The sequence below is a fragment of the Eucalyptus grandis genome, chromosome 3, assembly GCF_016545825.1.
Source record: "Eucalyptus grandis isolate ANBG69807.140 chromosome 3, ASM1654582v1, whole genome shotgun sequence".
Classification (NCBI taxonomy): domain Eukaryota; kingdom Viridiplantae; phylum Streptophyta; class Magnoliopsida; order Myrtales; family Myrtaceae; genus Eucalyptus; species Eucalyptus grandis.
The window spans coordinates 23406774-23478862 of record NC_052614.1 but is presented as its reverse complement, the minus strand read 5'-3'; the positions used below and the strand labels follow the sequence as shown (position 1 = coordinate 23478862).

At 38.5% G+C, this 72089-nt stretch overlaps 2 protein-coding genes and 2 long non-coding RNA genes across 6 annotated transcripts; all 4 read right to left on the bottom strand.

Annotated features, from left to right (window-relative positions):
- Positions 1–21251: 21251 nt before the first annotated feature.
- LOC104439392 (putative receptor-like protein kinase At3g47110) lies at positions 21252–25707 on the bottom strand. Its single transcript, XM_010052466.2, has 3 exons — positions 23097–25707; positions 22666–22996; positions 21252–21375 (listed from the first exon to the last, which is right to left on the bottom strand). Exons 1-3 carry the CDS (start codon positions 25705–25707, stop codon positions 21252–21254), a joined length of 3066 nt encoding a protein of 1021 aa, XP_010050768.2.
- A 2890-nt stretch (positions 25708–28597) lies between these two features.
- LOC108958510 lies at positions 28598–29975 on the bottom strand. Its single transcript, XR_005548938.1, has 3 exons — positions 29882–29975; positions 29531–29566; positions 28598–29190 (listed from the first exon to the last, which is right to left on the bottom strand). It is a non-coding gene; the product is annotated as an uncharacterized LOC108958510 (long non-coding RNA).
- A 4490-nt stretch (positions 29976–34465) lies between these two features.
- LOC104436931 lies at positions 34466–38630 on the bottom strand. 3 transcript variants are annotated; one of them, XR_005549365.1, is made up of 7 exons: positions 38421–38630; positions 38241–38351; positions 38061–38142; positions 37502–37626; positions 35863–36113; positions 35687–35774; positions 34466–35018 (listed from the first exon to the last, which is right to left on the bottom strand). It is a non-coding gene; the product is annotated as an uncharacterized LOC104436931 (long non-coding RNA). The 3 variants fall into 3 exon arrangements; XR_005549363.1 differs by lacking the exon at positions 37502–37626; XR_005549364.1 differs by lacking the exon at positions 37502–37626 and having other exon boundaries at positions 38241–38301.
- Positions 38631–43622: 4992 nt separating this feature from the next.
- Positions 43623–51157, bottom strand: LOC104429061 (disease resistance protein RUN1-like). Its single transcript, XM_039309470.1, has 4 exons — positions 50851–51157; positions 50579–50723; positions 48403–49498; positions 43623–43823 (listed from the first exon to the last, which is right to left on the bottom strand). The coding sequence occupies exons 1-4, from the start codon at positions 51155–51157 to the stop codon at positions 43731–43733; spliced, it is 1641 nt and encodes a 546-aa protein (XP_039165404.1). The 3' UTR covers positions 43623–43730.
- Between the last annotated feature and the right edge of the window lie 20932 nt (positions 51158–72089).

Here is a 72089-nt window from a genome sequence, read left to right as displayed (position 1 = left end):
ACGTGCATGGTACATGATTTGGTGAGCTTAATCTCAAATAAATATGTAATTAGGAAAATTTGTGGTGAAGATTAATCTTGCTTATACTAAAAACATGAAAAAGAGGCACGATGCTACAAAAACTTTGGACATCATAATAATAACTTAATTAAAAAATTCTTATATTTTTCAAGCGAAAGGGATTATAACAAAAAAAATCTCCAATTAGATTGGTCAATATCACTAAAGTAATTATTAAAAAAGAATAACTTATGGAACTCACGCCTAGTAGAATCTTACTGCCAGCAAGATTTTATTGCTTTTTTAATATTAAGAAAAACCTGAAAGAAAGAAAATGGAGCATGTAGGAATCAGAACAACTAGTGAAAATCCACACAAACTAAAAGGAAGTAGAGAATGTTTTAGTGAAAATTACCCATCAGTGTTCATTCTTTCAAGGAACTGACTTCAATAAGTGCTTGCTTCCATTTCTCCAAAATTGTTAGGTCGAAAACCCACTCACGCAAACGGCTCTCACACTCATGAAATGCCTTTCCAAAACTCCCGATTTGATGTCGCATGTGAGTTGGTTCCACTTTGTAGAATATGGGCAACAACATATGCCCCATGTTATTATTCTTGCATTCCATTATTTGAACCAATTCATCCAGGCACCAATTGCTCTCACCATAATTCATGGAGAGAATGGGGATCAGGATCTTACTGTTCTTGATGACTGTCAAAAGATCCGGTCTGATCTTCTCGCCTTGGTGGAGTGCCTTATCATCTTTGAAAGCACAAATTCCGGCATTGATATGTAAAGATGATCAATGAAGCCTTTTCAAGTATCTATACCTCTAAAACTTAAAAACTCCTCATATTGATTTCTGATAGGCACGGTTGATTAATTAGATCTACCTTTATTAGTTTCTGACGGAGATGAACTAGATTCATAGGAATTAGGCAATCAACGAACCAGAACCAACAGTATCAGTATCTTCAGCATTTTTACGCACAGTGCGTCTGCGTTTCTTAATGGGCAGATGCATTTCGCCTTTGCGCTGACTCTGCCCTTGATTTTTGCTTTCAAGTCTACCGGAGAAGAAAACCAGAATGGCTCTCAGAATGCCTTGTCGTTGCCCATTGTCTCTTTAACGGTTTGATATATATTGACGAACCAGCTGGCTTAGAGTCGTCGCCTTCACGTGGCGGAAATCCCAAGGCACAAGAGAGACCAACGCGACACCTGTCCAGGAAGAAGACGATACGCGTGGAAATTCCGATGCAGAAGCAACGAAATGAAATAAAACCAAAGATAAATAGACAAGTGTTGTTAAAAAATCAATGCACTTTTCTCCTAACCGAAAAAATTTCAATACACTTGAAATGGTGGGTTTGTTGGGAAGATGAAGAGTGGAGAGAGAAACTTGGGATGAGATGGATTTGCCGGAGAATATATAAATATATTTGTTTTTTGGGAGGAAAAAAGGAGGGGAGGGTGCGGTGGTAGGGAGATGGAGCTTTGTCTGGTCTTAAAAGTCCAAATTAAAATAGGAAATGATTCAGCCTAATCTGCATTAGGAGTGAGCACTAAAATCGGACTGAGCTGCGAATCAATCTTGTTCTTGGCTCTTAAAATTTGGAATATGTGATAATCAATCCGATTTCCGACCCCAAAAGTGGACCGAATCACCGCACTGACCCGATAATTTTTTTTATATTTATAATTCTTATTATTAGAAAACATTTCTTAAAAGATGATCGGGGAGTTGTACGTGTAATTTCGCATTCGCTTTGAATCAAAATACTAATTGCCCATTCTAGCCACTCATCCCTACCGCGCAGTCTCACGAATCACGCCTCTTGCTGCTCAGTCTCAAGCCTCCCTCCTCAGTCGCTCTCGCTCGACACTCGCCTCCCTCTCTCGGTCTTGTCTTTTAGTCCGCCGCTTCTAGCCCGCAGACTCTCTCGCTAGACGCCTCGCTCCGTCATTCTCGCCGCTTAGTTCGAGAAGAATCAAGGTTGGAACCAAAGGCTGATGGCGCAATGCAGAGAGCTTCAAGATAGAGGGAACAACGAACTGTCGTCGGACTGCCAGGGAAGCCAGTGCGAGGCGGCAGAGATGATTGAATACACGAATTGGTGGTGGATCACTCCACTGAACTTCGAATCGATGGGAATGGAGCTTCCGGTGAGAAGGGAATCCTCAAGATTCGAAGTCTGAGATATTCACGCTCTCTTGAACGGCAAACAGAGCATGATAGAGCTCTTCCTGCGCGGCTGTGGGGATGGCTCGCAGCGACGATCAACGGCGGTGGGTGATGTCTGGAGAAGGAGAATCAACTACAAACTCTCTAGAATTCGACAGAGAGAAGGAACTTCTTGTGAGGTCCATCCGTGAGGCTCCGTCTGTTCTGTTGTTTCTGTTCTCTCTTAATCGTCCTCCCTGGTAGCCGGCTATCGACAACGAGCGATGAAAGGATGGACTTTCACTTTGGCGTGGATCAGTGAAAGGTAAGCCTCTGGAAATCGTGGATTCAAAGTCGAATTTTTCTCTCTTCTCCACCTCTTCCTAGTCCCACCTACTAGCTGGACATGATGACCAGTCGGGTCCAGTCCAATTCCTAGTTCTACAAATTGGCAATCGACCCTAATGATTCGGTTCTCGATTCCAAGGTGGTACCCGACCCATCCTGAAACCAATTGCTGCTAATTTGCATACCTGACAAGCAATGAGTAGAGTCGTGTATTTTTTCCAAACAAGTGGACAAATAAGATATATGCAGACAAAGCCCTAGGACAATGATGAGGGCACGCTTAGTCTTATGGATGCACCGGTGAACTTTGCTTTTTCTTTGGTTAATTTATTTTTCCCAGAAAAGTTATTTTGTTGAATATATTTAAGCTCTCGATCTCACTTAGAAATTTTGCGCTCTCACTTTAAGCTTGTCACATATTGTAATATCAAATGAGAAACTCTAAATTGATATATTGAACTTACTCTTTTAGTCTACAATATGGGCATGCACCTGCAAAATTGTAATTAACTTGATAAAGTCGAAAGGTCAGCACATTTTCCAAAAAGATTGAAATTCCATTACATTTAAATATGAGACTAAACGTTTATATTTCCAGGGTTAAGTTGAAAGTTTAGGACATTTTTTATAGCAAGTGGAAAGTTCAAGATTCTCCTGAATATCAGGCTAAAGAGATTTAGAAGAGTTCACTTTTCAAAAAATGATTTTTAAAAGAAAATGAAACTGTCTAGATTTCTACGCTTCTTTAACATCTATTCTTATAAAAGCTATTTATTCACTCGTTGAATCTTAAATTATGATTTCATCATATCTCTTAATATATCAATTTTAGTATACTTATTATCATTACTCACAAATAACCTGGATGTCAAACTTCAAATGATCAGAACGATTGCTTAATGAGTAAAAGTGCACATCATCAAGTAAAATTTGTTACATGAAACAAAGAGAGCATGTCATTTTACAGATTCTCACTGAAAATCTCCGGAAAATATTTAAATTGTGGTCTCGCTAGCCCAAAAAAAAGAGATCATTTACCAAATCGTGGCTAGAAGAATCATCTATCAAGCAACTATCAAAACATTTCCTCACCGGTGTGATGACTAGTAGGACCAAACCATTTCTTTGGGACCTCGACATCATTCACGGCGAAACTGGCCCGAGAGAATCCGAGGAAAATATTGTGAAAAAGGCAAAGTGATAACGAAAATAAATAAAAGAAAAAAAAAAGAAGAGGAAAGGAAGACGGGTCATCCTAATGCGAAGAAATTATTTATCATTCCTATTTTGCCCCTTCCAAACAGCAAATCGGACCGGTAATCAAACGCTATAACGAACGCAAGAACTCTGTTAAAATGAAATCATCACCTAGCCAGCATATCAATTCCAATCATTCAACTGCATCAGAAGAAAATAAAATAAAATAAAAGACGAAAAATGCCTCAATGCATCCGAATTATCCTCGTTCCCTTCCTCAACACGATACAGATAGCCACAAATCGAATTCCGATTCACACAAAGATCTTTCCTCTTTCAGAGACACTAGAATTCAAAGCATCCACCACAAAGCAGTAGAGAACTCAAACGAGGCTGGTTCAATTAACGACGAACTTTCAATCCGAACTGGTGATCCTCAACCAAGTTAAGATGGAGCAGTTTGCTGCAGGTCGACTTTAAAGGGTTTTTAGCTTTTATGTAACCTAGGATTGCTCATTATAGAATCATTCCATTATTCTTTTTAATTTGAAGCATGCATTAAATTTGACCAGAATTGGTATAAATTTGACCCCAAAGAATGTTTCTCTGAGTCGGGGGCTGGTCCTTGATTCGTCGATGCTGGTGCACCTTTCACCAAGCATAGTTTTTGAAGGAAAATTTTATGGAGAGGCCATGAAATAGAGAAATATTTGGTTCTTTCACATTCAATTGTCGATATTTTGGCAATTCTCTGGTTAATCCTTGCAATACCTTAGTGATTCCACTAGTCTTTTACACCGGCAGCAAGTGTATCCCTCATTAGTGCTGCTTGTCATGTTTATTTTGCAAGAGCATTTTGTAGAATCTTTTGCTAACATTCTCTGTACAGTCAGCCCAGCCCCTCTTATCAAATAAGGAAAAAAAAAAAAAAGAGAAATGAAGAGAGATTGACCATGCTTAATTGGTTTTGGGAAGAATTTGCTTGTAGCTTTAAGAGTCTGTTCTCCTCAGATATCCTTGTCATCATCTGCAGACTGCAACTTTGAACAGCAGAATGACTAATCATCATGTGACATGCCTTTTATCTTCTTACTTGTACATATGGCGATGCGTCTCTGAAACTTATGCCCTCTTTTAACTTCTTGAGCATTCTCTGTATTTGACCTGTAGCTTTTAGATTATGTATTAAGCTTATACTGTTCATCATTTTCTAGCACAAGTAGAGAACTGAGTTCCCTTTTGGATTGCTTATAACTTATGTGAAGGGATGAAACGTGGAACTTGACGAAGCACTGGTATCAGCGTCAGGCCAGTTCAGACTGTAAGATGATGGTCCTCAACTCGATACATGGCAACACACTCGATTGCAATTTCAAGTTCTTTTTCACAAAACAGACTCGTCTTACAAGCATAGCATAGTGGAATGGAAGTCCTACCCATCTAACTATAATGAAGAGCCAGACAAGAAAGTGAGTTAGGTTGGCCTCCCAGTGTCACGACGTTTACTACGGTCTGGTGCTTCAGGGATAGCCTATCTCCGTGTTTTTATTTTATTTTTTTTCCCTTTTTTGTGTATAAGATGATAACTTGGCTTTCATCGATGTATTTGTGGACAATTTTAGACTGAAATCGAATCCAATGTGCGATTTTTTCCGGTATTTGATAGCAAAACAAATAGAAACTTAGCAAGCAGACCATTTTTGAAATTTGGAGCACACTTTTAGTCAGTGATCCAAACTACTTGCCTTAATACATGGCCCCTCTATTTCGAAGGTTTTAGTTTTTGACATGTACTTGTGTTTATATTCCCAGTGATCCAAGGCGCATGAATCTTATATATATTAAGATGGAAGGGGCGTGGCTAGTAAATCGGTGAAGTGGCTTCTCGATGAACTTGCAATGATTTTTATGTTTTATTTCTTAACTTAGCATTCTATTGCTTTTTACCTAACCCAAAATAACTATTACTATGTGGAAAAAATTATTTTAAAATATATTAAATAGTCGTTCAATATATATATATATATATATATATATATATATATATATTAAATAGAGTCGCGCTTTTTCCACTCACCCAGTGTTCTGACAATATTGGGTCCTACCTTTTTAAGCATCCTTTGATTGCTATTCCACAAAAAGTATTTCCTCTTTTTATTTGTTTCCCATTTGTTTTCTACTCTCTTTTTGTGGATCCCACTTCCTCCTCCTCCTCCTCCTCTTCTGTAACTCTCTTTTCGTTGTCTCTTAATTTCGGTCATGGTTTTAGCCATGGTGGTATCTGACTGATATGAGACCTCTTTCTCAACAATCAAAGTGGCGACAGTGTCACACCCCGATTCACAAGAAAAAGGGGCATGACACGGCCGTCCTTTTACCAAAGGACGCAGCCTCAACGTAACCAAAATTCAACCCGATATATATATATATATATTTGACAAAAATGGCATTTGATTACAATATCAGAATATATCTATAATCCACAAAAATCAAAACATAAACCTTATACAAATACTAACTTATAAACCTATTAACTATGCACAAGTCATACCAAAAAGTTTCCACCACAAAAGTCCTCCTCAAGCGAACGCTTACGCCTACTCGCAACTCATTGAAGAACCTGAAAAAACAAGTATAAGAAATGAGTGAGCTACCATGGCTCAGTGAGTAACACATTTTTTCTAAGCGAATCGAGAAATCACTATGCACATTTAAAACATAACTCAAATACATAATCATAACTTAAATACCGAAGATACCAATGGTCCAGTCCATTAGTCAATCTCATAAAACATGCATCAATGGCCCATTCCATTGATTAATCTCATCAAATCACATCGATGGTCCATTCCATCGACCAAACTCAAATCACACGTCAATGGTCCACTCTATTGACCAATTCATACTCAAATGTCTAACCATGGTCACATGTAACGCTCATGACAGACGACCAAGATTCCCCCCTTGGCAAGGTTTCTACCTATTATTAGCTGGTGGCTTGGTCTACAAGGATATCATAGATTAGTATGCGCATACCCACACACCTCTCAGGGTCCACAGAGACATTGAGCACCAACCATCAATCACAATATCCAGTAATTCAACATCAGAAAGAGAATCATACCACAACTCAAAATTTGATATATAAATATCAAAGCATTCTCCAAAACATTTCAAGATTCTTTCACAAAGATTTTCACAAATCCTTTTTCAAACAACCATTCAAATCAACGTCAAAATACAACTCCCTTCGAACAACAAAAATGTCAATAATAGCTCGATCCTATTTTATGCAACAAAATATGCTTTTTATTAACTCATAGAGTATTTAATCCACCATGTTTCTCAAAACATGAGTTTAAAATACAAAGAAGAAATAGTGTCATTCACATGGAAAAAGCCAAAAATCAACTACGATGTCACTCGAACCAACTTATTTGGATTCCTAACAATTAATGGAAAAACAATAACAAAAGGCCAAGTAAAAAGAATATTCGCATAACGACTCGTCTATACTAGGCATATTTATCGATAAAACGACATCTATGCGCCACAAAAGCTCTCATTTAACGGAAACCCATCATTTTCCACTAGGCACGGCCCATGCGCCAACTTCGTCACGCCATAACTTCCTCCACAAAAATCCGTTTCAAGCTGTCTTACAATCTTTAGAAAGCTCTCTTAACGTACAACAACAACCTCAACTCAGCCGCCCCAAAATAGTACCGAAAACAACAAAAAATTAGGCTCGAAGCTACTGTTTGCTACAATACCAGAATGTGCCCCCAACTTCAAAATTCCATTCCGGATAAATCGCAAGCTCAAATCACGATCTGTAAGATGCTATAGCTTCACAACATCCCAAAGTACCATTTCTAATAAAATATATGGCTCAACGACTCAAAAATCGGGTTTCGTCACACAAATATCCAAGAAATCCGAATTCTGAGCCCTAATTGCGGCGATTGCTTCAAGTAAGTGATTAAAGGCTTCGATTTCTTACTGGCGTTGCAAAACACACTTGAGTCGGCTTGATGAGGTGTCCGGATCACGAGCGCGCCAATTTTTTTTCCCCTTTTTCCTTTCTCTTCTTTCTCTCTTCTCCCTGTTTCTTTCGTTCCCTGCTTTTGCCCGTGCTATTCTCTCTCTCCCTCTCTCTCTCTCTTTTTAAAACCTAGCCGAAGGTTCCACAGTTCTCTTCAGCTTCCCTTTTTGACTTTTCAAACTCTTTCTTTTCCTTTTATTTTATTTTCTTTTAAAGCCCATATATTACAGACAGTCTCTCATTCAACATAAAAAAAAAAAAAAAAAAAACACAAAAACTTCTCGATCGAAAATTCTCGTCAGAATCGAGTTCAAAAATCAATGTCCACATCATCGATTCCAAGTGCATTTACCGCGAGCGCAAGCTTCAGTGCTTCAACCGATCTACCGATCGACCTCCCAATCTCGCCTCTCTCCTCAAGCTCCCTCATCTTCGTTGCCAAGAACGCCTCCCTCTCCAGCTTCTTCCTCGTTGGTTGTTACGGAGAGTTCCTCGGCTGGAGAGGCTTTCGGCCAGAATTCATCTTCCCGGCCCGAAAAGTTGCAACGCTTTACATCTTCACCTCTTAACTATGGCCATGAGCAACATGTCTGCCAACATCAGTCATAGCCATCATCGTTGTTAACGTTCATTAACCTCCCTGGTCTTGTCGAAACTCTCTTCCTTCTTAGCCTTTTCTTCGAAGCTCTGACCATCGCCAAAGGAAGGGCCTCTGCTACACAGGCACGGCGACGGCGAGGGCTTCGCATTCGTTCTCTTCATTTCTTGGGGGTGTTGCTCCAGTTGCCACGGGGCCTTTAACAAGTACGGCATAAGAGAGTGCGAAAGGCGTGCAAAGGACCTTTTTTTTTTTTTTTTTTTTTTTTTTTTTTTTTTTTTATCTTCTACAACCTTTTCGGGCTTTAAATTGGTGCAAAAATCATTTTCCGTACAACCTAGTGTATTTATTAATAGCTCAATTCAAAGTTCTTATACATCGCTATTTTTGTCCTACATTACATAGAACACGTATATATTAATTATTAATCTTTTTTTTACTCTAAATTCCATGAACAGGTATTGGTCATTTCATTACTAAGGATGTTGATGCGATGAATGGAAAGGAGCAGAAGGACATACCTAAAGAAAAATAGGACTCACGAGAAAAGAGAGAAGAAAACAAACGGAACACCACATAATGAAATGCTTTAAAGGTGGGATACACAAATCTTAGTATTGTCAAAATATTGTGATAGGTAGTGTTTTAGCCACAGTGAGAGTGGAAAAAATGCAATCCTAAAATTTTTCTTTTTGCTTTTCTCTTCAAATTAGAAAGTATGTAATCAGTGATATTCTTCTTACTTACCCTGATTTTCTAGCTAAATAATAAAGCCTGACTAATTAACAAGGTAAAAAATAATTGATGTAATAGGAAGCCAGCCACATAAGAACATTAGCTTTAATTATAACTACATCTTTCTCCTTTTTAAACGTGCGTAACTCTTTTTGCTTTCCGCATAATAACAAAGTTATCTTGTGCATATCTTATGTTATTTTGATACATTGCCTTTACCCAAGTTCAACAAGTTACGATGCTTCATCATGAACTTTACAATAGATACACGAGGATTTTGGTGAGCGATAATTTTAATACAGCTTAAACAATGAAAGCTTGCTGTTATACACACACACATATCTTGAATTAAAAAGCACCTTTTGCATCTATAGTTATTCTACTGACCAAAAGAAAAAAAATAGTTATTTGAATTTTGTAAATCATTTTGGTTTTTATATAAGTTATTAAATTGGAACCTACCCGGATGCAACTGCATGCTCCAATTTGGCTCATATACGTTACTTTTGTTTATCCCTTCTAACACGAATGATCCATGGAAGAATTAATACACATTACACAGCTAACCACTGGAGGTGAGAATATGGATGATAAATACATTCTGTAATTCAGATTCCATGACCTGGTAATTAAGACTATGGTTTACCTAACTTTGGTTTAATAGATTTAAATTGGTCTAAAACAATTAAAGCCCAGTAAAACAGTACCATTCTTCGTGTTCTATTGAAATTGATAAAGTCGAGGACGTTGGTAGAAGATGTAATATGTATCTCATTCAATCTATTATATAACATAATATTTTATTATTACACCTAATGCACTTGGCTTTGTAACATGAGTATTGGGCGTCTTTCTCTCTCTTTTTGGTGTGTGTGTGTGTGTCTTTTTTTATAACGTCATTCCGTTTGATAAAAAGACAAATAAGAGATTATTTAATGACATGAAATCTCGTGTGCTCAGTTGGATATATAAAGTGCTGAGTCTGCACGTCCATTATTTTATCCATCTACGTTTATTCTCATACTTGGAAAAGAGGAATAACAAAACATTTGGGCTTCAAATAAACCCCTTCCTCGACATCAACATTTCATCTTCTTCATCAACTCACACTTCGAACTTCTCACACGAACTGCTTTGAGCCTCAGGGACGAAGATGGTATGATGGGTTGAGGTCTAGCCGGCGACGATGCAAATCTTGAGGTCGTGGACGGTGCGCCACCTATATACGCCCGTGTAGGTGAAGACGTTAAATTCAACCAAATTGAAGGCGAGATTGCTCAAGTCGGAGAATTCTGCATCGCTTAGGCATTTTGAATTTGAGGAATATGGAAGGGAGAAATGGATCGATGGTGACAAGCTCGCTTGTGCCACGGAGCTAATCTTTGTTGTAAAGGAGCTGGTGTCGTTGGCGTGGAGATCACATTGAGGTTGTTGGAGAAATCTTTCCAGAATATTTTGAAGCTGACAAAACGTTTCTATCAGTCTAGTCTTGATAAGTACAGACCTTCTGTTTAGAGTCTGAAGACTTTCAGATCACCAGACTCAAGACTCAAGACTCAAAACTCAAGACTATTCTCATTGACAGTTTTTCTAATCCAGTGACGAAGGCAATATAGAGCCAAAGTATTTGGTTGAGGATTTGGTCTTATCCTCTGGAGAAGATCTCTTGGCTGGATAAATATAATGGATTCTTTTATTCGTAATCAAGATCGTTTGAAAATCCAATGGTCGACGAAATATTCTTGGAAGGTTCTATTCTTGGAAACTAAGATCCTGATTATATGGGCGAACAGGATTGATGGGCTATCGTCAGGTTCCTTTAATAGCTCGAATAATCTTCTTGATTGATTCCGTCCAACGGGGTAGATTGGAGGAATTCTTTTGGTAAGTGCCAACGGATATGATGGCATAAAGGAGTATAAAAGGAAGACATTCTAGTTGCTTTAGTGCATGATCGATAGAGAAATTCAGTACGATGTACCTTGATTATCGGTCGATACATTTTGAGCAAAATTGTACACACAAAGAGTGTCTATACTTAGTGATACCTTGAGCGAGTGTGGTAGATCATCTACACCGAGAAAGCAAGGAAGAACAACAACGTAACATCTCTTTGTTCATAGTGGAATCCAGCCAATAGGCTGTCGGTGAGAAAAAGAGTGGACGTAGGCTTGACATAAGTCGAACCACTATAAACCGCGTGTTCAATTTTCTCTTCTCTCAGTCTTATTTTGATTATTGTTTGTCTCAAATCTATCAACTGTCTAGTATTGTGCAATTATCGAGAAAAATCCTTTATATACCTATTCACCCCCTCTAGGTACTTATACTAGCTATATCGAGAGGTCTTAGAAAGCAAATACGATTGGGAAAGATACTGAAAAAAATGGGTGGATTTTCATTTTGGTTTTTACTTGGATGATATCAATGTTCCACGGCTGGAACTGCTGAATAATTGGAAGATTAGGATCTCCAGTTTTACCAGTGATGATGTCTATAAAGTTGCTGGTGTTTTGCAATAAAAAAATCGAATTGTTAGAAGGAAATTGTTACATTCTTTCACTTGGCGAAGAAACTTGATATTTTTGGAATGAAAATCTGTCGAAATTGCTAGGAAAGAAAATTCATGTCCCACCTCAAAACAAGCTTGGCTTGTTATTGGGGACAGTGCCTTGTCTGTAACGCCAACATATTAGGCGAAGATGAGGCTAATTGCTTTTCTTTCCAAATATCGAACATACTCCCAAGCACAGATAGCCTTTGCCTAGAATGCTTGTGGTCTTAAACAGTATCATTCCCACACTAGCAGAAAATTTGAAAAACAGACTCCATCCCTTGATCTTAAACTGAAGAGTATCATAACAACAAGAGGTGCTAAAACATTATTAGACTACCAACTCTTTAAACAGCCACTTACGGTCAATTTCTCTTTTTCTCAGAGATCTTGTTGATCCAACACTTCCAATGTCCTTCGAATGCTTTGCCCCTCGTTTCCATTTCTTTTGTTTCTTTTTCATACTGTCCTCTTGCTGCTGGATGAAATAAATGCACACTATCAAATCAAATTTCAAATCTGTACGCAATGACTTGTAGACTAGCATAAAGCTGTACCTCTAATCCCACTGTCGTGATCAATATGCGAGATGCACTCTCTACCTTATCAGCATTGACCACGACATTGTTGGTATCTCTTAACAGAGAAATGACTCGACTGCCTCCCCCATGTCATGCTATTAAGAGCCAAACAATACTCAAGTTAAAATGGCACTTATAATCATTCGAGTACAGAGTCGCTTAGTTAAAGTAAGTCTAAAAGTACCTTTTAAGTGGTGGCATCGTAATGATGCATCTCTATGACAAATTGATTACCTTCTCTCTGTATGACTATCGCTTCATCCTATTAATTTGAGGAAATAAAGTAAAACAACACTGACACAAACAGTAGACACTATAAGATATACATCGATGGACATGTGCTTACTAACCTTTGCTTGATTCGTCAATCTTTATGTTTCAAAGAAGTCAATATGATATTCTCCCATGCTCGTATGTACCAAGGGTCTTCCTTTGATTTTATTGCAAGGTTCAACTACATTGCTAAAGATTTCAATAGAAGTCAATAGAATTCCTTGGTATGCACCTTAATAAATGAATAGACTATCCATGGACCTTACAAAAAAAAAAAAAATGAACAGACTATCCATGGCCACATGTTGCCTAGGAATTGCTAAAGTTTCCAAAAGAGAATCTTACAACAAAGCAAGTTCAGCAATTTTTTGGAATAATTAATGGGATAAGTATTCCAGAAGTCCTACAACTTGTCACGAAAGTGCATTTCAGTCCTAAAACTTGCAAAAAGTGCATTTAAGTCCTAAAACTTGTCAAATTGTTTCAAACAAGTCCTAAAATCGACGCCGTTAGCCTTTTCCGTTAAATATGCTGATGTGGCATTTTAAATAATTATTTTTATTTTCCACGTGTATTTTTAAATATTTTTATCCATTTTCAAAAATATATAGATTTAAAAACTAACAAAATTAAATATATTCATTTTATCTTATTTTTACCAAAATTTTTTAAAAAAATTAAAATATTTATTAAAAAAAAAAAAAAACAGGGCTCCTCCCGCCACCGCCGCCGCCGCCGCCCATCGCCGGAGGGGCCGGGCGACGGTCGCCGGCTCTAAGCGGGGGTGGCCGGGCCTCGCCAACCCCAGGCTAGGGCCGGCGCTGCCGCCCGCCCAGGCGAGGCCTCGTCGGCCCTCGCCCGGGCGGGCAACGGTCGCCGGCCCCCCATGCGGGTGCCCAGATTTGGGCCCGCCGGCCTCGCGGGGCCGGCGGCCGTCGCCCCCAGGTGAGTCGTCGCCGGCCCTCGCCCGGGGCCGACGAGCCCGGCCACCCCCGCCCGGGGTCGGCGACCGTTGCCCGACTCCGGCGACGGGCGACGGCGGCCGCGGTGGCGGGGAGAAGAGCTAGTAATTTATTTTTAATAATTTTAAAAATAAATTTTTTAACTTTCTTTTTAGTTTTTGTTGAAAATAGGATAAGAATAAATTTAATTTTTTTAGTTTTTAAATCTATATATTTTTAAAATGGATAAAAAATAATTAAAAATACACGTGGAAAATAAAAAAATTATTTAAAATGCCACGTCGGCATATTTAACGGAAAAGGCTAACGGCGTCGATTTTAGGACTCGTTTGAAACAATTTGACAAGTTTTAGGACTTAAATGCACTTTTGCAAGTTTTAGGACTGAAATGCACATTTGTGACAAGTTGTAGGACTTCTAGAACACTTATCCCATAATTAATTATCTCAAAGATTTTGTTCCAAACATTGCAAGACTGTTGATTCCCTTTGTAATCAATGTTGAAGAAGAATCCCCCACCTTGGGGAAAATTTCAAACTAAAGCAGCTGTTGAATTTAAGGAAATCATGTAGACTCTTCCCCCATTACAAATCCCATTAACAGAAAAAAAAAATCTTTAGACTGATGTTAGTTATGAATACTAGGCATCCATTCTATTCGAAGAAATTAATGGTAAAAGACATCTGTGTGCCTATAAATGTGGAAAATTTTCTCAAGCTGAAATGCATTATCATTCAACTTTCATAAAAATCTTGGTAGTGTAAAATGGAATAAAAGAATTTGAATTCTATCTCATCGGCTATCATTTCCTAGTAGAATTGGACATGGCATCTTTTCCTCAGATGACTAAGTTCAAACAGAAGCAGATTCCGCATTCTCAATTGCTTCGATGGGCTGAATGGTTTTCAAAATACTCTTTTGAAACCAAATACATTGTTGGGAAAAGGAACGTACTTGCTGACTTCTTGTTAAGACCAAAGGCACTAGTAGAAATCAACATGTACATCATGTGGCATGGTTTCCATACTTTTTACCATAATGAAAAGTATAAGATCGAAATAATATAAGATCGGCCAAGCTGGCAATACCCCGGGGAGATTGTTTAACAAATCCAAAATAATAGCCTCACTGAAAATCTAGAAAACCTTATGTGGCAATGCCACATAGATCTATTTAGACTCCATGGAGGTTCAATCCTTTATCCTTTTGGATTAAATTCCAATTATCTGTTTATACACTCTTTAATCTGAAATGAAGATGACTTCCTTGATTAACTCTGATGGTTATTGTGGTACTTAACCAATAAGTATTTAATAGCTATCGAAATTCCAACCAGAATGTTCATTGTCAACCTAATCAGGATATTCGGGCTCGAACGAAATATTGAAAAGGAAAGTGATAGAAACCTTTTGGCTTTCCTCAATTGGTTTTATCCTCCTACTCACCGGAAGCACATTCTATAGCAAAAATTGAGAACTGTCCGACTAGACCTAGAATCCACACCGTTCTATTCTTTCGACGACCATGGGCTTTTGTAAAAAACAATGGCATAATTACCAATGCTCCACAAAGTATAAGAACTACATAAACCTCAGCCGCACCTTAAGGAAGCTCAAATTTACAAATCTTTTCTAGACCTTGTTGGTTGGTGTGAACATTAGTACCGAGAACTTCAAAGAGTTTTGTGCCAAGAGAACAAGACTATCCCCGAAGATGTATGGAATTACAATATATCCATTGTATGGGATCATTATAGCCTTGCACCAAAAGCCAAATACGCACTCGAAGAATTCAGACATGTTACGACAAACCCATCACATGAGTAAGAAATGACAGATACGAATGACCCTGCACAATCATTGTAAGACCTCTATGCATAATGGGGGGCCCTCTTTCTCAAGACTCCTATGACCAATGTCACGCCTCGATCCTCGAGCGCGTGCCCATCCCTCGGTGGTTGATAAATTTGCGACATTGCAAGACGCGTCACTGATCCATTCATTTTAATACGCATGCAGAAGCGAACAAATACCCCCAACAACAATAGTTTGGGATAGAAAAGCAAGCAACAATTCACAACCAAAACAAGCTTTTTATAAACACTCCAGGTTTATGCATAATACAAGGTTGTTTACGAAAGATCGGCTCAACAAAAAGGGAACTGTCCTATGACTAGTTAGTCAGACACATTCGCCAATTCTTCGGTCTCCTCCTCCACAGACTCCGGAGCTTTGGGTCCTCCTCAACTACCATATAAGGACCTGAAAATGTTGAGCCCACGACGGGGTGAGACATTGTCTCAGCAAGTTCACCCCTTAAACTTCGACTAAGAAGGAAATATGCTAGAGGCAATCTATGCACACAAGGTAGAGGACTTACCTTGCCTCAGTTCTTCCTGCACGTGAGTACTATTCATATTCAACCACTGCTCGCACAAGCATGCACTACTGACACACATCGATCTATCAATTCAATCAATCACTGCTCACACAAGTTGAGATTACTAATGCTTACACAAGCTAACTTCTAACAATGCTCACACAAGTTGACTTCTATCTAAGCTCACACAAGTTGACATAGATCGTTGAGATCATTGCTCACACAAGCTAGCTTTTATCGATGCTTACACAAGCTGACTTATTCATTTGCTCATACAAGCTAACTGATCAAGGCTCTCACAAGCTGTCTTATGCCTTTGCTCACACAAGCTTACCTATCCTCACTCACACAAGCTAGCATACAATAGGGCTCACACGAGCTGTCATAAGCTAGCATACAATAGGGCTCACACGAGCTGTCATATAATAGGGCTTACACAAGCATGCAAATTCAATATCGCTCACACAAGCTACTAATGTACTTAAAATCACAAACAATGTCACAACCCGACACCTAGTATTTTCGAGTTAAATACCAAAATTTCACCAACATCACTCAATTTCACAATATAGCATTCAATTTGCACAAGCTTATCACACCACTGAGATCGGTATGAAATTCTATCGAGTGGCTCTCCGTATAATTCTCGGAAAATATTAATTAATTAATAATTAAATAAATTCCAAAATTTAATTTAATTTAGATAAAAAATAATATAATTAAATAATATTTAATTTAAATAATTAATTAATTAAATTAAATAATTAATTAAAAATATAATCATGCTTACATAAATCTAATTGCATAATTAGACTAATTAATCCATCCACTAAACTAATAATTCATTTAATCTAATTAACAATTAATTAAGCTAATCTAACCACCTAAACCATCATTAGGCTAATCTAATCACCCTTAAGCATAATTAACTCCCTAAACATAGTTTAGTGAGTAAACTCACCGGATTAACATTTTGATGAGTCCACGGTGACGGCAACGCCAAGGTGGGCGATAAACCTCCTAGTGGCGACACCAACGGAGGTCGGGAAGGCTCGAAAACGGGCCACAAAGTCCCAAAGCCTTGCTGGTTTCTCGGCTTCTGTTGGCTAGATCAAGAAAGAGAACCAACGGCTGAATGGTGAGGAGGCGGGCTGATCGGAGTTCCGGTGAGCGGGTGGCCGGCAACCGGTGGCACCTGGGGGGTCAAGGGGAACTTGCCGGTGGTTGGAATGGGCGGAGGAAGGGTCGGAATGGGAGGAAAAACGCAAAAAATGTGAAACAGTGCACTCAGGCAAGCGAACCAATGGACCGGCGAGCGGCGGTTTCATTCAGTGAACGGTGGCCACCGTTCATATGGACTTGGTCTCCTGGTCACCGTGGTGGGTGGCATGGGGGTTGATTCGCACGGGAAGACAACTTTTAACTCAGGTTTTTTGAGAAAGGTCAGCTGGAGCAGAAGTAGGAAGAAGGAGAAAACAAGGGGGAAAAAGAGGTCAACGACAAAGGGGAAGGGGCTAGTTCTATTTCCCAGTTCTCTTGAGCTCACCAAGTGACCTCAACAATGGAGAAAGGAGGGGGATAGAGGAAGAAGATGGCTAATGAGGAGGGGGGGACCCCGATTGGCCTTCCAAGCCTTTAACACTTGGCTTTTCCACTCAAGTGGCTGCCCCACCACTTGCTTAGCCATCCACAGCCCATTCTCTCTCCTCAAGCTTCCTCTAGAAGCCTCCCAAGTGGTCCAATTGTTCTCTCTCCATGGCGTACGAATTTTGTACACTTTCCCCTCCAATTCCATCAATTCCCCTTCAATCCTCTCTCAATTGGCTCAAATTCAGCTCAATTTGATTTCCATAAATCCAACCAAGGTGCCATCATCCCAATCAACATTTTTCCTCACCATATAGTCCAACTTGACTCCTAAAAACATGATACAAAATGGGCCTACGAACTTTCCGATCCAAAATACCCTTACTTTGGATTTTTCGCTGCAAATCTCGATTTGCAAAAAAATCTTCGGAAGATGAGTTGATGGTCCTAAAATGATTTGTGACATGATAGAACTTTCAATTTCTGAAATGAGGTTCAATTTCTCGATTAATTTCAATCTGGCATGAGTTTAGCGCGTCCTAATCTATCAGTAACTTTTAGGAACTTTTAACTCTTTTGACTCGTGGTCGATCATTTTCGAGCCACAAAGTGCATCTTTGACACATTAACGACTCTCGGTTGTTGTTGAAATCTCGAGGTTTCAAATACGAATACAGGGTACCAAAACGATAGAGAAATTGGTCTAGTGCCGATCGATAAGAATTGTGCAATTAGATGGAATCACTCACATTGAATCACATACCTTTGTCGAGTTGACTTATCTCCGGTCTCTAATCGATCTATGCTGTAATGACCTTTACATATTAACACGGTCAAGCAGTCAATTCTTAGTCGAATTCTCAAGTCTATTACACCTAGATTCCTTAACAGCTTCACCTGATAGACTAGTTATCCTGTGAGTGATCAGCTTAGGGAAAAAAACTATAGGCGCGTCGATGAAAAGCTCGACTCATTCAATTGAAAGTAGAAGTGGAAAATTAGGATGTCAAAACCAAGGACCTTTGTCCTTATTCCTAGGGATGGACACATACTATCATGCTAAACCATCAAATTAGCCTCAGCCAAACTTGCCTGCCAACACTCCATGATCCATCAGGACTCATGAAGAAACATCTTCATCAAATGATGCAAACATGTGGAATACTCGAAGCCCCTCTGATATCCGACTTGCAGAACTTGAACAAAAATACAAAGAATATCTTCTGGAAAAAAAATGCATAGTTCTGATGACTTAAACTCTGACTACAATGCCTGTGACGGAAGAGATCACTGACTGTAACAAGTTATTATAGCAATAGGCTAGGGAAATCATTGCTTATTGTCACTGTTCATATCGCCTAAAATAATTCCCGATTAGATTTTTCGGAGCCCCTGTCTATTTAGGACCCATGAGCTTGGTCCTTGTTTGCTTGTGACCTCTTAATGCCTATAAAAGGTAAGGAGGATGTAGGTCCCGTTTAGTTCGACTTTCCCAAGGGGCCCCAAAGCCCCTTGGGGAATTTTTTTTGCGTTTGGCAAATGTTTTTGAAAGCACATTTGCCAAATGTGAGCATTCAAATCTTTGAAAGCGAGAATGTTGGAGAGGAGGTGCTTTGGGCATTGGCATTTTGGAAATGCAAGCTGCGTCACTATTCATCTTCTCTTCCCCCCCCCAATCTTCTTCCCTATTCATCTTTTTCTTCCTCGCCCATCAGGCTTCTCCAGCAACTGCCACCGCCGCCTGAGGGTCGCACGTCCCCGGTGAGCACAGCCTAGGGGTGGCATGACCCGCGACCCAGGTGGCGTTGCCTGGGTTGCATGGACCTCAGGTAATGTGAACCTCGGGCGACGTCACTGGCTGCGCGGATGCTAGGCAATGCTGCTTGAGGTTGCGCCTCAGCGGCTAGATTTGGCCACCAAACAGCCAAATCTAGTGGTCAGAAGGTTGATTGGTGGTGGTTAGCCGGCTGCCAAATTTGATTTTCAGATTTAAAAAAAATAAATAAATAAAAGCAAAAGCCCATCACAAATGTTAGTTTTGACAAACGGTATTTATGCTAAAGTTACCTTTCAATGCTATTTGAGACTACAATTTATCAAACAGTGTAATATTTCGAAAACTCATTTATCTCAAAGGTATTTGCATTTTCCCATGGGCATTTCCTCAAATCCAAACCAAACAGGCCCAATGTGTTGGGCAGGGTCCCTTAAAATAAAGTAATTGTTTTGTGAAAACTTTCAATGTCTTTCTAAACACTTCTTCTTGAGCTTGGTAGGATTATTTGAGAAATGCAGCTCGCATAGTTAGAAATGTTACCATCTTGGTATCTCTGAGTGTCTCTAGGCTATGAACTAAAAGTCTGAGTAGTTTTCTGTTAAAAGGCTGTCTCTGAAGGGCTTGAACAAGAGGTTTGCCTATCGTGGGTAGGCATACTTGCAAGAAACTGACTCATTCTTCTCTGGTTCTAAGCCTAGGTCCATTCATGAATAATCCTCCCGTTATTTTAGTTAGGTGTCTAGTCAACCTACCGTTAATTGATTAGTAGTGACTCCTAATTGAAAAATCGTTTGCATGTTAACAACTTGAACTTAAGTCGTGAATTGATATGGGCTTGAGAGAGCCTGAGCTAAGTTTAGACTTAGTAATCCATTAACCAAACCTTAGGTAGTTCACCCGAGATTAGGTCACAATAACCTTAAACTATATATTCCCACTCTCAACTCCCAAGAAAATGGAAAATTGAACTTCTCACCTTCTATTTTTTATGTGAGAATGGTATGCCAATAATTGACTAGCTTGTTGACTAGTAGCATAATAAAAACTTATCTTGTGGATATCGACCTTTGTTCACGGTGAATGTGACCCGAGGGAATCTAGGGAAAACTTTGTGAAGAAACAAAGTGATAATGAAAAGGAAATAAAGCAAAAAAAGAAAGAAAAAGAAGGTGGGTCATCCTAACGTGGAAAAGTAGACCTGCCAATGCCTTTTAGCGTGTACCTTTATGTTGTCGGCAGGATTTTAGTCAAAAGATCCCCCAAGGAAAAAATCACGACAATGCCTCACGGTTGCAATAAATTATTCATTATTGCTCCTTTGCCCCTTCTTTTCCCATGCTACAAGGATTTTCTTTTCATAGTTAAATCTATGGACATTCGTCACGTTAATCCTATTGCTCTTGTTCTGATTACATTTCAATTGCTCCTTAAAAATAAAAGTGAAACTAAAAAATGAACCTAGGCTAGAGCTTTAACATTGACACGGCCCATTATTGCTAACGGGTGGCACAATCCCCAGGGGTTGTACCTAACTGGAGCCCAAAAAGATATTTGTGTCACAACAAATATACTTTAGGATTTTTAGTAACGCGGTGTGACATCCCCAGGCCGCACGGTCTTCGATCCTTAAGGTCCGCCACGCCTAATATCCTGGTCCCTACGCTAAACTATTGTGGAAGTGAACACATACTCCAATCAAACTAAGAATGATGAACACTATATACCAACCAAGCACTTTATTTACATATATTTTTGTTTAGACGATGTTCGTCAGTGCACATAAGCCAAAATTTCCTATATTTGGCTATACCAAAATTGGACTGACTCTTCTGCTATCTATTCAAAACGTCATCAGTCTTCATGCGCTGGTATCCAAAAATTCTACCGTCCTCCCATGTCCTCCCCTACTCCACCCCGCTTGAGCCACCATTGTCATCCTCCGGCAGTGGCAATGGCCCCACGGTGTGCCTATTCACTCGAGTGTACAGGACCACGAACTCCATGTGCATTGACTCGAGGTGAGTCTGGTGTCTATAGTAAGAATCACCTAAATCCGGATGAAGGTGATCCCCATGTCGGGGTCAGGGTGCTCCACCTGCTCCCATCGCAGGTCGATGGGGATGCCATAAAAAGTACCAGAGGATGCAGGCTGCAACATCATCTCTATAACTCTGTAATATGTTAGCCCCACGAGAGGTGAGTACAACTACTCAGCAGTCAAAGTTCTACTAAACTATATTACATACGTCTATTGCTACCCAATTCCATGCAATCCAAAATATAACACACAACTGGAGCAAGGGATATGCATCAAATTAGGAGAATATCATAACAAAACGACATATCCAAAACCAATGAGAATTTAGAAACTCACTTTATATTTCAATTCACTACCACCATCTTCCGGAAGGACCAGTGTTTGCATCCCTCCAAGCTCTTGCACTCTACCTGGCATCACGAGGACCTCCGGTTCCATATTTCAGTCACTGGGGGTATGAAGCGTGTTACGTTACACCTCCAGGCATCTCGCACCCCACCTGGCATCACGAGGAACCTCCAGGGCTCACCACGTATGATGTCCCTAGGCATTCGGTACATGTTACGTCACACTCCCGAGCATCCCGCCTTTCGGGGAACCTCTGGGGCTCACCATGTCAATGATGTCCCACAAGCATCCAAAGGCATCGCCATCACAATCCTCTAGACAACCCAACACCCGGGGCATCGTCGTCCCAGGGGTCCGACGGCATCAATAACGTTTCAACCATGGTGCAGTAGTCTAATTTAATGCCCAAACATTTTCATATCCACAATATGTGAAATTGCCTTAGCTTTCGAAATCCCAATACCTGGTATAAATTGATGTGCAATGAAATCTTTAGAGATATACCAAAATCAGTGGCAACAAACCTCACATAAAGTCCCAAGTTCAAATACTAGAATAAATCGAAGTAAATCTCTATCGTTCCACCCCTATCATAGTTCGAAATACAGGGTGTGGACTTAAAATATTTTCACGTTTCAAAACTTGAGATGTACAAATGATGATTTTCACCAAAACCACAAGCATTTTTTGAAATATTGAAATCGGCACATCGGCGAGTCAAAAATCTCAGTCTTGACCTTAAAATTTTGAAAGTAGTTTGCATATAAAATCTTTGAGCTTTGAAAACACCAAGAATCAATATGTACATAGGTCCTTGATTCGAACTCAACCATAACAGATGTGAAATCCTTCCTCATAAAGAGGGGAGGGGGAATGGAGATGGAGATGGATTACATAAATTTGACTAGTATATGAGTTCGGCTTTGGGCCCAGTGAAAAGGATTACAACCAAGATGAAGAATAGAACCATCCGAATTTTTCTTGTTCAAAGAGCAAAATCAATCCTAAGACAAAGTTTAGTTCAAGTGTCTGGGAGCTTAACTTACTTCAACCAAGCTCCTACTTGGATCCATACCTAACCCGAACCTTATGCAGTTCCTTGAGGGCTTCGGTCATGTCCATCCGATCTTGCGGTAACTCCATCGAGCACACAACTCCAATCCTTAGGATGGAGGCAACACATCCTCTCATCCTCTCAATGTCATTCTCACTTTCTCCATTAATAATGGCCAAGTCCACGATCTCCATCACTCGGTCAGGCAAAGCCACCTTGACAAAGTTGTGGAGGTTTAAATGGTCCTTGAAAGTCTCTTCCGTGGGTCTCCTCCCAGTTAACATTTCCAATAAAAGAATACCGTAGCTGTACATATCGCCTTGTGTGGATACCATGTCCCCCATGCCATACTCTAAAATAGTGTACATCAAGCATTATACAATGAAAATAAATATTTTATCTAAAAGCGAACACAAATAAAACTTAGACAATTAATGAGAAAATTTTCTTACCAGGAGGGATATAACCTACAGAACCCCTCACTACCACTGAGTTACTGTTGTCATCAATGTCCATGGCGTCTATTTTCTTAGGGGAGCTAATTGTTGCCAGCCCAAAATCCCCAACTCTTCCCATCATCTCGTTGTCCAGAAGGACATTACTTGGCTTCAGATCTCCGTGTACAATCTTTGGGCTACAAGCCTCATGAAGATATTCGATTGCGGAAGCCGTGTCAATGGCAATGTCTAACCTTTGCATTAGTCCCAAATGCCCTGGCTTTCCATGTTCATGTTCATGCTCAACATCCTCTTCCTTTCCTTGGTGTATCCAATTCTCTAAACTCCCATTAGCCATGTATTCGTACAATAGAGCTTTGAAATCATTGCCGTGATAGTCCATGCTTGAACAAACGTTCACTATTTTCACAAGATTTCTGTGCCGTATAGCCCCTAAGGTTCGACATTCCGAGATGAAGCTCTTCGAAGCACCTATGTGGCCCAAGTTAAGCACTTTAACTGCCACCAAGCCACCTTCCTGTGTGGTTGCTTTGTAGATAGTACTGTATCTCCCTTTACCGATCACATTGTTCTCAGAGAATCCGTCTGAGGCTCTAAAGAGCTCCTTATAAGAGACAATCGAAAATTTGTGTTCAAACAGAAATTCAATCGAAGAGGTATTCTTTTTCAACTTCTTTCTCCGATACCAAAAGATAGATAGGCAAAGACACCAAATGAAGAATGACAAGACCGCCGTCACTATGGCGATTACTTTAACTTTATTCGATTTGCAAGAAGGAAGGTTTAGTTCGGCAATACCTCCACATAGATTCCTATTCTCAAAGACGGACACTGCACTGGCATTGAGAAATACTCCTTGCTTCGGGACTTCTCCTTCAAGCTTGTTTGAAGATACATTCAAGTACTTTAGATTTGTAAGTTGAGTGAGAAAGCTCGGGATTTCACCAGATAAGTTGTTATGGGAAACATCCAACTCTTGTAAGCCTCGTAATGTGCTTAAAGCCAGAGGAATTTCGCCATGAAAGGAATTAAATGCTAAGCTGAGCCGCCCCAATACTAAGCACTTGCCGATGGAGCTAGGAATTGGTCCTATCAGCTTATTGTAAGATAGATCTAGTTGGCCAAGATTGATCATGGACCCAACTTGAGACGAAAGAGATCCGCTCAATTGGTTATGTGCCAAGCTGAAGATAATCGAAATGGTAAAAAGGCCAAGAACCTCCCCTGGGATTGAACCACTCAGATTATTATTGGAAAGCTCGAGCTCGATTAGCTGCCTACAGTTACCAAGACTCTGTGGTATTTCCCCATAGAAGTGGTTGAACGGTAGGTAAAAGCGATTCAATAAAGTCAAATTGCCGATTGATGATGGAATCTCTCCCGTTAGCATGTTTCTACTTAAGTACAATTCGTACAAGTTATGGAGTGCTCCAATACAAGAAGGAACACTACCACCAAGCGAATTGTTTGATAAGTTGAGATAGGACAAGTTGAAGAGATTGCCAATACCTGGAGGAATGGTTCCGTATATTATGTTGGACGACATAGAAATTATCCTAACGCTATTGGAAAGATTGCCAATGGAATCCGGCAATAGACCTTCAAGAAAATTGAGGTCCAATTGAATAACTTCCAGCCTTGAACAATTAGTCAATGGGGTAATGAAACTGAAGTCATCTCGCAACTCGTTAGAAGTAAGGGATATTACTCTAAGAGATTTCAGCCTTCCAATATTTGCGGGCATCGATCCATGAAAATTGTTAATGTCATAGTAGATGTACTGAAGGCCAGAGGCATTCGATAAGGACGGAGGTATAACCCCAGTAAATAAATTACTATGAAAATCAAGAAAAACGAGAGAAGGAAGAGTATCACCAATATAAGGGGGAATGCTCCCTCTCAATTGATTGTTTTCGATGCGGAAATTGAATATGCCGGACATGTTGAAGATTGCCAGAGGGATCTCACCGGTGAGTTGGTTATTTGCCAATTGAACAAAACTCAAATCATGAAGCTTGGACAATGTCTTGGGAATCTCTCCTTGCAACCCATTTTTCCTGAGTGAAAGCTTGTAAAGTTGGGAGAGATTTCCAATAGAATGAGGAATAGATCCTGCAAGACTGTTTATAGCCAAACCTAAACCTTGAAGCTTTGACAAAGAGCCAAGCTCATCAGGAATTTTGCCCACAAGTTGGTTATCGATGAGATTTAAAATCTCAAGGTTTGAGCACTGAGAAAGATTGGTGGGCATTTGTCCGCCGAAAGAGTTGTTACTAAGGACGAGATGACGAAGGCGAAACAAGTGGCCAATGCTTTGTGGAATTTCACCACGAAAGCTGTTATTCTGTAGAACGAGGCTTCTCAAGAAAGAGAGGTTTCCGACATGAGGCGATAGAAGACCCCCCAAGCCTTTTGACATCAGGTTGAGGGACACGACTCTTTCAGGATGCCGTCCACCACATATCACACCTTGCCACTCACAATGATGAAAAGAATCATTCCACGAGTTCAAAGCTCCAAGCGGATCCTCATCCACACTTTGTGTTTGAAGTAGATTAAAGTGAGCCGATCCGTCTGGTTGGTTTGCATAGTTAGACTTGTCCATAATGGGAGCTGGGCATAGAAAAATAGGAACATAATCGCCATATGCTTTTCCATTATGAGTGGGTTCTATGTCCTAACAAGCTGCAAGCAAAGTCTCTTCCAGATTGAAATAAAGAAGAAATGAAGACCTTCAAAAGCATATGCATTTCCATTGATCAAAAGACACCATTTTACACGGCGAAACCTGACCCAAAATGCAAGTTTAACCCAAACAAAGAGTTGGACTTTAAAAGTATTGCAGATCGGCCGAACCAAAGAAAGGGCACACACACACTTACGTCGAAAGGGAGGATTTGACAGCTGCCCAATGACTTCCTGGAAAGCCGTGCCGTGAAGAAAGGGAATCAAGAATGGACGTGGTCCTTGATTTTCGGCCATTTCAAAGAGAGCTCCTATTTGTTCGCGGGCAAAGCGTGTAATTTGTGCTGTGAGTTTTTTACATCCAAATTGTTAAAACCTTGGGTTCAGGTTTAGTTTAGACATGAGAAACGCTCGAGCATATTGAGCGATTATAATTTCGATTCTCCAATTATAGCAAATTTTTATTACTAGCTCTCCCCGTAAATATAGGTGTCAACATTCGGATTGAATCGCGTAAATTTTTTAATCCTTTATTATTCCTCATTTATTTTCATTTTTTATGATTTTCCACTGACTTAAAAACTAAATCCTTACTAGCTTCCCCGTTTGTTAATTTTACCACGAGGGTTACTTCTCACCTGTCATGAAAAGGAAATAAAGCAAAAACGCAAACAAGGAGATGATGGGTGGGTCATCCTAATGTGGAAAATAAGTCCCACCAATGCTTTTTAGCGTGTTTTTTATGTTGCCGGCAAGATTTTTAGTCAAAAGATTCCCTGACTTCTCCTGTACTACAAAGAGTTTCTTGTCAAAGATAAATTTCTTGAAAGTTTGTCACTTAGATCCTATCACTCTTGTTCCGATTACAATTCATCAGGCCAGAACTCCCGTGCCAAGCTCGAACCCAATACTAAGAGGGCTGGTTTGTGTGGGCCAGCACAACTCAACTACCATGCTTAGATAGGGGTTTTATAAATATACATGTTAGGAAAAGCAAGATGCTGAATTTCAAGTCTATTTGGCCATTTGAAAACAAAGAGTTTGCAAAATATTGCACGAGTATATGAGTCAAATTCAGATTTTGTGGGAGAAGGGAATTTCAATGTGCAATTGCCAGTGTGATACAGAAACTGAAGTTATGGTCCTGGTAATGAAGAAAGAATACGTGATGCAAAGTACTTTGTTAGAAACTAAACAAAGAGAAAGAAAGATATTCTAGAATTTGGTGGAGAATTAAGAATGTTAGCTTTGATCTTGAAGTCAGGTTTCCAAATCAACAACATTGTACAATTGTGGCCGGTGAGCATGATGACCTCCATCATGAGAAGTTTTCCATTTCTTTTTCCCTTCTTTGAACTTTTCTTTTTAGGTTCTCTCGATTTGATTACCAAACCATCGCAGGACAGTCTCGAATATCAATAAACTAAGGCAAGGCGTCAATAGTGCTTGAAACTGTTGAAGGCTAAGGGATTTCAATGAACACCGATTGAATTTAGTCGAAGGCCCACTTGTGTAAATAAAGATGGTTCAACCCCTTCCACTATATGGGGTAAATTACGCACAACTGTGAATTTTGGGGTAATACAATTTTGCCTCCGATTTTCACTTGTTATACAATAGCGTCTAAATTTTTATTTTGTTCAAGCAATTAACTCTTCATTATATTGTTATTAGCATGCATGCTTGTGAATTTTAAGGGGTAAAAGTATAAATTTTATCTCATTCTTTTTCTAAGGAAGCCTCTTTTTCTAGAAGATTGAAAAATATAGAAAATGGAAGAGAAATGAATTAACTAAAATACTAATAATCAAAATAATAAATATCGATAATCATATTTAATGATGAGAATTTTTCAAAATTAAATAAATATAGCCACCTTAATATAACTAAATAAGATATTTTAAAAATAAATACAAATTCATTAGAATGGGAAAAAGGCATCTATAACTAAAAGATCAAATAACAAGAATTGCTTAATCACTATGTATGTTTAAAGGGTAAATTACTGTAAAAATGATTGATTAACAAAAATATTTACAAGGAGGACGATCAATCCCTTGCAAATCTATCTCTTTTAAGAGGCAATCTTTCAAGAAGAGCTTTTAGCATCTTGAGTTCAAAAATGTCCTTTGCATCGATAGTTATCCGAAATTTTCTAAATCATTTTGGCTTTTAGGTAAGTTTTAAAGTTGGAACCTCCTCGGATGCAACGGCACATTTAACTTGCTTCAGTTTTGGCTCAGACACTAGTTTTTAGGTCCACACCATATTGTGTAAAGAGGCATAGCTTTCTTTGAAAAAGCTACTCCCACCAAATTATCTTAAATAGTAACTTGTGCCCTTTTGCTGGTCCCATGTGCTTGTTTTTTTGAGTTTGGGCTTGTATTATATCTTTCCTTCTTAGACAGTCCTTTGCCTTATATTTCTTATTCAATTGTTGTACGCATCAAAGAGCAACCAAAAGCATCCGATCCATTAATTAAACGTATGAACTCATATTCTAGTGGAGTTATTCATCAAATTTACGATATCAATGCTTTGACGCGTCCGTACCTATTGGGATCATGCCTCAATTTTCAGTTTACGCTTCACACTCTTATGGTAGGATTTCGGACAACCACCTTACACTACTCGATTTGATTAATATCAAAGCACTCTAAGTGAGTCAGCTTCATTACTAAACTAAGTAGATCACCGAATCAATAAGCAATTCACCACCTCAATCAAAGATTAAACATGCTATTATAATGAACCACGCGGATGTCATGGAATATTGAGTGTAGAAATATGAGAAGCCAAACTTGTATTCAAACTAAACATCTCAACTTTTCCATCAAAGTCACCAAGGAACCACATAATGTAAGATCCATTATTAGTGTGAGCCCATTACAATTTGTGGCCCGACAAAAATTGATGGACACCCGGCTTCACAGCCTTGAGTAAGGACATTCATGAAAATCACAATTTAGTCCTAGCCGCATGGAAAACTGGTGATGTTTTCCCGCAGTGGATCCAAACTTGTAGAACAGCAAACATCTTTCAGCAAAAAACTCTCACCGGCGAATGTTCTCTCACGAATTTTTGTTGGCAAGGCAAGACTGTCACGTCATTTCTCGAATCAAATAGAAACTGCATATCGCCATTTCCGCCGCCTTCAATTTATACACTCTGCAATGCACGCATGATAACCGTTCAATCTCAGAGCTTTACCCCAAAGCAGAAAGGAGAGTCATGACGCGTCGCTCCTTCCATGCAATGGCTGTTTTTCAGCAAGATTGAATAGCAGCAACCCGTACAGCATGACAATAAGTGAAGGAGATTAACTTCAGTCCTTTCCATCGCTATTTATGCTGGCCTAAGCACGGGATAACTGAAGCTTACCGCATTCTCTCGCCCCACAATTCTGAGAAAGAAAATACAGTTAGACATGTATCAAACGTGCAACATCATCAACGACAAAGAAATGATGAGAGCGACATCCCGAAGCGGGGAACTCTGTATAAATTAAAATTAAAATACCTAAAAGGAAACCAATAATCTTCTCCGATGGTGATGATTGACAGAAAATGAGATGCATCTAGGAATTTTATCTAACATCCTCGAACTATTAGTTCAGGTCATAAACTCATACCATATCTAATCATCTAGCTATTATATGCGAAAAAATTTGGAGTGCTCTTTAAGCATGATGTTTTCATAATCGCTTTGACACTATTGCGTATTACTGCTAATGGTGGCCACACCTGCAAATGCCACATCCATTGCAGCGATTCTGCTTCCTGGATGTCTGAAGAAAAAATAAAGTAAGATGTCAGGTCCTCCTGATCATATCGTCTTCAAGTGCAGGATACAACACCCAACACTTTTGAGAATCTGTAAAATGCAATTAACGAACTTTTCTTCTTTCACATGGTTGCACGTTATGCAGCATTTCTACGCTCAAGGTTTTGAAATATTTGCTAGGGGAAGAGGGCAGACAGAGACTACTTCCCACATATAGAGACACTCGACCAATGTCACTGTCCGAGACACATGAAAGAAATTGAGCAGCGAGATAAGAAAGATTTGTCGCAAATCATCATCGAAGAACTTACAAGTCCAACAAAAGTACTTCCCCATGCAAACAGCACCTGTGAACATGGAAACCAAAGGTTGAGAATCAACATCTGCACTGTAGTTTATTTTTGGCCAGTCTTTTTAAACAACACATTTTTTGCCCTCCTTCGAAATGCTCTTTAGTGCAATCAAAGTAGGTAATGAAGGATAGAATGTTTAAAATTACCTCTTGAGCACTATCACAGATTGAACTTACAACCTGAAACAAAACATGTAGGTAAGTGGGAACATCAAGTAATCAGTCGGTCTATAAACACGCTAGAAATTCGATGGCATCCATCCACTGAACTTGATGGCAAGGCGAGTCAATCCCCTGCTTTTGTTTACATTGATATGTTATTCTGGTCCTAAGAGAACGGTATGTCTTCTTATGGAAAGCATGTCCACAGGCTGAGGATTGAAGAATCGAATATTTGACATATTCACCAAACTGTGAACTACTCATCCAAACTCAAATGACATGGCGACTTCTGCACATATCCGTCATGCAGTAATGGCAAACTGCACATACCAAAATATTAGAGCACACACTACAAAGTTAACAACAGGTCAGAATGCAATCTCATCTTAAGATAACTCATGTTAATAACTTAATAGCGCCCAAAATTTAGAGGTAGCTGAAGCAGTGCCTATATTTTGTTTAATGATCATCCTCTAATATACGGAAAGTAAAAACTTAATTGCAATCTATCAACTGAGCTTGCATGAAAGTATCTCGTAGATATCTGGTGCGTTCTTCATGTCATAACGAAAGGAAGTTCTCAAGCACACTTAAGTCTATGAGGGGCACAAGGAATCACCTTTGCATCATCATGACAGTGAAGGCAATTAAAAAATGCCGTTGCAACAGGGGGCTCTAATGCGGCACCTTCGATGGTAATGAGGACATTTGCCGCAGCAGCAGCAGCAACTTTGATATTAATTGAAAGTTGAGAAGGACAAAGCTTGAACTACTATTGCTCGAGAATGAGTAAAGACATTACTTGTACGGCAAGTGCCGCTCTCTAACAAATTAGTAGCGATAGCATCTTCACGGTCAGAACAGATCACGGTCGGAAACACGATTGGACAGCGCTGGAATCGTAACAACGGGAGGGAACCGAGTGGCTGCCGATGAGGAGGAACAGCGACGTTAATTATGAGCCAGAAGTGGTGGTGATCGCCTGATCGGAAATGGAGCTGCCGTGGAACCAGAGGGAAAGCAGGACCGAGAGAACGTTTCTCTGTTTTTAGTTCCCCCTCTTACGCGCAGTTCCCCCTCTTACGCGCGCACGTGCCCTCATTCGGGGGAAGAGGGAGAGAGAGAGAGAGAGAGAGAGAGATAAAAGTAAGGAAGGAAAGAGGCCGGGCCTTCTCTCGGCATGGGCCTTGGACCTCGGATGGGCTCCATTTTTCAGCTCCTTTCTGTTGCTGAGTCTTATTCGATGGGCTATTGGACAAATCTAAAGAGATGTGGGCTCAAGTCCGATATTGTCCGGCAGGGAGCTCGAGTTGTGGATCTGGGCTGAGGTCTTATTAGTCCTCTCCTTTTTAAAAAAAGTTGTTAACCTTATTTTAAAAAAGTTGCTAGCAAAAAAAATCAGACCCAAAAAAAAATAAAAATAAAAAATTGCTAGCAAAAATTTGGGTGTCAACATCCACGTTGCCAACTCTATTGATTGGATATATATGCTCATCCTATTTCCAATGACCTTAATTGGTTTTGTCAAAATATGGAGGTCGGGTGGTAGATTGACGTCACCTCATAAAAAATTGGACTAAGGTTGGAAGACATAGAATAGGATCTTTATAATCAGAAGTAAACAACACTTCAAAGTACAAGCAACGTAATATTTAGGCTTTGCTCATTTCATGGAAAATAACTTCTAGAAAAATGTTTTTTGAATTTTCCGACATTCATTTCACGAAAAATAAATTAGTCAAGAAAAATGTTTTTGCTATTGGAAAAAAAAAAACACATTCAAAAGTGAGGAAAATATTTTTCATTTTTGAAAAGTAGAAAATATTTTCCATGACTTCTTCCACCTCACTTTCTTTCACCAAACACATTTTCATTCCATTTTATGTTTTATTTTTTCTTTTTTTCTTTTTTACATTGATTTATAATTTCTATTTTCTTTTTACATTGATTTATAATTTCTATTTTCTTTTTGCTTCTCTCTCTTTCTTTCTCTTCTTCTTTGACCTTGAAGAAGAAGAGAAAGAAAGAAAAGGCAAAAAGAAAAAGAAGAAAAGGAAAGGAAAAGAAAAATTAAACATTAAAAAATAGATTTTAAAAAAATGAAATAATGAAAAAATTATTGAAAAATGAGCGCATGTAGGAAAAGATTTTTCTTACCAAACGGCGGAAAATATTTTCTAGTTCATTTTCAAATTTCAACCGAATACGGGATAATATGATTATTTTCCTGGAAAATGACTTGCTAGAAAATAATTTTCAAAAACACCACATTTTTCGAGAAACAAACGAAGCCTTAATACCAATTATTGAGGTCAACAATGCAACCTAACAAAGGGATGAATGGGTTGATTTACAAAAATAAAAAATAATTTCCAATTATTGAGGTCAATAATGCAACCTAACAAAGGGATGAATGGGTTGATTTACAAAAGTAAAAAATAATTTATAATAGCTCAGGTTAAGAAACACATATTAAATAAAAAGGGGAAAAGGCCTCATAACAAAAAGTTCAAATGATAAAATTTGACTATGCGTTATGTATGTATAAAGGTTTAATTAATGTAAAATGATTGATCTACAAAAAATCCAGAAAGAACTTATCAATGAAAATGATGTCCTTAACTCATAAAAGACGAAGATGAATCAAAATCTAAGGTGATGTTGTTAAAAAATATTTTTATTGATCAATTTTCTCTTACATTAATTAACCATTTAACAACACAAAATGAGCATCAAATTTTTGTTATTTGATTTTTTGTTGTTTGTGGTATTTTTTTTTCTTTCTACTTAATTGCGTTTCTTTTTGTTCAACTACCTACTAGTTCTATTAATATATCCATGAATTTTCCACCAAATTTTATTATCTATATTATTATTGATAGTCAAATTTTATGGTAGTGATAATTTAGTTAATTTTTTCTCCATTTTCTGTACTTTTATTTTATTTTATTTTTCTTATAGAAATCAACAGTAAAAGGCATTCTTTCGAGAAAAAAAAAAAAAAAGAGATGAAGAACAAGTTTGCCTCTTTAACGTCATCTACATTGCACATGTGAATGGAGAATATAGTCAAATGTTAACAGCTATAACCAAATAAAAGTTCAAGAAGTAATGTGTAACAATCAAAAGTTTATATCAAACATGTATTTTCCCGAAGTTTGGAGCAATTTTTGTAAATTTTCCACAAATTTATTATGCAATGCCGATTTTCTAATATATTCATAGGGAGATTAGTGTGTATTTAGGTATGTTGGGTGTGGAAATATGAGAAGCCAAACTTATTTTGTACATATTTTAGGTATTTTAGGTATTTTAGGTATATCGGTATAGTTTATTGTTTAATAAAATTTTATTAGAGAATGATGGAAAAAAAGATATAAAGAAATTAAATAAAAAGAGGAAAAATAAAAAATAAAATAAATCAAAATAAAGTAAATAGTCGCAAGAGATTTTACCATATTCATTTATAAACTTTTAGGTTCATTTATATTGAGACGTCGTTTATATCAACCAATATATATAGTATGATATGAATATATCCAACTTAATACTTATGATCACCAAATGGTAGATAGGAAATGATAAAATCCCACGGTTTCATAACCTATCATATTTAATCCTAGCCTAATTAGAAAGACAGATGACTAAACATAACTAAAGAGGATAGGGAGTTGGCGAGCCAATTCGAGTTCAATGAGCTGTGTTGATGGGCCTTCGAAATCTAGTTCGCAGGTTGATTAGCTTCCCTGGGTCAAAAGGCTGGAGACACTCGTTGCATTTGGGCCATAAGATGCTGACAATTCTCAACAACAGACAGGACTACCCATGGGCTTTCGGTTTGGCCCGAGATAAGGAGGGTTGTAGATAAGCTATCACTTTCCATCCTCACCTGCAGATCACCACTTTTCCTCCACAGATCAGTTCTACACTATCTTCAACGGGAGCGCCAAGGCTTCCTTCACTGCTAGGATTTTAGGCACGAGGGCCGTCGGAGCATGAATTTTCTTGGCAAAGCTGGCCACGAGAGCCCGTGAGCATCTCTACACACCCCAACTACTGAACCCACTCAAGAGCAAATGTTGTGCACTGAGGCAGCAAAGAACTCTCATGAACCTCATGCTTAATGGCTTTGACCAATCACCTTGTGCCAAGTGTTTATGAGTGTTTCTAATCTTCTCACAAATACTAACAATCCCATCATTCGCATGAATAATTGCTTTGACACTGTTGAGTCTTACTTCCAATGGTGGCCACACTACCAAATGCCACATCCATTGCAATGATACTGGTTGTAACATATTATCCTATAAGCTATCAGGAAATTAATGCAAAATTATTAGAAAAATAAATGAGAAACAATAAATGACACCAAAGAATTTACGTGGTTCGGTACCGAGTGTTGGTACCTACATCCACGGAGAGAGCTAGCAATAGATAATTCACTAATAATGAGAAAATTTACGTTTGCAGTCGCTTACATACTCGAGTGTTTCTCACACCTAGATTAGACTCTAATTTAAAGTGTTCGCAAAAATACTCACAACACAAATCCACGGTGTGTATAGCCCCCGTTCACGGCCAAGCAACAAGCGCCCACTCTCGGATTCTTCCTTTCGCTCTTCATGTGGTGTTCCCCAGGAAATCACGGTGCGGCCATTGTACTCTCTTTCTTCTTGTGCGGCTGCACTTTGCTGAAGGAACCCACTCCACGCTTCTCAAAGAAAGAAGCAACTGGCAGCCATTCGCACAACGAGGAACTCCTTTTGTCTTGCAGTGGCAGGGGACTTCTTTCCTCCCATTCGTCCAACCTTTGGCAAAGGTGAGTCCAACTCTTCAATTTTATTGTGCTGTCAAACTTGGATATTTATTCAATATGGTTGGATTCCATAAACGGCTTATACTCGAGACATAATTTAACGATACCGCATGAATGTCTGCAGAAAAAAAAAAAGTAAGACATGAGGTCCATGTAATCATAGTCTCCTGCTGCAGGATAGGACACCTAACACTTATGTACAATGCAAATAAGAAATTTCCTTTCTAACATGATTGCCCATTGTTCATTTTTTATGCTTTTTGTTTACATTGAGACTACTCAAGGCATAGGAGAACAGTATGTTAGGTTATGGAAAGCACGTCCGTGTGGTAAAGATTGAAGAATCACATTCATCATCATATTCACTGAACTATAGAGTACTTATCAGAACTCAATCCACATGGTGACTTTCATTTATGATACAAAGGAAGTCTGATGCAATTAACTAGTGAATTAACTTCTAGAGAATATCAATGGCAACCTTCTGCACATATTTGTCACATAAAAATGGAAACCTGCACATATCGCAATATAAGCGCACACATTTCAAAGTTATCATCAGGTCAGAATGTAATCTCATATGAAGATAATCTACAGGCACCCGAAGTAGTGCCTCCATTTGGTTGATGATCATTCTCTAATGTATGGCAAGCAAAACTTTAATTGCAATCTATTAACTAAGCTTACTCTAAAGTATCTCCTAGATATACATCTAATGCCTTCTTCATGTCATGACAAAGGAAGTTACCAAGCATTCTTAAGTCTACGAAGGGCAAAAGGGATCACCTTCACATCATTATGATAGTGATGGCAATTAAAGATCTTGCTGCAACAGGGGGCCATAATGCAGCACCTGCACCAGTAATGAGGACATCTGTAGCAGCAGCAACTTTGATATCAACTGAAAGTTGATGGGAATTAACCTGGAACCGATGGTGCTAAAAAATGAGCCGAGACATTACCATATCGCAAGTACCCCCTCTCTAGCAACCCGGTAGCATTAGCATCTTCTTCAGCTTTTTCAACAGGCATCTGTTCCACATCCATCTACTTAAGGACTGCCAGCCCATTGTCTATCTGAATTCTTTATATATGACATGCTGAAGGTTTCTCGTATCAAACTGATGAAACCCTAGTTTTCAATAGCTAGTTCATCCATTTTAGTTTGGCTCTGCTGAGACTACCAGCTACCTAGGCTAGCGATAAGAAGCACCTGCAGAGATGAGCAAACTTATCAACATTCCATAACCTCCTAAGAATTTTACTTGGCCAGTCAAGCAAGGAGACTCTGCAACATTGATTTCATCTACAAGGCTCAAGACCATTTGACATCGGCAATAAGACCGTTCAATCAATGTGGAACAGCTCCAATCAGCAGTGCTCCAATTGAAGGAATCGTCAAAACAAGTAGATCTAAAAGATTCCCATATAATAACATAAGTGAAGGATTGAGGAACACCAGGGCATCCCGCCATAGGTAATAAGGAACCGTGTGTCATGATCACTTGATTCCTTGAAGTATGGAACAAAGCATACCTAACACGACCATGAATGAGCCCATCTCTGGTGAAAGCCAACAAAATCACACAATCCAATTGCTCTAAAATGAAGTAAGACAACAGAATATGGCGAAAGATTGCAAGAGCAAAACTTGTCCATCAAGGATATACTACCCCCTCCTACAATTCTGCTTGAAGCTTTCTTTGAAAATTGCCAATAACTCAAGCCTCAGACATTCAACTGTGCTGACTCATGAGACTTTTCTTGTCAGAAGGCTCTTCCAACAAAACAAATACCTTCAAGTTGACTAGATGATTTCATAATGTACATCTGCTGAGGACAGACATATATGTCCTTAAGCAAGAACCTTTATGAAGAAGGTATTTATCCAGGTTAATTGACCAACTTTTTCATTTATTCCACATGTTATGCAGGAGTCAACACAAATCAAATTGTCTTCATGATTCTAGTCCAAATTTTCCCATTTCAGGCTGTATGAGCATATGCTTCTTCCATGTGCATGAATCAAATGGGTGGGTTAAGTTGGAGGGAGGCATGGAGAGAATGAGAGGAAGAATCTTTCTTTTTTAAGCCTAGAATTATAGCCAAAGCTCCACTAAACGGAATCATAGCTCACATCCAAGGAATTTGGCCTACACAAACAGTTAAGGAAGCAACCACTTCATTTGTGTTTCTTGAAACAAGTAAATTCTGCCATCTATTGCCATGGCGGACTGCTGCTTTAGAACAACACGTTGATCTATTGTTAATCATTGCAAATGCTACTTTAGTAATCCTCTTCCGACAGCAATCATCAGCAATAGGAATCTTGTTCCATTTCATGTACACTAGCCATCTTGATTAAATCTCCTTTCATTGTGCAGGGGGAAAAAAGGCAGAGCATGAGCATAGAGATCCCAGAATTCTACTTTGAAACCCAAACTACAGTATCCGCATTATGCATTTATCTTAGATATGTCCAAAAGCCAACCATTCTAGCAGATATTTCCCAAAGTTCTCAATTTGCTACATTGCATGAGAACCAAGATCTAGGGTAAAGGTCGGAAAGCTTGTCACTCGAATGAGCAAAAAACTTCAAACCTGTACATCTGGAGAAGGCAGATCTAGTGCTGCGAAGGGGCTCCTGTTCGTCTTGGGGATGGCAAAGTATCTTGACAGGAAGGGATCATGTTTCAAATGCATGAGATGGTCGGTAGGAGACGGGACTGAAATCAGAATAAGAAAAGATAACTGGCTAAGATCTGGAGTCATTGGTGGTGAGGCAGCCCCCCAACTAGTGGCAGGCTTAATTGACAAAGAGGAATTCAAGTGGAAAGAGCATATGATTAACGGGATATTTGACGAAAGAACTGCGAACGAAATCCTAGCTATTCCTATCAGCTCAACCATGGACAAAGACAAGATGGTTTGGACATGCACAACCTCAAGCTCTAACTCAGTGAAAAGTGCCTACCATCACATAATGTCAACAGAAACAAAGCAGCAAGCAGAACAACTAACATCCTCATATCAAACACCCAGATAGCAATGGAAATTGATTTGGAACATGAATGTTAACACAAAAATGAGGCTCTTTACTGGAACGTGTGCCAAAATGCAATCCCATCTTTAGAGAACTTGTTCAAACGGAAAATCTTACCTGAACCCATCTGCCCCCTTTGCCAAAAGACCCAAGAAACAGTTGAGCATATTTTTCTATGATGCAACTGGACTCGTGAGGTCTGGAATCACCCAAAATTAGATATCAGAATCACGGGCAAGGAGCTCAGTCGCATGGAGGAGAGGATTCTACAATGAGGTAACCCAAATGCAAACTCACCTTCACTAGATTTGGTAGCAGGGGTTCTCTGGAACATTTGGAAGGCTTGGAACCATTTCATCTTGCGCCACCAAAAACCAGGTTAGAGTAGCATAGCGGAAGCGACCATGGCTGCACAAAAGAACTTAGAGAGATGGAACTATAGGAGGCAAAAACGAACACAGCAGCAGGAACTCTTACTCGAGATGTGAAACCCATCGAGAAGGGGTTGGCTGAAGATCAACGTTGGCGGGTCTCTAATGGACGGACAAACTGCGGGAAGCGTCGCCGGGGTATGCGGAGACGAAGCTGGGAGAGGGGCGGGTGCCTTCGCGAAGGAAGTCCAGGCAAGTTCAGTTGAGCAGATTCGAACCCTCGGTTGTTTGGAACCCTCCATATTTTTTGAAGCTAGGTCCGACTCCAATTTCACTACGGAGTCAGATTGCCTAAAAGTAATAAGCGCACGTACAGATCACAATAAGTGCTTGTGGGAGGTGGCCCCACTTACCAATGAATCCGATAACAATGCGTCATTTTAAGCAATATAAAATAACCCACCGTGGAAGAGAAGAAATAAGGTGGCAGATTGGATTGCCTAGGTCCACAGAAAAAATAATCTCTCTTCTAATTAGACTACTAATCCTCCTTCAATTCTTTTGGACCATATTTATTCAAAGGGCCAAGTATCTTTTACTGCACGTTTCACTTGAAGTAATGAAAGGAGATTTTTTTACCACAATATATATATATATATATATATATATATATATATGTGTGTGTGTGTACAACTACTTCCAATCAATTTTCCCGTGTCTTGTAGATCTTGTTGATCCAACACTAATATGTCGTTCAAATGGTCCATTGTTTTTTCCCACTTCTTTGCTTCTTTTTCATAATGTCTTCCTTTGGCCATTGGACGAAAGAAACTCATACGATCACATAAAATTAAATTACAAATCTTTAAATAACAAGACATTTATGACCATAAATCGGTACCTTTAATCCCACTGTCATGATAAATATGTGAAAAGTGCTATCTACCTTGTTAGCATTAACCACAGCATTGTTGCCACTTCTTGGTAGAGAAATGACTCGACTACTTTCCCATCCAGGCTATTAAAAACAGAAAGAGTAGTCAAGCTAATATGATACGTGTAGTCATTCAAGTAAATAGTCAGTTACTTGAGAGTAAGATTAAAAGTACCTTTTGATTGGTGGCATTGTTATGATGCATCTCTAAGACAACTTTGTTGACTTCTCTTTATTTGGCTATCTCTTCATCCTATTTACTTAAGATAAATGAACCTTGTCTTGACGCTTTGAATCTATTTTTAGATTCTCTTTCCTCTCTTATCCTTTTCTCTTTAGGTCTGCCAGGCATAATTTGATGCATTGGTGCCATCAAAGGTTCCTGATCATTGGAAGGCCAAATAGCCAACGGTGCACATCATTAGCGGATGCCAAATGTGTGAACTGATTTATAGACCTCCTCCTATTAGTATACCTAGTATCCAATTTGACACAATGCAGGCTGTAATAGAATTTCGATAAATAACACTTCAAGGAGAAAAAAAAGGATAAAAACCATGGGTAATTCGTTGAAACAGGACAAGTCAAGAAAAGTATAAGAACAGGAAGTGCACCAAGCTAAACTAATCAGAGTCCACTGGGATGATAAGCAATCTCAACACATGAGGACTACTACAATTACTGCCGAGGGTCGTGACTGATTATTGTGCATTTGTTTGTGAGAAATAAATGATCAATTGGATTCTGAAATTGCATGTTCATGATAGCTGAACCTTTGTTGCAATTGAGCGTCAATATCCCAAATAGAGCGCAATCTCACACGGCTCTGGCTACCTTATTCTTCAACCAGAAACATTTTCAAATTTGGTATCAACAGCAACCTCTATCATTTTGACAGCAAAATCAACTGTAATAAGATCTCAACCTCGCAAAATTTTGATTCCAAGACTTCCAACCACATTGAATAAAACCATTCCAAGCCAACTATGACAGCAGCTTCAAGAAGTAAGAATAGATTCCATTTTTAGCATGAAGATCCAAACCTGAGTCACAACCAATTCTCTCTGCATAAAGACTCCAAAAGACCTCCATGCTGGTGCCAATTATAATACCAAATTAAAATACAATCATCCAAATACACAGTGCGGATGATTATCTCAAATGACGTTCTCGTTCATGTCTGCCATCTTGATATTTGCTCGACACAAAAGTTCAGGTAAATGACAGATGGCATTATTAACTCTACAGAAAATAAGTATTCTTTGGGCTAATAAGTTATTAGCCATGGATATACCCCGGATTCAAAGCAAATGAACATGAATTCATATTCAACAAAATTCAAGTTGCAATTTTCTCGATTGATCCAAATAGTTTACAATGGTTTTGCTTTTGGCCTGTTTCCTGGTTTATTCACAACCACACAACTGGGAGAAGAGTCTGTTCTTCCATTTACTATTTCTCAATCTATACGATTACCTCAATCATCTAATGCAGATAATTCTGTGAGATAAAAGGTGCTGAACACAATGGTTGGACTAATTTTGTCCCAACTTAGTATCGTATACATACAAAGGGATGCTCTCTCAATATGTTCCTTCTGCACCGTAAACTCATTCTTAAGTGAACTGCATAGTCAGCATAGAGCAAACCAAAACCTCACATCAGAAGGACCTCCACATAGGGTCGTTTGCTTAGCATTTCTCAATCTATACGATTACCTTTGGCATGATATTAAATGCCCTTATACATTAGGTTTTATCCGGAAATTCTAGCATTCCGGAATCAATCAAACACGGAAAATCTTTATTTTTCTGCAATGGATGAAGAATCTTACCTGAAGACTAACGACAAATGATGCACTTAAAAGGCTTTTTGATCTATTTCCAATACTGGCATAGTAAGCAAAAACATTTTGCCAAAGCACACATGAATCTCCCCCAGATTCCTCGAGATCATATAAGAAAACAATAACATTATCAACCATGAAATATTAATGAAAAGGTAACAAACCTTCAAAGAAATTATAATAGGAAATACAAATGAAAATGGAGCAATAGATCTCAAAAGAGAAAGGTAGCTTACATGCTTTAAGTGCCTTCATTAGGAAATGTGGATCATCTTAGCTATTTTGACTCATCCCATCCCAGTCATCTGGTTCAAATATCTTCAGGCCTTCAAATATTTGGAAGGTCAAGCCTTTCAATTCAACTCTAATCAAACACTCCAAGCTATTAAGACCTTGAATTTTGACTAAGTTTTTGAAATTTTGAGCATTTAATGTCTTCATACTCCTGGATTTTGAAAGGCTAGATTGAAGTCACATTTAGATGTGCGATCTTTCCAAGTACTCCAACCTATCGAAGCCTTGAATTTCAGTCAATTTTTTGCAATTTCGAGCGATCAATGTCTTTAGACCCTTGGATTTTGAAAGATCCAGCTTTTCAATTGAAGTGCACCCAGAGATGTATAGCTTCACCAAGGATTTCAACCTATGGAGGCCTTGGATTCCAACTAATTTTTCGCAGTTTTCAACATTTAGTACCTTTAGATCCTCAGATTTTGGAAGATCCAGCCTTTTAATTGAAGAACACCCAAAGATATATAACTTTTTCACAGATCCTAAAATATTAAGGCGTTCAATTTCAATTAAGCTTTTGCAATTTTTAACATGTAATATCTTCAAACTTCCAGATTTTGATAGGTCCAACCTATTAATTGAAGCACACCCAACGATAGACAATTTTTGTAAGAACTCTAGCTTATCAAGTCCTGGAATTTCAACTAAATTTTCACAACATTGAGCACCTAATTTCTTCATATGCTTGGAGTTTGGAAGGCCCAACCTTTCAATTAAAGCACACTCCACGAGACATAGCTCTTCCAAGAGCTCTAACCAATTGAGGCCTTGAATTTCGATTAAGTTTTTACAATTTTGAACATTTAATATCTTCAAACCCCTAGGTTTTGAAAGGTCCAACCTTTCAAGTGAAGTGCACCCAACAATGGATAGCTTCTCCAAGAATTTTAGCTTATCGAGGCCTTGAATTTCAACTGAGTGTTTGCAATTTTCAACGTGCAATATCTTTAGACCACCAAATTTCGGAAGGTCCAACCTTTCAATTGAAGCACACCCAATGATACATAGCTCTTCCAAAATTTGAAGCTTATCAAGGTCTTGAATATTGATTAAGTTTTCACAATACTGAACACCAAACTTTTTCATGTCTTTTGCCTTTGGAAGGTCCAACCTTTTAATTAAAGCGCACTTAGAGATGCATAGCTCTTCTAATTGCTCCAACCTATCGAGACCTTGAATTTCAACTAAGCTCTTGCAATTCTCGACCTCTAATTTCTTCATGCCCTTGGACATTGGAAACCTTTCAATTGACCCTTTGATGGTCATGCTTTCCAAATGTTTCCATTTGTCAAGATCGGGAACTTCACGTATATTACAGCAACCCTGGGCAGATAACGTCTCTAGACGATTTAATTGTGAAACGTCGAGTGTGTCTATAGATTTGCAGAACAATATTTCCACAAATTCTAACTTGAAGGGAGTGTTTACAGTTTTTCGTAATTTTGAATCTTCAATATCTGTTACTTGAGAAGATTTTGAAAGCTCTAGTAGTGTTGATGGAAGCTCCATGATGCACCCGAGAATTTTGCAATTAAGAAGGTGTAGTTCCTTGAGCTCAGTCGGATGGGAAAGTGAAGGCATTTTAAGACTTTGACTGGTGACGCTCAAGTATGTTAAGTTGGAAGGAAGCTTCGGTAGCCATTGGAGCTCCCAACACTTTGAAACTTCCAATTTTGGAGCTTTCTCAGCCTTCTAATATCATTGGGTAATTCCTTTATTCCGGTGCCACAAACATCGAGAATTTCTAGATTCTGTAAAGCCCCTATGCTATCCGGTAGGGAAGAAATGTGACGACAATTTTTAGGAGTAGCAACTCCAGTGCTTCTAATTTAGTCACTTCTACCGGCAACTCCTTGAGACTACTACATCCCGACAAGTTCAAGCGTGCTAGAGTCTTCATGCTTCCAATTGAAGAGTCAATTTGCTTGAACTTGACACCTTTGAGGATCAAAACCTCTAAGTTCTTAAAAGTTGAGAGGAAGAAAGTTCCTTCCAAAGATTTACAGTGCGTTAGGTCGAGAAATTTGAGCTTTTCTGCCGTCTAATAAAAAACGTAATAATTGTGGAGGGGTTAGCCAAAAGTAATTTTGATTCAACTGAAATCAATACGAAAAAAAAATGAAAGGACTTGTTTAACCATCTTACCTTAACAAAATTCCACCCCTGCCATTTGTTAGAAATCTTGCTTCTCGACAACTCGAGTACAACTAATTCCTTTACATGAAATTCTTGTGCCTCAAAAGTCAAGGGACAACTGTGCCATCGAAGCCATTTTAACTTCTTAGTCCAGTTCTCAAAATGTCCACTAAAATGTGCTCCACTCGCATCAAGGAATCTTAGGTTCCTTAACTTCTCGAATTGTTTTTCCGTAAGGATGTTGTTGCCTTGGTCAATGGTTTCGCCGAGCTAAGACAAATGGCCTCAATCTTTTTTGTCCCCTATTAATAGGAATCAACATTCATTAATACTATTTATATCCAACTCAAATCATCTAATATTATTTGTTCATATTTCTATTATTATGCATCGATCTCTTCAAGAGACTATCAAATCCTTTTTTGCGTATAAACAGTATTTATTAGAGGTGTTAAAATGGGTCACTTGTTTATAACAAAAGATAGCTAAATGGGTTTCACAATCAAAGGTTTAAGATAGGTGGGTCTTAAGTGGGTTTTTTAAATGGGTTGGGTTGAAAACTCATCTTTAACAAAAACATTATAATTCCTCCCTTCTCTCTTTAACTTTATAAAAATCGAAATTATAATTTTTTTTATTTTTATTTTCTTTATTTTTCTTCTTTTTTTTTATCTTTCTTCTTTTTTTTTTTTCTTTCTCCTTCCTCCTTCCGGTCGCCCCGGACGCGACGGCCAGCCGATCGGCCAGCAGAAGCCTCGAGCTCGCCGGCGTTGGGTGAGCTCGAGCCGACGGGATCTAGCGAGGCGGAGGCCTCACCGACTGCCCGGCGAGGCTCGAGCTCGCCTCGACGGTGTGAGCCTCGAGCTCGGCTGACTCGGCGAGGCTGAGGCTCGCCGACATTGGGCAAGGCTCGAGCCCGCCGACCGCAGCCTCGAGCTCGCCGGGCGTCGGGCAAGCTCGAGGCTGCCATCCGCGAGCTCGAGGCTTGCAGATCAGGCGAGCCTCAAGCTCTCCGATGTCGGTGAGCTTGAGGCTTGCCCGTGGGTTGGCCGTCTCGTCAGCCATGGCTAGCGGCCGACCAAAGAAGAAGAAGAAGGATAAGGAGAAGAAAAAAGAGAAAAAGAAAAAGAAAATTATATTTTAAAATAAAATAAAAATAATTAAAAATTTAATTTAAAAAAATAATTAAATTTCCATTTTTTAAATAATTATTTTAAAATTTTTAAAAAATTTTCCATTAAATTTATATTGTATAAAAATATCTTTTTAGCAATACAATTTTAAAAAAAATAATATATAAAAGCTTGGAAGTATTTTAATAATATAATCTTTAAAAAAACATAGGAATAAGTTTTCTAAATTTGTTAAATATGAAAATATTTTATTAATATGAGTTGGGTCGGGTCGGGTATGGGTTGGGTATGGGTCGGGTCGGGTTTGGGTCAAAAAATTTACATTAAACATAAATGGGTCATAAATGGGTTAATGGGTCAATTTGGGTCGGACCATTAATGACCCACCCAAACCCGACCCGACCCACCCGTTTAACGGCTCTAGTATTTATAAAGGCTAACAAAGTGAAGATGTCAATTCTGATTTTGAAATTTGGCCATAAGTACTTAGATCTTAAAAGAATTATAATGTCCTCTAGTTTTACTTTATCATGTCTAATAGTTTAGTTTCTTATACCCATTATAAACGTACTATTACCCTTTGATCTAGCTATAGGGTAAAACTTCACAACTTGTAAATCCTCTTCTTTCTTGTATTGTAGCCTTCTTTCTTCTAATTAAATTACAATGCACAAAATTGAAAGTTATTGTGATAATTGTGACAATTGGCAAAAAAATTCTCAGTATAAAAAAAATTATCCTTATGAAGTCCTTCTTTTCTTTTCTATATTTTCTTATGTTTAATTTCGTGTATATTACTTAGCTATGTTACTTACAATTGATAAAAATATAACATATACTCACTTTTGTTTTTTCCAATGGAGTAATGACTAATTGTAAGTGACTAGGCTTGTGATAGTAGTTACTTTAATATCATATGTAGTTTTTATTTTATCAATAGTAACTTGAATTATTATCAATAATTAATTAATCTCTAATTATAAGCAACTGAGATAAGAACACTAATTATATTTATGCTCTCTATACCTTATCATACTAGCATAAATTATTATTTAGTTGTAGATCTCAATTGGCTATATTATAAATCAATCAGAAATTGAAATATTCAAGTATAATAAATATAATTGTTCTAAAGAAATTGTAATAATTATAATAAATAGTCCTAATTTATTAACTCTGATTAATTTGAATATAACTAATTATTAAAAATGCATAGTATTTTCGGAATTTTAAAAATTGAACCTATTCTTCGCTACATGGAATAGCTAGTAACTCCTTGGCCCTAAGGAATAGCTAGTCCTGATTTTGAGAGAACAGATATTTCAAATCTACTTTTTGAGTCAAATTGCTTGGATTTTTATGAATTAAAAATATAATAGTTATTCCGATGAACCAAATGTGCAACAAGCTTTCACCAAGAAAATCACTTGCACATAAGAAGTAAAGGAGCACAAAAAATTCATGGATTTCCAAATCCATGTCAATTTATTCAAACCAGAAAATTTCTTATCGTATTTGACCATGTTGCTTAAGATTTCATGGATACTTACAGGAGAATGACATAATTAGTGGAGAAGGAATTATATCTTATACCTAAAAGAAAACCATGAGAAGAGTAATTATCAGAAAAAAAGAAAAAGAAAAAGGAAGCAACCTCCAGAGAAGTAATCATACTGAGATTAGTCATTTCCATGCGAAAATTCCCTCTCAAAATATGAAGAAATCTATCTGTCGTCAAAATTATTTATTTTCAAGTATTTTTTTTTTCATCTTCTATAATGGATCGATGGAGTTTGAGTAACGCTCATGGCCAAATCCCAAAAAAAAAGCCCAACCATTTGTACTTGAGACAAAAGTAACACGATCTTTCAAATGTCCCAAAAAAAAAAAAAAAAAAAGCCTAATCTTTCGTATCGGGGAATGAAGCCCAATCGTTTAGCCGTGGAACAAAACCGACACCTATTGTAAATTACATTCATTAAATTGCCACTGATATCCTGCATGGCTGACTGTGTTGACGTACACAGCGAGCCACATCAACCAGCACAGAAGAACGGCGTTGTTTTTTCATTTATAACCTTGTCAACAAAATTAGTGTATAATCTTTGTTATCAAATTTTTAGCATTATGAAAAAAAAAAAAAAAAAACAAAAAGCCGTATAATTAAAATGGTTCATTGTGCATGTCAGCCCAATGAGCCACGTAGGGTGTCGTGTCTATTTAAGGTGAGAGGAGAATAGGTAGAATCTGTAATAGGTGTCATTTTATTTGTATCGCGAGTGAAGAAGGGCTGAGCTTTTCCCCGGGATGTTCGAAAGGTGGAGTTATTTTCAGCCCACGTGCTTGATTGGGCTTCCTTTTAGGATATTATAGGTTGTGTTATTGTTGTCGCGGTGCAAAAGGCTGCTCTATTTTCACCTGGCAATTAACTCACTAATGTCCAAGGAATGAGTTATAAATGTGTTCTAATTATGCTTTGAATGTCTTTTGTTTTTGGTTTATTTTTTAAGTCGTGCCAGTGCTCTTGTCCATGCTTCACACTTCACATGACGAATGTCAAGATTGACTGTTTTCGATGACATACATGACAATAACTTTAAATATTGATCAGATGTAGGAATCAACTTAGAAGAGATTTGTATCGGTTTTCTCAACCACTTTAATTTTGATTAATGATAGTACCATGAATGAAGAAAAATGAACCCAGCAAGAATTTTGAAATAATTATGACCAATGATGTACCTTTTTAGTTTGTAAAGCCTTTAATACCAAAGTTATCTAGATTTAAATATACATCATATTCATTTTTCTTTAAGTTAGTTCAGTTTATTTTATGATGTAATACGAAGACATAACAAATGAACATTGGCTTTAATATGATAACATAGAAATCAGCTCTTGAGATTATATATAGGTTGCACGTTGAAAATGCAAATATGTGCTAGTTTTTTAGCAACAAATCCGAGTCAAACAAATCATGGATCAAGAATATTAAGAGTCAAAACTATGATTAATTTCACACACACAATACAATCACATAATTATATACAAAATAGAAGTTTAGAGTAATTACCTCTGGGACTTTTTATATGAAATAAATAAGACATTTCTCTTTTCAATAGTCATTGCATCAAATACGCTTAATGTCATATATATCTGCATACATTATGTTCATATAATATTAATTATATGTTCGGTAAGTTTTGAATCAGTCCTTATTATGTGAATTTTGGTAAAAGGAATTAATAACTTAATATTCTATAAAATAAATATCCCTTCCATTCTCAAATACGTTATAATGATTGAATTTTCATGAGAAATGCAGGCGTGATTGCTCCTACTATATCAATTCCAACACCTAGAGAGTAGAATTTTATGATTTATATATCCTAAGGAAGTTATGGTTTACAGTAGCATAGTCAAAGCTATTATTGCATGTGTCAAGGATGTAACTGAATCAATTTTAGAAGTTAAGGATTTTGTCGATATAGAATATTTCTATCAAGTATCTAATAAATTTGAAAATACCTTGTACTTGGAAGCAACTTCTGAATGCACGCTTGTTCAAGAAAAATCTCAAATAAGGTGCAATGCTTATTAAGAGAGAGCAACCTCATACTTTCTAATCATGTCAATGAAACGACGTAAGGGCAATAATATTAGACAGTTCTCTTCTCACTAGAGCAAGCACTAAGTACAAATTACACTAGAATATGGACTGAGAGGGCAAAAGAAGAGAAACGCATACCTCATTTGCCTTAAGCACTTCCCAGACTTCCGTCGAGTCCCATAACCTACTACGATATTCAGGTCCCTGCTCGTTTTCCTCGCGGACAATTTCCCTACCAAGATCTCTCAATTGATCATGCATTCTAAGCTCATGATTATCTCCAACTTTTATTAATGACAAAAACTTCAATACTTCAATTCCTTCCTTTGGGAAAAAGTCACAAGCGTCCCACATGTAGGATGCTTTTCTTTTGCTGGTCCCAATGAAAAAGCAAGCGATATCCAAAAATATTTGTTTTTGTCTATAATCCAATGCTTCATAACTTATCCTTAACTTTTCTTGCACTTTCTTATGAGGGACTTTTCTTAACTTTTTTATCGTATCCTCCCATAGAATTGGCTTTTGTCCGCACAAATATGAACCTAGAACCTCAAGAGATAAGGGAAGCCCTCCAGTGGTGGACACAGCATCATAAGCAAGGTCTTCAAATTCACTTGGAGGAGAGTCCTTTCGAAATGCATGTCTACTAAACAGAATCAAAGATTTATCCCTATCCAATTCCTCATGTTCATAGTTGTAGTTCACCTCAGCATTGTCAAGAATACTCTTGTTTCTGGTGGTAATAATGATCCTACTTCCTGAAGAAAACCAATGATGATTTCCAGCCAAAGCTTTCAGCTGATCGTAATCGTCTACATCATCAAGAAGAATGAGGACTTTCTTACCTTTGAGCATTGATGAGAGGATCTTAATCCCTTCATCCTTATTACGAGCTTGATTGTCTTGCTTCAATATATCAACGATTAACTGATTTTGTAAGCAATGAATGCCAAAGCGCTCCCCCGACTCCCTAATATTAGCAATGAAGCTACAATACTCAAATTTATTTAAGAGCTTGTTGTAGATGGTTTTAGCAAGAGTTGTCTTGCCAATGCCTCCCATTCCATGGATGCCAACAAATAGGGTGTCACAAGGACTTTTATCTACAAATCTTATAATCTTCTCCACATGACTGTTAATTCCAACCAAATTCTCAGAAATATCCAACTCAAACTTTTCTTTCAACTCACTTAACACTTTCCGAACAATCGATTTTACCAATTCTCCTTCATACCTATCAAGTGTAACAAGAGTTCAAATACATGGTAAATATAATTTTATATTGTTTATCTAATGAGAGCACAATAGTAAATAAGTCTAGGAATAAATCCTAATACTTTAAGAATCATTTTTGTCCTCCTTCATATATTAGCATACTATGGATTGAAATCATATTTCAAACTTCTTGTCGTTGAAGATATTATGGATGAGATGGACATGGCTTTGAAAACTTTTTAGAGCGTTAGGATAAGAAAAATTAAATTAGGCAACATGGTATGAGAGTTCAACCACCATTTAACAAACATGTTGCAACTTTTGATGCAAGAGGAATTTAAGTCTTATATACCAATCCCGAAAGTCGTTTAGAGTGCTTTATTGTGAACTACTTGAATACAATTAGGGGATTTCTCCTTATTTGCCCAATTTTACATGCTTGCAAGTTTCTACTTGTGTTGTGAATTTTGATTCTAAATTCATGTTCTTACAATTTCCATTGCATCAAGAGTTGATAACATGTACTTTACTTTCTTTTTGATGTCTATATTATATGTATTGATTTTATTGGGAAGTAGAAGGATAACATTTCACAAAAAAAAAAAAAAAAAAAAAGAACATCGCTTTGATATAGGAAAATGCATTGAAAATTATTTGAACAAATGTATTACAAAGATAAACCTTTTTCCTCAACCATCTCTTTTTTGACTTGCTTAGTTGAATTATAATCTCACATAAATATGTAAATAGAAAAGTTTGTAATGAAGATTGATGTAGCTTACACTATAAACATGGAAAAAAAAAGGCACAATCTAACAAAATCTTTGGATATAAGAGCAAAAAAATTCATTTGAAAAAATCTTATATTATTCAAGCGATTGTAATCATAAAAATGAAATCTATATTAGATTGGTCAATATCATCATATTAAGAAATTGAAAATAGATAATATATGGAACTTATGCATCGCCATGTGTTACTCCTATAAAAATCTTGCTGCTAACCAATAAAAACGAAAAAGAAGCGAGTAGGAATCATATTCAGTAAACACCCTTACAAATTAAAAGAAAGTACATAATACTTTCGTGAAAGATTTTACCCATCAGCTTCCCATCCTTTCAAGGAAGTAACTTCAAGGAGTGCTTGCTTCCATTTATCGAAAATTGTTGGGTCAAAACGCCTCTCGCGCTTATGAAATGCATCCCCAAAACTCCCGATTTGATGTCGCACGTGAGCTGGTTCCACTTTATAGAATATCGGCAACACTATATGCCCCCTGTCACTTTTCTTGCACTCCATTATTTGAACAAGCTCGTCCAAGCACCAATTGCTCGAACCATAATTTACAGAGAATCGGGATTAGGATCTTACTATTCTTGATGGCTGTCAAAAGATCTGGGCCGATCATCTCTCCTTCCCGAATCTCATTATTGTCTCTAAAAGTATGAATTCCAGCATCGACAAGCCCGTTGTAGAGGTGATCAGTGAAACCCTTTCGAGTATCTACACCTCTAAAGTTCAAGAACACATCGTAGTAGTTTCCAATCGATGCGGTCAACGAACTAGATCCACCAGAATTAGTTTTTGTGGGCGCAGTCAACAGATCAGACGCACCAGTATCAGCATCTTCTGCATTTCTATGCACACTGACGTTGCATTTCTCAATGGGAGGATGCATTTCTTCTTTGCCTTCAAGTGGTGGAAATTTTAATGCCCAAGAAAATCCGAGATGATACCTGCCCTAGAAGAAGAGAATATGTGAGGAAATTTCGATGCAGAAGCAATAAAATTAAGTAGTACCAAAAAGAAAAAGACAAGTGCCATCATAGAATAAGTTAGGCAATCCATTGTGCTAGATACATTATGTTACTAACGCATTTACATGAAGGGCAACTGCAATTACATCGATGACAAACGAGGAATTTTCATGTTATGATTCCTTCAATCTACGGTCGAGTGAGCACATGCTAATTCAAAGAACAAGGCAAGGACATCAAGGAGGATTAGCCGGCCAAAACTTTCCAGTATTAAAGCTGCAGATCACGCTTAAAGTGGCAAGTAATTCTCGGCCAGAAGAAAAGTAGGGAAGAAAGAATGGCTAGAGCCCATTTCCCACGTGGAATAAAAAAAAAAAAATTTGGAGAGAAATCAAGAGTGGGATATTCTCTAGGCTGATCGGTTCCGGTCCACTCCGGTTCCCCATTTCTGGAACCGAGAATCGCATCGGAGCCACTGGTCCGGTCCGATTCCCGGACTGTCCAACAAAAACGATGGACCGTGCTTGTTGCCCAAGTCGAGGGTGAGAAGTCAGAGAGGATGGTCACGGGAGGGTTGGGGTGGAAGGCAAACCCCCGGAGGGAGAGGGGGAGGGTGGAGATGATGGGGACGTTGCCGAAGAGACCGATGTCGCGGACGTTCTCGACGCCCGGCGGGAGCAAGGGAGGGGCGCATGGAGGAGCGACGCATGGAGGAAAAGTCGGTCAGTGACTCAGTGGGACGTTGCTAGGGACTTCGGTGAGGATGGGGACCCTGTTGACCGAGAGCTTGCCTTCAGAGAGGTCGAAGGGGTTCCGTTGGGGGTTGATCCAGAGGACAATGGAGAGTGGCTTGCTGGGTCGTTTGGTAGTGCCATTATCAACAGATAGTGAAAATGGAGAACTACTCAACGAAAGAGATAAACAGAACAAAGCCACTAGAAGAGAAATGCAGGACTAGAAAAATGACAGTTCACGTGACTCTGCAAAAGGATACTAGTATATAGCACAGAGGTCACTAATTGAGACTATGGATTGATGAGAGAGAGAGAGAGAGAGAGAGAAAAGACTTAGTACTTCTTTTCTTTCTTAAAAAAAATGGAGGGATGAGAAGGAGGATACAGAATCAAGAAAAAGCATTCTCAGAGGAATAAAAAATGGATCAGTCTGGGTAGTTCGTTTGGTCCGATTCCCACCCTAGAATCGGGAATCGGACCGCCTGTACTAGACTGCACTCTGGGGAACCGCCTAGAACCAGCTGATCTAATTTAGTTTAGGTAGTTCGGTTTGGACGGTTCCGATTGCACACCATTAATTTTCTCGAGAGGACACGTAGAGAGGAAAAAAGAATTCTGGGTACTTCACCATCCTTTTCGTTTCACATAGATGTCCATTCCATCTGACGGCCTGTAGTTGTCAATGTGGGTTTCTCCATGACGGATCAGCTATTGGTGTTCATGCTAGAATTTGCTATTAAAGGGGGGAATACGACAGAACAAAGGACTCTCCATTCTAAAGAAAAAGATTGAATGACACACACCGAGATTCAAACACATATTCAGGCTCTCGGACATTCTCTCGATTCTCGAAAGATAGTGCACTAAAAGCAGCTTGATGGAAGGAATTCGGAACTGCTTATAAAATAGATGAAGTTGATACCTAAATTTTGACTATCATATTTTATTCTTTATCGCATAAAAAAATTAAGGATTAACCCGACTCTATAACAAAAGTACCATGATCATAATTTATATTCACATATTATTTAAGTCATGCATCACAGACAAGCCACATGATCCCACACAATATTATGATGGACGTCATGCATGCAAACGTGGGCACTATGACTGGCCATCTTCAGGAAGAGTTTCAATTCTGCACCCCACTCCTGATTGATAATGTTGGTTACTAAGTTGTTGCCTGCAGTTACCAATTTATCTCCGTTCGGGCATGCCGGATTACCCCCCATATGGTCGACTGAAGATGAATGAATCTGGATGAATATACTTCGACCTTCGAGATAAGGCTTAGATATATTTGCAGGCAAAATTAAGTGAAATTTCGTGTACATGAATTGGCAACAAGAGATGGAAGGATTCGGTCAAGATGGACTTCGAATTTATGGGAAGCCGAGTGAGGAATGTGTCCGTGAAGAAGAGACATATAGTGCAAAACAGGGGAAAATATATAAAAAGATCTCTTAGGTTGTTATGGAGGGACAAGCGTTTGTTTATTTCGGCTCTTTTATCTGCTTACAAGGACACACATACTCGGCTAGCATATGTGGACATAATATTCAACACCAGATTGGGAGATAAAGATGACGGGTTTAAAAGTAATATCGAGTTGGGGACCAACAGTTCTCAATTAGTGTGAATACTCCCAAATCCTTAACTCATGCGACATTGAATTTCCATTTTTAATTCGATTAATCATATGAGAATTATACATGAAGAGTTGCCACTAACTTATTAGAGCCGTCTATAAATCAAGTGAGGTATGTGAGGATACCTTACTTCCTACGTAACTAGAGATCTAGTGTTGCTATGTCGAAGACTTAATTACATAAGTTATCTAACTAATGCCCTTTTAATCCCCAGGCTTACTTACTTACCAAGATATTTTTACAAAATTATAAATCTTAAGGTTCTCATCCGCTAAGTGAACAAGCAATGCTTTTGTGTTTATAATGATTTGAAATGTACCCAAAATGTTCAGCTAAAACAAGCAAAATCAAAACTAAAAAAAAGCTACATAAAATATATACAATCAATTGATCTAAAAAAGGTAGTAAAAGAACGACCAAAAGTAAAGTGTATTAAAGTAATCCGATATGAGTAGGACAAAGAATATGACATGGCCTTGTTATTAAGCCTTAGGACAACAACCCCTATGAGGTTGACTTCGGAAACTATTTTATCTTAAAATGGGTAACATGAGTTAGCGAAATTTTCAGAGACAAGTGAAGCCTTACATCGGTACTTTGTCGTCCGAGTTCAGATCCCAGTCCAACTTTTGGATATTAGGTATTCACGTAATCCTCCTCAAGTTTATCCTAGGTTATGACACTTCCACATTACTTATTCAATTATTTGAAGTGAATCCTAAATTAAACTAAGCTATTTACTATGGTTTTTTTTTTCTTAACAACTATTTTCATTTTTTCTTTACATTTTTCAGACTAAGTCTATTTCATTTATTAAGACTAATTAGTTAAACCGATCCCAAGTGGATCCTAAACTAAACCAAATATTACTATTTTTATTCAAAGTGACTATTCTAAGTCTATTATCGAGCCTAATCTAGAGTTCAAATTCTAGAACTAACTCTAATCCTAATTAAAGCTAATGAAAATCTCCAAACTTCTCCGATCCACCTCCACAGTTCGGTTTATCATAGTCTCACTGCACTCACTCATGCACCACGATCAATAAAAGCATTAGAATGCTCACAAAAAGAATTGACCACCAAAGAGCTAGGAAAAATCAATAAATTGGCACTCAGCACATCTCCTGCATCAAGCATATCAAGCAAGGAGAATCAACACACTTAATCGCATGAACAAATGGGGTCCGATTTTGATGAAAAACCCATGAATTTGCAGCTTATTAAGTTTACTTTAGTTTCTCAGATAACCATTTTCATGATCAGAGCCACAAAACCCGAAATTGTAAATCACATCAGAAAATTATGAAACCAGTCCTGTTTGAAAGCTTAAGACGTCTTCTAAAACTTTGTAGTTTATCATTTACTGAGATTCGGCCCATATTTTAACGAAATTGCAGAAACAGCCTTGAAGGTCAGACTGGCCTTTGACATTCTGACTGCTACTTTGAGAAGACATTTGACCGAGCAATTCAATTTGGAATTTCATGAAACGTGAATGAATGGAAAGATCTGGAAGCCTTTTAAAAGTTTGTAATTCATGATATTTCGATATTTTGTCATTAAGATCTCCTAAATCCCCAAAATACCGAGTACGCCTGATCAGACTTCTAATTCCAGATTCAACTTCAATTTTCTATTATCTTTGTCCTAGATTTTGAGGTGGATTTGACCTACTAAATGATCTTCAACTTGGGCTAATAATCTACCAAAACGAAGCTTAAAATGTCATGATTATTCCATTAGTTAATTCCTTTTGATGATTTGTTCGTTTACTAGGTCGAATAACCTGATTAATCTTAATGATTCAGTGGACTCCGAACCTGTGATACTTCTCATCAACAAATTGTCAGGCACACGTATTTTGGTCCTTTAAACCAATCCCATTGACCTTACATGACTCATCACGCACAAAATACGAGCAACCCCACAAAGAGTTCCTCAACAGCACTTATTTGCTACGCTTACGGGGCCTATATAAAAGAACCTTCCAACAGTGATCATGCAATACGTCTCATAGCAAGCATATGAAGAACAAACCAGCCACATGCCCACGGTGAACTCGTCAGCATCTCGCTCTCGATCAAAACCTTACCTGAAATGCTCGCTGTTCTATTTCGAGAATACAATCAAACCTGTGGTAAGCACTTCACTCAAAGGATCTAGCTGCAGCTGTGAAACAACGATTCACATCCGAATTATCATCAGGACAAGCTCAAGTCACCAACAGATCCTCAATTGGAGGCTTTTTTCAAATAAATCACAACAAAATTTCTCAGCCTCGGCTTTATACAGAGAATATCAGAACATAGAGTATGAGTCTATGTTCATCATACCTTGAGTTTCAGTTTTGGAAGATGAGCAAATCGAAGAACAGAGTTCCTAGATACGTCAATGATGGAGATCAAAGAATAGAGTTCCAAACAGATTAATCTACTAAGACTAAACTCTATCAAAGGTGTTCACTAAAATCCCTAAACTAAATGCATACTAACCAAATGAAACTAACCTAAATCTAGCACTGGATTCTTTTTTTTTTTTTTTTTTTTTTTCATCTGGTCTTGTCTTATATCTATTTTATAAGTCACTATGTGTACTATGTGTAGGTTACGAAACCCTACTTCTTCACTCACATATCTCTACCTCAACCCTTGAGGAAGTGGGAAATCGAACTCAACACCTCTGCATTTTCAAGTGTAAAAGGTGTCTACCGGACTAACCCCTAGTAGTTAAATCTAGCACTAAACATAACAACCTAATCAAGATCTCCATCTCTAGCTATTATACAATTTTTTAATTTATCGAATTTTTCTGTTAAAAATTATTATTCATATAGTAGAGGGGGCTCGGGCTGCTCCTCTGGCCCGGTCTGAAATTGGAATGGACGCTTCCGCCCGGCAAGGGCCACATCTCTAGTATCATGGGTTCTGGATCTTAAGCTTGGGACATTATTGGGCTCTTAAATCAAGCCCAGTCAACTGAACTAAACCCATTTCATAAAAGGTCAAACCCAGCCCAAACATTAAAAAGCTGAGTCAAGCCCGTCCCAAATCAAACCCAACGTGCAAAGATTTTGAACCTCACCTTGTCGAGGAATAATTAACGCATGAACAGAAACAATGGAACGTGTACCATTGAATGCTTCACAAACTCCTGGCCATTCCTCACACATTATCACCACAGAGCCATCGTCATCTATGAAGCACGGACACATTCAAATGACCTCTGTGTCGTGTCGGATACGTTTGGACACGCGGTCAACACGTGACAAAAAATTCGACACATGATCAACTCTTTCCGACACGCTCCGATATGCATGTCTAGAGGTTTGTGGGCGGGTCTGCAGGTGCGAAGGGAAGAAGGTGATGGAGGGTGGAGGCGAGGGTGAGGGAGCAGAGGCAACGCTGCGAGTGATGGCAAGGGAGGGTAGAGGAAGAGTAAAGACCAAGACGATCGAGAAGGCTGCGACCACCAACTGCAATGCCAAGATGGAGAACCGTAATGCCGCGATGGAGGGCTGGATGCGAGGCTACGATGGCAAAGGGGTAGGGAACGGAGGTGAGGCAGTGGCAAACGATTATGATGAGGTGCCCGAGAGAGCAAAGATTAAGAGGTAGAGACCAAGCAAGGGAGAGGAGAAGACGACTGCTAGAGTTTTTGGGTTGTCACTTTACTGAGGTTGCTTTTTCAGTTTTAGGAAGATGAGAGACGAGAGCAGGCGACGGCTACTGGGGAAGAAACGAAAGCCTTGTGCGGCGTGATTTTCTTTTCTTTTCTATTTTGGAGAGAGGGGAGGATGGAGCCTCGTGGCTGTGACTTCAATTTTGGGAAGTGACAGGTGCAAGCGGTGGGTGGGGTGGGGAAGAAAGCAAAGGGTGAAATAAATGGGTGGGACCCATTTAGCCTAAAAAAACAGAATATTAAATAAATTTATTAATAAATCGTAAGGCTAAAAATAAATAAATAGGTGGGTTAAAAAGTTATTTTGAAAAATAAAAGCACTGTTAAATAATGATAAATTTTGATCACTATAAAAAAAAACATAAATTTATTTTGACTCTAATCTCTCATTAGTTATTTATTTAACCAATAACTTTTGTTAAAGTCAAAAAATATCTTTCCAATTTTTTTCATGAATAAATTTATTAATGTTGTTAGTGTAGATTCATTATAAGCTATTTGTTACTATTTATTTATTTATGAATTTGAATAAATTAATTTAAATATAATAATTTATCATGTATATATAAAAATAGTCATTTAATATACAACGTATCTCAACATGTCGAAATTCTCTTTTTTTCTAAAAAATGACGTGTCGACGTATCGTGTCGTGTTATGTTGCGGGTCACGTGTCCATGTCGGTGCTACTTAGATCGTCATAGCAAGCTCTGTTGCAACCGCGAAACATATATAAAAGACAACGTTTAGATTCGATCTTGTTAACAAAGAAATCTAACTGAAAACGTACTCAGCAATTAATAGAAAATTCCTTTCTCATGAAACATGTTCACAAGCGTTGCAACCCTCTCAAAGCACATCCGACGACAGCGTCCGAACCTTTTGAGGGATTTAGAAGCATTAATTATAAGACGGTCCAAATGGTCTCTCAATTATGAGTGCGGGCTCTCCCAAACCTTTCTCTTGCGTAACATTTGGACAATTCATTTTTTAAGTTCTTTTTAGCCTAATTAAATCTAAGAGTTGCCACTAGCAATTTGGAATTGGCTAAAAACCATATGAGATGTAGGAGGCTTGACTCATTTCCTACGTAACTGGAGATTCTAAATACGAGAACTTGATTACGCTATATTTATATTAATGCCATTTCGGTGCCTCTAACTCGGAAAGTAGTTACCTAGGTGGTTATGAACTGTTTTTACCATTTTACTCTTTTTGCATTTTTCCTCTTACCTTCTGCCTTTTATTCTATTATTTCTTTTGTTCCCATCATCTTCCTCCTTCCTCAGATGGACGAGCCTCTGCCCTGGACTTCTCAGAACTTCCATCGATAAAACCCCAAAGGTGCATTAAACGATACCTACTCCCGCAAATCTTGTCACTGGCAACAATCGCTAACCTCCGATCATCAAACGAAATGCCGTTACCGGATCACCACAGTCAACCACTCCCGGCCACCGAAATTTATCATCGCCGGCCACCCCATGAAGTAGGGCAAAGCACAGAACAGATGGAAAGGAAGTGGACGCATCAACACTCCCAGAAACGACGCAATATGGCAGAAAATGTGATGTTCAACAACCATTAAGAACGCGTCTTATCACGCAAAACATATAGATATGCACTCAAGGTAATTTAAAATCGGGAATAAACTCTGCATTTCGTCGGACATACAGCGGAAGTGGGCTGAGGACAAGGTATTGACCATTTTTAGACCTCGAACTCGGATCTAGACCGAAAGAAATTATCAAGAAACAATCGAAATCAGACATATCAACTCACTCGAACCCAGCGTATGGTTTAGAAAAAATACCAGTCTCGGCCTCTGATTGGACCAAAAGAGGGCGACGGTTCATGGGAACGGGGTTTAACCACGAAGACTCCTACCCGCCTCGAAGCCGACGGCCATAGTATGAGTTCGGGACGAGTCAAACTACAGCCGGCTGCCTCCCTTCGTCTCCGAGCCGCAATCCTCGGATTAAGGAACTCGAACCGAGCAACTAAAGAAACTCTGGAAATGCTGAGAATCAGGAGAGAGAAGTAGTGAGAAACGATGTCGGCTGGAGGTTGTTGGACGGCAACAGTGGAAGTGGCCGGTCAGGTGAGGTCCAGAGAGAAAGAGACCCAAAGAGACCAGCAAAGGGAGATGTGGGACTGAGAGGAGGAGAAGGCGAATGGATCGGTGAGGGGACGCCGGTAATGGCTGCGACTGGTGGTGGCGACTGAGGCTATGGACGGAAGAGGGTGGTCGACAGTGAGATTGAGGTGAGGGGGGAATGGAGAAGAAAAGAGCGCGTGAGATTTATAACCGAAAAAAGAGAGTGCGCGTGAGGACCGAGATGAGCAAAAAGAAGACAGCCGCTTTCTCTTTCCCCAGCCTTGTCTGCAGTAAATCCCCATTTTTCATTTTTAGCTCTTTGGATTGCTTGTTTCACACTCCATTTTTTATTCCTAACTATTGTTCATATTGTTAATGTTGAATTGACTATATTATTTATTACAAGATTCACTCTTGACTTAAGTTTATTTCTTTGATGGAATTATCTATGCTTCTCTTAAACAATATTTATTAAGGTTAAATGTGAGGTCAACTCTTGATTTTAAGATCATCATTTGCCTTTTTTTTCTTCCTTTTCTTTCTCCATTTGAAACAAAGTTAATGTACCTCTTTTTCAAATAAGATAATAATCATTTGGTAGATAACTAATTATTTGACGAAAAAGCTAATTATTGTGTTAGTGAGTTGTTTATTTTTTTTAACTAGGAAATATTATTCAAAAAATAGCCTAAACACAAGTAAAAGGAAAAGAACTATCTACTAGTTTTAGTACACATTTAGTCTATATGTGTCAATATGTTATAGTTTGCATATTTTAACTGCTCAACCTTCATTTTATTCAGTGAATTTGATAGTCAAATTTTTAATTATTTTATTGTGTAATGTATTAAATATTTTAAGTGACCTTGATCCGTTCATTTTCAAAAGGATAGTCAATCAAACATGATCCGATCTTTCTTCTTTGATGTGTAATAAAAATATTATGCTGATTATGATAATTACCTCCTCTATGGCAACCAAGAAGAATATATTTCTCTCTTTGACCCTTTTATAAAGACGACATAACCTTGAACAAGAACATGCGTCCACAAACTTCTTAAAGAAAACCTCTCACATTAGGAAATTGCCTAATAATGTTTCAAATAAACTTGTTGACTTGATTGATTGTTGTTTTCCATTTGCACTTTCATCATCGATGAATACATTTAAGCAATTAGACAATATTGTCTTACATAGTGACTACATTACCAAAAAAAAAAAAAAAGATGCAATGAAAAATGAGTAAATTGTGTATAATGCATACATCAACCGCAATATCGAAGTTGAAAAAATTTACCATTATGAGGACAATCAAAGGAAATAAAGTAAAAAAAAAAAAAATCAGATAAAACTAACATTTTCTATTTATTCCAATATATGATTAGTGCTTGCTCTAATTACAATAATGGATAATAAGTTCATAAGAAAACAAGCATGAAAGAAATATTGAAATGTAATTGGTGTAAAAGAAGCGGTTAGGTAAAGAAAAAGGCTCGTGCTATTTCCACCCCTTATTGTCTCCTACATCCCCATCACATCTAATTGACTACATATTCATTTGCGGATCCCATTATTAATTTGAGATGATTTCTTACATTTTTCTCTTATTTTTCTTTTGTTTCAATTTCTAGAGATGAAACTAACCACACTCCTTTCAAACAGCTTTTCTAAGGTTAAATATGGGGTTCAACTCTTTTGAAAAAAATATTTTACCCGAATCAGAAATAATTTTTTTTATTACATTAATAAGAGTCTCATTATTCACTTAAAGCCATATATATCAAGGATAGTTTTCAATTTATAGTACAAGAAGCTCCAGATGCATTTGTTGACATGGTTAATTGTTGTTTTTCATTTGCGGTTTCATCATCAATAAATATGTTTAAGTAATTTGGGTTCTATTCAATATTGTCCTCCATGATAACTACACTACAAAAAACAATACAATGAAAGATGAGTAAATTGTGGATAATGCATTCATTAACCACAATATTCAATATTTGGGTAAATTCTTGTTAATTTGTAATGAAAATTGAAGTCAAAAAATCCAAAATCATGAGGATTATTTGGAGAAATAAAGTTAATAATGGGCGGAATAAATTTAAAAGAAGACAAACATGAAGGAAACGTTAGAATGTAATGGGTTTAGAAGAAACATCTAAAGCGAATTTTTTTTTATTTAAAAGGGATATTGCTAGTTTTGTCTTTTAATAAAATTGAAACAAAAGAAAACAAAGAAAAATGGTAAGAAACTATTTTAAATTAATGATAGGACTCATAACAAATATTGTAGTCAAATCAATATGAAGAAGGGGCGTGGGAGCTAATAGTAGAGTGAGAAATAGCATGAGCTTAAAAAAATTGTTTGATAGGGATATAAATAATTTTATCTTTTAATAAAATCGAGACAAAAGAAAATAGAGAAAAAGGTAAAAAGAATATTAAATTAAGAGTAAGAACCGTAATAGATAATTAGTCAATTTTATATGAGAAGAGTATCAGAGGAGACAACAAAAGATGAAAATAACGCGAACTTTTTCTCTTTGTACCCTCTGCACTTTTACTGCTACTCAGCCCCTGCCCCGTGTGTAAAGTAAACCCCGATACCCCCTTTTGTCCTATTCATCCGCAGCCCCCAACTACGGCCAATCACCTCCTGCCTTGTCTATAAAGTAAACCCAGATCCTCCCTTTGGTTACAGTTGAGAAGCTTGCGATTGTGAGGATTTGGACGAGCGCCATGTGGCGCGAGAATTTCTGCCGTAGAAAAGCATGGTCCGGGGTGGAATCGAGCCGAGCTCTGTCAAGCCTTGGCCTGGGCAATTATAAGATAATGCAAGTATGTAATAATGCATTCATATGGTGGCTCGAGCTAAGGTCTCAAGCTGCAAAGATAGACATACCTATCATTTGGGCAATAGAGCTATGTAATCTGCCACGTAATTATTGGCTGATTAGTAATTGCAGAGAGAGAGATCTTCCTCCTTGGATGCTCGGTGATACGAAAATATTCACCGTGAGTTGTGGAAACGACCGCTATCATGATATTTTGACTCATGCTGGGTTTCATTGAAAAAGAAAATAACTTTTTAAATATTACCTTGAATTTGAGTGAATTGGGACAGCTGGCTTGTCGCTACAATATATAGGGAATTGAGACCTGCCTCCACGGGGTGCCGAGTACGGATTGGAGATTATATGTTCTCAATTTTATATTCCGAATTATATGTAATGGAATTGAACATGCATATGTCGTCTATGTTAAATTAATGTCTCGAGTTTGAATTCAAATGACGATTTGTTAAACCAAATTTTGTTGATAAAGATTTTCCAAGTAGAAAAAAACTCCATTAGACTCGAAGAAGGATTACAAAAAGAGGAAATAAAAAAAAATAGAAACGAATTTCCTCATATGTGGAAGCCTATAGAAGCTGAATTATTTTCGTGGGCCCAAGTCAAGAATTTCTTCTTTGAGCTCAAAACTTTCATGCCTGAATTTTCTTCTTTTAGCCAATGGAAACAAGGAAAGAAAAAAATTGAGAAGCTCCTGCACATAAGCCTCTGCACATGAAACAAAGCGTAGGTGGGCCCAGGTCAAACTTTGACCTGGGCACGCGTATAAAAGCAGAGACAATTTACAAGTCTTCTTTTCTTTGCTTGAAAGAAGCCGCCGAAGCAAGAAACTGCTGAAACCTACGTAGAACCAAATGTTTACGCCGTTTGGGAAAGAGCCGCATGTTCCCTTGAAGCCACGCAAATCTTTCCAAAGGAACGCGAAGATTTACGTACGTGGACCAAAGACGAACACCGGTATGACATCTTGATTTTGAGTTACATTTTTGATTGGATAAGTTGGATCTTTCATCGACACGCCATAGTGTTTTTCTCTGACACGGCCACTCATGCGATAACTAGCCTATCGGGTGAAGCTATTGAGGGATTTTAATACAATAGACTTGAGAATTCAACTAGAAATCGACTGCTCGACCGTGCTAATCTGCAATGATCATTACGGCACAATTAAAAATCGATTTGAGACCGAAAATAAGTCGATTCGATTGAGATGTGTGATCAAGTGTGGGTGATTCCACCTAATTGCAAAATTCTCGTCAATTAGCACTAGACCAATTTTCTATCGTTTTGGATACCCTATGTCTGTATTTGAAATCTTGAGATTTTCATGACCACCAAAGAGTCGTCAATATGTCAAGAGGTATGTGTGGTTTGAAGAAAATTGACCACGAAGTCAATTGCACCAAAATTTTTAAAAGTTACCGCAGTAGACTAGGTTACGCTAAAATCGCGTCAAATTAAAATTAACCGCAAATTTGAATTTGATTTAAATTGAAAATTTTGTTATAATGAGTTATTTTAACGTTGACTCATCTTTTGAGAAATTTTCTGTGAGTGGGGATTTTTACGGAAAATTGATTCGAGTGATTCGGAAAACAAACGGAAATTCGAATTGACCATTTTGAAGGGATTTCTGGCCTCTGGCGTGAAGTACTTGGTGAAAGGAAATCTTGTGGACTTATTCTTCAACAAAAATGGGCCTCAATCGGAGAAGTTTGTTAAGAAATCAGATTTCGAGAAAAAGGAAATAGAATTCGAAATTGAGGGAAATTCGGAGGTTTGGGGGACTGTCTTATTTCAGTCCTCAATTGAATTTCAAATTATGCAAGTTGGTGTTGAAATTGGTCTTGGATGACCAATTGTTATTTTTGTTGTGTGAAGTCGAGCAAATGAATAATTGTGTTTTGATTATTTTCATTTCCCCCTTCAGCCGATCAACCCCTCTGCCCTCATGCCCGCGTTCCTTTTTCTCTCTCTTTCTCTATCTCTCCCTCACGCATTTCTTTTCCCTAGTCGACGGTCCCCTACAAATTGGTCTTCCATTTGCTTTTGATCTTTAACCGCTGGCCCCCCTCCTCCTTATCCTCTCATACGTTACTCTTTCTCTCTTACTCTCTCTCTCTCTCTCTCTCTCTCTCTCTCTCTCTCGCACACTTTTTCCTTCCCCCTCTCAACCGACCAACCCTCTGCTCTTCTATCTTTTGCTTTTGTTTTCTTCTTTCTTTGGTCTTCTCTCTAGCCTGCCAACTTTGACGACTCCCTTGTCTCTTTCTATTTTTTTCTTCCATTTTGTTTCACCTGCACGTCCCCTGCCCCCACCATGCCCTTTTCGAATTTGCTGCTTTCTTCTTCACAGGCGCCCCATCGATTCTCCTCCATTCGGCCATGAAGACATTGGTCAAATTTTCCCAACAAGCTCCTCTCGATTGACCCTCCATCGTGGCCTGTCTTTGCTCCACCAAAGCTGCCCCCCATCCATCAACGTTGGCCCATCTTCGAAGCCCAAACAACAGCTCTATTTCAACAAGTCCAACTGCCACAACTCGGCCCGGTTCATGGCCATTCTAGTCACGGCCTGCACCCCCACCTGTGGCCACCAAGTCTAGCCCAAGCTGTGCCTGAACCAGCTGCCGTTGCAGCTCCTTGGGCCCAAGTTCTTAACCAAAACCCAGTAGGGGTTTGTGGGCATCAAGGCCCGTTTTTGAGCCTGTCCCGGCTCCACTTGGTACCGCTGCTTTGAAGTTTTTGACCCGTCTCCTTGTCCCCATCGTTTTGATCCGAGTAGATAATTAATCAAGTGAGTTTAACTTATTAATCCCTACTTAATAAGTTAATGACATTTAAAGGTTGATTAGTTTAGATTAAGTATGGATTAGGTGGTTAGTTAGATTGAATTAGTGAATTAACCAACCGATTTTGCATATTAGGTGGTTAGTTTAGTGTAAGTAGGGCCTAGACAAGCTCTAGTATTTATCTAGAGTGGTTCAAAAAAAATTTGGGCTCATCTCGGCTTTTAATTAGGCTTTACGGGCCTAAGTCTTATTTATTTGCATTTAATAATTAATTTTCGTAATTATTTAATTAATTATTTATTTTCCAAAATTAGACCGGAATAGTCGGTGACCGGAATTTTATGCTAATTGCAGTGGTGTTATTTGTTTATTTAATTGAGTTATAATTTGTGTTGATTGTGTATAATTTGTGATTTTGCGATTTAATCCAAAATTTATTTAATTTCAAAAATTAATTGAATAATCACCGAGTGTCGGTTTACAGCGCCAAAAATGGATTTGTGGGTTGTTATAATGTTGGGATTTTCAAGCGAGAGAAAATTGTATTTTGGTTATGGCCAACTGTGTACCCACACGATTTTCTTATCGGGTATGATTAAAATTGTGAAATGGTTAGATGATTAAGATGGTATATTGTATCAACCTGCGAGCTCGATACATCAACTTAGAGTAAGTAGTATATCGGTATACTATATCAACTCACGAGCTCTGATATGTCAGCGTAGTGCGAGCAGTATACCTGACAGCTTCTAGTAAGCATTATTAGTATACTATATTGGGCTGCAAACGATATGTCCGCTTAGAGCGAACAATATACTATCTATTGGTAGCTTCTGGTGAGCTATACTATCTATATATCAGCTTAGAGTGAGTAATCTTGATTTTGATCGGACTTTATAGATAGTATTGATTGAAATGACCAAGGAATGGTCTCGATGACATGGAATCAATTGAGTCGATTGATTGATGATTCGATTTGAGTGGATGAATTGAATTGCGAAGTGATTGATTGGAGGGTTATTTGAACTGTATCGACTTGCAGGAATGAATTGAGGCTAAGGTAATTCCTCTAACTCATGTTTGTGCCTAAGCAGCCCTGAGGGCGTATTTTCTTCCTAGTCAAGGTCTTAGGGGGTGAACTTGCTGAGACATTGCCTCACTCCGTTGTAGAATAACATTTTCAAGTTCGCAGATGTTGATTCCCCCTGAGCGTCATGGTCATCCCATGAGGGTTACTGAGCAGGTCTCTATTTTCCCCAACCCCAGAGGTGTTTGGATTTACGAGCTAGTTGTAATCATGGTCTGGGTCGAAGAGATTCCACACCAGGAGACACCTAATCGATTCAGAGCCTGGTTCCACACCACTCCCTATGGTATTAGGCTAGGCCCCCTTAGGAGTTTTGATATCTCTGCTGCGGTGATCGATGCTGCTCTGGACAAGGATTTAGTTGACCCTCCTGATGGCATAATGGAGGACCCGCCGTCTAGCCGGGATCCCGTGGACACTGAAGAATCGGCAAACGAGTCGGACTAGCTGGTCATAGGACAGCTTGTTTTGGAGAGTCGACTTTTTGTAGACATTGTAAATTTTGTCTAGTAATGTATATAAATTAATCTGATATGTATAAAGGTGTGTTGTGGTTTTCAAAAAAAATCGTGGTCCTACTTTTCTATCCTATTGAATTGTTGTCTAGGGATTATTTATCTACTTCCGTATGTGCATTAAAATGAATGGGTCGGCAATGCATCTTGGGACGTCGCTATTTAATCGACCATTAAGGGATTAGCATGTGCTCGGAGGATCGGGGCGTGACATCCCCGTTTAATGGTATTGGAGACAGGTCTGTGTTTGGAGTGATAAGGTGCAATGAGTCATGGGATAGTTAGTAGGAATGGCATTTATTTCATGCTGGTGCATGTGATTGATAATTGATTGGTAGCTATTTGATGTGGATCACTTAAATTCTAATTTGGAATTGGAATTGGAAAATAGGTATCTATAAATATCCTGTAGATGAGTGATCAGGAGCTGAGAACTCCTAGTAAGAGGACAGTAGCCTCTGTGACTCGAGGTACAGCGTTGACATGGGTCGATACTTGAGGTAGAGTGCAAGCTCGGGCTAGCGCGAGTGTAAGAGTATTGCTGCAGGCCGGTACTAGTGTAGCAGCACCGAGCAATCCTAGGTTCAATGGGATCGTTCAGGCGTTAGGGTTCCTTAGACACTTGTTGAGCCAGTAAACTTGGAACCGAGCCGCAACTATTGCCGCTATTACTGTCGCTGCTAGTATCGTGACTACTGTTGTTATTGCACCTACTGAGGTCCAACCTGAAATTATGATCAGGGAACAGACTACAGTATTTGAGTCAAGATTCAATTTAGGCAAAAATGAAAATCGGTCAGGGAAAAGATCGATGTTGAGAGAAAAGTATTCCATTTCGCCCAATAGGAAGGGTGGGATAGTTAAGTCAGCATCGAGTCAAAATGGCGCATGTTGTTCCCATGGGTGACGACAGAGATCGGCCTTATGTCTTTCCTAGGACAAGAATTTGTTTTGAGTGTAGCCAATAGGGTTACCTGGCTAGAAACTATCCTAGAAGGCCAATGGGACAGATCAGAGGGAATGTGTTGTAGAACGCACCACGGGGTTTTTAGAACAAGCTTTTGGTACAATAAAGAGTACATGTTGTCACCTGACAAGAGATAGAAGACTCATCAGATCTGTGCCGAGTTGGTAGAAAGAAGCATGAATCAATCCAGTGCCTGGGTATGGCTAGAACGTGCTTTGATTAGGGCCAGCATGGCCATCAGATGAGGGACTATCAATGAAAGTCCAAGGGAGCATAGACACCGCTATCACAGTTAGGACGCCACTAGGATGGCGAAAGGGACAAGAATAAAACCGATCATGCGCCGATCAAAGGAAGAATGTTTTTGGGTAATTTTATCAGAGTAATGCAGCGAAGTTTTGGGTTAGGTTGGTAGAATTTCAGATTGTGTAATAAAGTTGTAGAAGAAGAATCACAGACTAGGGTTGTACTTGATTAGTTGCTTGTGTATAACTTTGACATTATATATGAAAAGACTTAGCTCAAAGAGCCTCTCGTAGTAGTGGATTGTTGCCATGAAATAATCCAATCTAATCTATTAGCATGTGGAAGTGTCGAGTATTGGGAGTTGAGAAGGATCCTTGATTTCATTAAACTCGTCCCTTGAAGGCAACCCGTTTGTTAGACGGAGGTTGCTAAGGTTACTTGGCAGTTTTCATAGATAAGACATATTAAAGAACTGAAGATTGAGGACATCTCAGTAGTCCAAGAATTTCTAGATGTATTTCCACAGGAATTGTCAAATCTGTCGTTAGAGAAAGAGATAGAATTCGCAATCGAGTTAGCACTGGGACAGAGCCACTCTCTAAGGCTTCTTACGAGATGTTGTTGTCTGAATTGAAAGAATCGATAGTGTAGATGCGAGAATTACTGGATAATGGATTTATACATACTAGTGCATCACCTTGGGGAAGCACCAGTTTTGTTTGTGAAAAAGAAAGATAGTTCCTTGTGTCTATACGCCAACTATTGTCAACTCACTCAGGTGACGATCATGAATAAGTGTTCATTGTCGAAGGTCGACGAATGGTGTGATCAGTTACAAAGAGTGTCGATACTTTCAAAGGTCGACTTGAAGATCGGAAAGGAGGTTACACTGAAGACAGCGTTTCGTACTCGATATGACCTTTAGGAGAGTATTGTAATGCTATTTGGTCCGACGAGCACTCTAGCTGCTGTCATGGATTTGGCAAACTGAGTGTTCAAAGAATATCTAGATCAGTTGTGATCGTATCTTTCAATGATATTCTGGTGTATTCAAGGAATGCTAAAGAGCACGAGAGACATATGAGAATGGTACTTTGGACTTGAGAATACATGGATTGTATGCTAAGCTTAACAAAGGCGAGTTTTGGTTAACTCGTGTAGCGTTTTTAGGTCGCATGATTTCAGGTGAAGGAATCTCCAGTGGACTCGATCAAGATCGAAGTAGTTATCAATGGACTAAGACCGACAACAGTATCAGAGATCAGAAGCCATTTGAGTTGGACAGTTACTACAAAAGGTTCGTGGAAGAATTTTCAGCATTAGTGTCACCATTGACACAACTTCAGAAGAAAGAAGAGAAAATTTGGGTGGACAGACAAGTGCGAGGATAGTTTCCAAGAGTTTAAGTAGGAGCTAGCTACCGTACTTGTGCTGATCATTCCATATGGTTCTAGAGAATGCGAGATCTATAGTGAGGTGTCGTTTAGAGGATTGGGCCGTGTGTTGATGTAACATGGTAAAGTGTTGCATACGCGTTCCATCAAAGGAGACCTCATGAGTTAAATTACTTGGCACATAACTTGGAACTCACAGCAATAATTTTCACTATGAAGATTTGGAGATATTATTTGAGTGAAGAAAGATTCCACATCTTCACTAACCGTCAGAGTCTCAAGTATTTGTTCTCTTAGAAAGAGTTGAATATGAGACAGCGTTATGAGTTAGAACTTCGAAAAGATTGTGATTGTGATATCTGTATCACCTCGGAAAGAGGAATCAAGTCGCAAATGCACTGAGTCGGAAGTGTTCAATTGCACATATGGTGATCAAGGAGTGGAATTTACTCGAGAGAGAGCTCGAGATTTGGTTTTCAAAAATGAGGTAGGCTACCTTTCAAATCTTATAGCCACCCTCAAAATTGAATCGGAAGTCTAGTTTAGGATTAAGACATTTCAGTGACGGAACCAAATGTTCAAGAAATCTTGCAAGAGGATACTGAGAAGGGAAAAGTTGACTTTCAAATTTCTGAAGATGGAACACCAAAGTTTCGCAGGTGATGATAAGTATCAGGCGGTATGGAGCTTAAGGAGGAGACCTTATCAGGAATTCACGGTAGTAGTTGCAATATTCAACCAGACAATACAAAGTGAGTTAGAATAGGCGTCAGCTCGATTGGTAGACCGATATAAAGATAGATATCGCCGAACAAGTTGCAAGTGTCAAATGCGCTAGTAAGTGAAAGTTCAGTAATGCAAGCCGGGAGGACTTTTACAATTACTCAAGAGTCCCGAGTGAGAATGGAAGTATATCACGATGGACCTTGTGATAGGCTTGTCAAGAAATCAGAGAGATAATGATTCCATTTAGGGTTGTGGTCGACAGATTGACGAAGTCGGCTCACTTCTTGGTAGTACGAAAAGATCTGGACTTAGATAGACATGCAGAGTTGTATGTGCGTTAAATAGTTCGTCTATATAGAGTGCCAGTGACAAATTTTTATCACATCTAAACCCGAGGTTCCCAGTTTCAGCAGAACAATCAGATGATTCCTTTTGAAGTATTGCATAGCAGAATGTATAGAACTTCAGTTGTGGGGAGGAAGTTAAATGAAGAATGATCACAACCCAGAGTTAGTTTGGCAGTCAGTAGATGCTGTTGCAAATATTAGTGACAAATTAAAGACCGCTTAGAGCCGCTAGAAAAGTTGTATCGTTGAGCATCGAAAGCCCTTGGAGTTCCAAATTGGTGATTACATCTTTCTGAAAGTGTCACCAATGAGGGATACCTTGCACTTCCGCAATGAGGGAAAACTAAAACCGAGGTACATATGTTCCTTGGATATTCTAGAAGGAATCGGGATTCTAACGTATCGTCTTGCATTGCCACCAAAGTTGGCGCAAGTGCATGACGTCTTTCATGAGATGATGTTGAGGACATATCAACCTAACACGACCCACGTGCTAAATCTTGAGGAATTAGATGTGGACGACAGAGTATCGTATGTAAGAAGCCCAGTTCAGATTGTGGATTAGAAAGAACAGGTTCTATGTACCAAGAAGGTCCCCCTTGGTCAAAGTGGTCTGACAGCACCGCGGGATCGAAGAAATAACCGTGGGAAAGTGAAAACTGATTAGATGACGATAACCCCCACATTTTTGTCTAAGGATTGGTAAATGTTCAAGTTTCGAGGATGAAATATTTATAAGATGGGAAGAGTTGTGACATCCTGATTTTCAGATTCTAATTTCGATTGGATAAGTTGGGCCTTTCATCGACACGTCTATAGTGTTTTTTCTGACATGGCCACTCATGAGATAACTAGCCTATCAAGTGAAGCTGTTAAGAAATTTTAATGCAATAAACTTGAGAATTCGACTAGGAATTGACTGCTCAACCGTACTAATCAGCAAGGGTGATTACAGCAAAATTAAAAATCAATCTGAGACCGGAGATATGTCAATTCAACTAAGATGTGTGATCAAGTGTGAGTGATTATGCCTGATTGCAAAATTCTCGTCGATCGGTACTAGACCGATTTTCTATTGTTTTGGGTACCTTGTGTCCGTATTTGAAACATCAAGATTTTCACAACCACCGAGAGTGGCCAATGTGTTGAAGAGGTATGTGTGGTTCCAAGAAAATTAACCATAGGTTAATTGCACCAAAAATTTCTAAAAGCTATCCGATATGCTAGGTCACGCTAAAATCGTGTCGATTGAAATTAACTGCAAATTTGAATTCAATTTCAGAAATTGAAAATTTTTCGCGTCATGAGTCATTTTAGGAACGTTGACTGATCTTTCGAGGAATTTTTGGCGAGTTTGAGATTTTTACGGAAAATTGATTCAAGCGATTCAAAAAATGAACGAAAATTTGGATTGACCATTTTGAAGGGATTTTTGGCCTCTAGCGTGAACTACTTGATGAAAGGAAATTTCGTGGGCTTATTCTTCAACAAAATTGGGCATTAATCGAAGAAATTTGTTAAAAAATCGGATTTCGAGAAAAAAGAAATAGAATTCGGAATTGAGGGAAATTCTGAGATTTGAGTGACTGTCTTATTTCGGTTCTCAATTGGATTTCACATTGTGCAAGTTGGTGTTGAAATTGGCCTTGGATGACCAATTGTTATTTTTGTGTGTGAAGTGGAGCAAAGGAATAATTGTGTTTTGATTATTTTCATTTTCCCCTTCAGCCAATCAACCCCTCCACCCTCAAGCCCACGTTCCTTTT

Excerpts from the sequence above, each read along its gene's own strand:
- LOC104439392 (XM_010052466.2), bottom strand. The coding sequence starts at position 25,707 with ATGGACAAGTCTAACTATGCAAACCAACCAGACGGATCGGCTCACTTT. Across the intron at positions 22,997-23,096 it reads TGTAGGTTATATCCCTCCTG|AGTATGGCATGGGGGACATG; the intron begins GTAAGAAAATTT and ends ACACTATTTTAG. Across the intron at positions 21,376-22,665 it reads CTGCATAAGGTTCGGGTTAG|AGTTATAGAGATGATGTTGC; the intron begins GTATGGATCCAA and ends AACATATTACAG.
- LOC104429061 (XM_039309470.1), bottom strand. The coding sequence starts at position 51,157 with ATGCATCCTCCCATTGAGAAATGCAACGTCAGTGTGCATAGAAATGCA. Across the intron at positions 50,724-50,850 it reads TTTGACAGCCATCAAGAATA|TGGAACCAGCTCACGTGCGA; the intron begins GTAAGATCCTAA and ends TATTCTATAAAG. Across the intron at positions 43,824-48,402 it reads AAGTGCTTAAGGCAAATGAG|GGGACAAAAAAGATTGAGGC; the intron begins GTATGCGTTTCT and ends TCCTATTAATAG.